The sequence below is a fragment of the Limanda limanda genome, chromosome 3, assembly GCF_963576545.1.
Source record: "Limanda limanda chromosome 3, fLimLim1.1, whole genome shotgun sequence".
NCBI classification, from domain to species: Eukaryota; Metazoa; Chordata; class Actinopteri; order Pleuronectiformes; family Pleuronectidae; genus Limanda; species Limanda limanda.
The window spans coordinates 1,359,415-1,427,618 of NC_083638.1; the positions used below are offsets into that span (position 1 = coordinate 1,359,415).

Here is a 68,204-nt window from a genome sequence, read left to right on the forward strand (position 1 = left end):
ATGATCACAGATAGGAAAACGCTGACGTTGAGGGACAAAGGATCTGGAGTCAGAGTCTGTGCAGCAGGGATCTGGTGTAACGAGGTTCCACTGATACAAGCAATCAACCAATCAGGAGTCAGTCCCAGCTGTCAATCATGACGTCTCAGTCTGTTTTCACATCATCACTAATTAAAACCAAACTGATCAGAACACGAACACTTGAACAAACATCAATAAGAACCACATTAAATGACATAAGCTAACAATGAGGAGTTTATAAGGAATACTGTAGACAGCCACCAGGGGGTGATCAAGATGATTCGGCTTCACTTTTGGTTTTCACGTCCTCCATCTTTTTAGCACACGCGACCAATACAATGCATATTTCAGGATGGGAAATGCATATGTTTGTTTTTTCTCTGGTCTGAGCTCACAAACAGATTTCTAAAGTCTTGGTCTCGACCCGACTGGACGCAAACAAAACCAAACACTGAAGATTCAACGTCTCCGCCGACGAGTCACTGAAACCTTCATTCATCAGCCTCAGAAGAAAAAACATGAAATAAAAAACCTTTAAGAGCTTTTACTGCAAACTGTCGCCCTGAGGTTCATCAACATTTAAAGATTCACATCCAGTTTCCAGAGCGAAGGAGATGATTTACAATAAAAGTCAAAAGGTTTAAACTCTGACATGTTTCTGCTTCAGAGTCGTAGAAATAAATGTTGTGAGTCAAGTTGTTGAAAAAGCCTCAGGTTTCTTTCGAGGGTGGTTTTAAAAAGATGCTGCTTCAGATCTACTCAGGTTCAAATCCAGTGTTTATTCATCCAGTCACAGCCTCCTGCCAACTCTCTCCTCAGAGCCAGAACCCGGTTCCTCATGGTTCCTCACACTAACCACTCAGACACACACATCAGAAATCTGCAGATAATAGAGATAATCAAATCTGCAGCAGTGGAGATAAACGTTCTGCACAATAAAACTGGATTATTATCAAGGTTTCACTCACACTATGATATAATAACGACTCTTATATTTTATGAGGTGTTTCAGTTGATGCTATGAGGTGGAAAAAAGAGCCTGACTGATTATCTGATAAATCAATGGATATGAGATACGTTTGTGTATCTGCGTTTATGTTTCCTGATATGAAACTGTTTGTTTGTGGACGAGAGGTTTGCTTTGCATCATATCCACATTATTAGACTCCATCACAGGTGAGACGTTTGTTTTCTGTCTCTTTTGTCTCTGATCCTTCTCGTCCTACATCACCCAGAGAAGACATGTGATCCACAGACACTCGTTGCTGCTTCTTCACCACGACTACATGTCAGCGTCTGACTGAGCCTACCTACCATTTCAGCCATAACCTCCAGAGGAGAAAAGCTCCAGGACGAGGTTCCACACTTTCACCCAGGCTCCCTGAGGGGGGAGGAGAGAAGAGAAGGAAGAGAGGGAGGGAGGGAAGGAAGGAAGGAGGGAAGGAAACAGAGATGTCTACTGTAAATTTAAACATTGGAGCCTTAAAATATCAGCTTTAATCTTTCTTATCTACAGTGAGAAGAGACGTTTATCACCATGAGACACAGCAGCTGCTACAATAATGTGTGTGTGTGTGTGTGTGTGTGTGTGTGTGTGTGTGTGTGTGTGTGTGTGTGTGTGTGTGTGTGTGTGTGTGTGTGTGTGTGCTGCAGCCGACATGTGTTCTCCATGTTGTAACATGTCAAGATAAAAGAGACATGTGGGTGACTACGCTTAAAAATAAAATAAACTGCAACAGCAAATACATTTTGTATGAAACTAGAATTACTGCCCTCTGATTGGATGCCTAAACCAACCAGTGCAGTGCATTCACGATAGTATGAAGTTACTATGACCTTTGACCACTGAAATTTACTCAATTCATCTTTGAGTCAAAAAAGTGAAGAACTTCCCCAAAAGACAGACTTGAGGTTTGTCCAAGAGGCCAAAACCTTGTTTCGTGAGGCAACCGTGACCTTGACCTGTGACCTTTGACCACCAAAATCAAATCAATTAGTCAGCAAGTCTAAGTGAACATTTGTGCCAAATTTGAAAGGATTGTCTGGAGTCGTTCTTAAAATAACACGTTCACAAGGCAAAGGACTGTCGTAGTTTCCCCATAAGATTACACTGTAGTCTCTATCGCTTTTATATACATTCAACATGTATAATCACGAGGCCCAGGTTGATTTCCCATTCATCACAGAAACGTTTATATGTCAAACCACAGCCGCCATCTTTCTTCAACCTGAACCTAAATTCTGACTAAAACACAAACAGGAAGTGAAGTTTAGAATCTGGTACAAAGGTTGCGCATTAGTTTGTCTCCTGGTGACTCAGCTGCCAATATTAAATATTACTTTCTGTTAATTATATTCATTCTTTCACACATGTGTGACCTCAGAGCATAATTAACTCAAACGTGTTTCCAGATCAGTTGAACGTGAACACAGTGTTGATATGAATATAATTCGTCTCATGGGACCTGAGTGACAGGAAACGTTTTACCACATGAAAATCACATTTATGATCATACGACGTGTTAAACACAGAGAATCAGGATTAATCACATCAACACTTCTCCTCCTCTCCCTGAGGACAGAGACAGAGGGAAGTTTTATTTTTAATTTGCAACTGGTTATTAAGTTTATCTCCTGCTGTGTGAGGAAATTCTCAAATATCATAAAATTATACTAATTCGACTTTAACCACATGTAATCGCTCGAAATTACAAATGAACCGTTTTATTTAATCAGAGTTTATGGTTCTGTTTGTTTCACTGCTGTGAAAATGACACATTTCAAAATAAAATTACATGATAACCTGCAGCACAATAACTCTCAGTAACACTGAGGGTCTGACCTAGAATTAGAGCTTATACATAATATATGAGCTTCCTGTGTAATATCCACATTCAATATTTATGTTTGATAGAACCTGATTACACAGTAATCCTGCTGTTGTTTCAACCGCCTGCGCACACATTCAAATCTCTGAGGACGTGTGTGTGTGTGTGTGTGTGTGTGCGTGTGTGTGTGTGTGTGTTGTGTGTGTGTGTGCGTGTGTGTGTGTGTGCGCAGGGGGGCAGGGACGAGTAAAATAAACAAACAAACACACAAAAATAAAAGATGGAATTCAAAATTGCTGGTTCTGCTTTTTTCTACAGTCAGCCATTATGTATGTGATGCAGATCTAAATCACAGCAACTATATTAACACATTTATATTTATATATGTACATAACTATAGAGTGAAGCAGGAAACAGTGAAGGAGGAAACAGTGAAGGAGGAAACAGGGAAGGAGGAAACAGAATGCAGGAGGAAACAGTGAAGGAGGAAACAGGATGCAGGAGGAAACAGGATGCAGGAGGAAACAGTGAAGTAGGAAACAGGATGCAGGAGGAAACAGTGAAGTAGGAAACAGGATGCAGGAGGAAACAGTGAAGGAGGAAACAGGATGCAGGAGGAAACAGTGAAGTAGGAAACAGGATGCAGAAGGAAACAGAATGCAGGAGGAAACAGTTAAGTAGGAAACAGGACGCAGGAGGAAACAGGATGCAGAAGGAAACAGGATGCAGGAGGAAACAGTGAAGTAGGAAACAGGACGCAGGAGGAAACAGGATGCAGAAGGAAACAGGATGCAGGAGGAAACAGTGAAGTAGGAAACAGGACGCAGGAGGAAACATTGAAGAAGGAAACAGGATGCAGGAGGAAACAGTGAAGTAGGAAACAGGACGCAGGAGGAAACAGTTAAGTAGGAAACAGGACGCAGGAGGAAACATTGAAGAAGGAAACAGGATGCAGGAGGAAACCGGATGCAGGAGGAAACAGAATGCAGGAGGAAACAGTTAAGTAGGAAACAGGACGCAGGAGGAAACAGGATGCAGGAGGAAACAGTGAAGGAGGAAATATTGAAGAAGGAAACAGGATGCAGGAGGAAACAGTGAAGTAGGAAACAGGACGCAGGAGGAAACAGGATGCAGGAGGAAACAGTTAAGTAGGAAACAGGACGCAGGAGGAAACAGGATGCAGGAGGAAACAGTGAAGTAGGAAACAGGATGCAGGAGGAAACAGTGAAGGAGGAAACAGGACGCAGAAGGAAACAGTGAAGTAGGAAACAGGATGCAGGAGGAAACAGGATGCAGGAGGAAACAGGACGCAGGAGGAAACATTGAAGAAGGAAACAGGATGCAGGAGGAAACAGGATGCAGGAGGAAACAGGATGCAGGGGGAAACAGTGAAGTAGGAAACAGGATGCAGGAGGAAACAGTGAAGGAGGAAACAGGATGCAGGAGGAAACAGTTAAGTAGGAAACAGGACGCAGGAGGAAACAGGATGCAGGAGGAAACAGTGAAGGAGGAAATATTGAAGAAGGAAACAGGATGCAGGAGGAAACAGTGAAGTAGGAAACAGGATGCAGGAGGAAACAGTGAAGTAGGAAACAGGACGCAGAAGGAAACAGTGAAGTAGGAAACAGGACGCAGGAGGAAACATTGAAGAAGGAAACAGGATGCAGGAGGAAACAGTGAAGGAGGAAACAGGATGCAGAAGGAAACAGTGAAGTAGGAAACAGGACGCAGGAGGAAACATTGAAGAAGGAAACAGGATGCAGGAGGAAACAGAATGCAGGAGGAAACAGTTAAGTAGGAAATATTGAAGAAGGAAACAGGATGCAGGAGGAAACAGTGAAGTAGGAAACAGGATGCAGGAGGAAACAGTGAAGTAGGAAACAGGATGCAGGAGGAAACAGGAGGCAGGAGGAAACAGGATGCAGGAGGAAACAGGATGAAGTAGGAAACAAGATGCAGGAGGAAACAGGATGCAGGAGGAAACAGTGAAGTAGGAAACAGGATGCAGGAGGAAACAGGATGAAGTAGGAAACAAGATGCAGGAGGAAACAGTGAAGAAGGAAACAGTGAAGTAGGAAACAGTGAAGAAGGAAACAGGATGCAGGAGGAAACAGTGAATGAGGAAACAGGATGCAGGAGGAAACAGTGAAGTAGGAAACAGGATGCAGGAGGAAAAAGGATGAAGTATGAAACAGGATGCAGGAGGAAACATTGAAGAAGGAAACAGTGAAGGAGGAAACAGGATGCAGGAGGAAACAGGATGAAGTAGGAAACAGGATGCAGGAGGAAACAGGAAACAGGATGCAGGAGGAAACAGAAAACAGGATGCAGTAGTATAAAGTAGAATACAGTGTGATACTCATTTGTGTGTATCTGGGTTCACATTAACTAAAACAAAGTGGTTGAACAGATAAAAGTCTGAGGATTAAAAAGCATACTATTAATGAAACACGTGGGCGCACTCACACACATAAACACTTACACACACACACACACACACATACACACACACACACATGATTGACGTGAACATTTAGGACCTCCAGCTGTGTTATTACAGTGTCATGACATTATTACAACACATTAATATTCTGCAGATCTTTTTAAACACAAACTCACATTTTCGGGGTCAGAGAGAAATGAAAAGGTCAAATCAGAAACAGGAAACCAGATAAGAGCTCCACTGATAAAACAGCCTGACGTTATTATCACACACAGATGAACAGTATCTGCATCTCAGCGGATAACAAGAAATGTCAGAGCAGATATTTAAGATTAGTTAAAGGTCAAAGGATGAGAAGCTCATTTTGAAACTGTGAATCGTCCCAGGTTATAGAACTAAATGTAACGGCTCATTATCAGGTTGTGTTGATATAAAAAACAAGGATGATTAATTGTTAGAAGAAGAAGAGGAAGCAGCTGCGGACTTCACCTCCGACGATATTATGTTTGAACCATGAGGACGTTGATCTGGTGCATTTGAACTAGTGTGAAGTACTGTAGTACTGTGGAGTGCTGTGGTGCTGTGGAGTACTGTGGAGTACTTTAGTATTGTGGAGTACTGCGCCTGAATGTGCTGACTCAGCTAGTGATACCATCATGATGTTATAGTTGCAGGAAGTTACGACAACATGTTACAATAGAAGAAGGAAAAGAAGTGGAAGTGGAGGAGAAGCACAATTGAATCGCAATTTGTTCTGAGGAAGACGTAAGACATATAATACAAGATAACAACCCAACCATCTGACAACCGACGTCTAGAAACCAATCAGAGTCAAGTACAGGTAGACTCCGCCCATGTGTGTCAGACAAAATTCTTAAGTTCCTAAATTACAATGTGAAACCAGAACTAACAGATCAAAGGAAACTATGGAACTAACACATGAAGCTTCAGACTCAGATCAGAAAATGTCCTCGACCTCATTTTGGATAAAACAACTTTCAAACTCCAGGTTCCAGGTGGAGATAGAGGAGGATCCCCCCCGGCCACAGCGTCTGAACAACCAGATTCTGATCTTTGTGTCGCAATCCAACAATAAAACCTTCTGCAGAAATCAAGTTCTCATCAAATCTCTGGAGGCAGAGTCCATGTGAAACACAGATTTCAGACGCCAGGTCTACCACTGAATCACCGGCTCCTCAGGAGGACACCGATCGGGCTTCCCAGGGATGGAGCTCCTGATATCGTGGGTATCCATGGCGACTGCAAACCCACCTCACTGCTTACAAGCGTTTAGTGTGGAGACGTATTTATAATCAAACTCGGATTTCATGGTTTTGTGACCTCGTGTCCTGTGTGACAGCCTGAGGCTTCGTGATTGGTGAGACTGGAGGAGAAAAACCACAGAGGAGGCCGGGGGACGGCATCTAGAGGCCGGACCTTTCCAGTGAGTCTACACACACACACACACACACACACATACACACACACACACACACACACACACAGCCCTCGGTGGAGTAAAGCAGAGTGAATGCAGCTGCTTCACATTTGCATCAGAAAGAAAAGCTTAACACTCGATGCCTGACTCCACTCAAAGATAAATAAAGGTCGATTAATATTAATGGTTCATGTGAATAAATGTAAAAATCTTTCAAATGTTTCTCTGAGGGATTCAGGATTAATTAACACTGAGTCTCCACAATTATTCAAAGTGCTTCACACTACACGTCACATTCACACACATATTAACTCACACACGTTCACACACACATGTGCACACACACACGTTCACAAACACACACGTTCACACCCGTTCACACAGCGCTTCAATTCAAAACAACATTTTCAAGTATGTTCACAAACACTAAGAGGCCATATACACAACTTGTAGAACAACTTGTTTGTTAACAGGTTTTTAAACAACAAGGAGATAATACCTGCACCACCACAGATCCCAGTCTGACAGACCTGAGGCATGCTGGGAGTGGAGTGGGTGAAGAGAGAGGGGGTCAAATAAAGAGAGAGAGAGGAGGACAGAGAGTTTGGTCTCTCTCTCTCTCTCTCTCTCTCTCTCTCTCTCATGTCCTCGAGATTAACTTTGATCATCACTGATGACAAAAGCTGCCTCCTTTTCCATCTCATACACACACACACACACACACACACACACACACACACTCACACACACACTTCCTGCCCCCCCCTGGGTCCTGCATCAGAGCGGAGATAAAGGGCGAGCAGGAAGAGGGCGGAGCTCCTCAGAGGTTTGAGGGGGAACCTGCAGCGGGTTGAGGTGACTGCAGAGATCAGGTTTCATTTTACCTCAAACTTTCATCTCAGAATCAAAATCAGCTTTTATTGGCTCAGTAAGTTTGCACAAACAAGGAATTTGATTTGGTAAAGTGTCTCTCAGTGTGCTGACACACAACACACATCACAACACAAAACAATAAAAACAGTGCAACGGTCTTAGAAACTAAAGAAGAGAAGTGCAGGGATAAATATTAAATGGTATGAGTATGACGGTTATACAGTAAGGGTGAAATAAATAAATATAATTGCGGGAGTAGCTGTACAGTGGTTATTATAAAGATCCAGGGTTATTGCACAGTGCCACAGTGGGTGGGCCTCTTCATGAAGCAGGTGGGTTTATCTGAGGAGGCTCAACCCCCCCCCCCCCCCGTACTATATTAGTTTAACCTTTGAAGCTGTGTTTTGTGATTTCTCACTATGTGAAGTAAGCACTCGAAAAAGGTTGAATCCATTTTTTATTTTACCGTAATCTTCGAGCTTCAACACTAATTTAAACTATGACAAACAGCTCATTTGTGTAATTTGTGCATGAATCTGAAATCAAAACACTACAACAACGTAACGAAGGAGATATAAACAGTTTGCAGATTGAGTAAATAGAATATTAAACTTCCCTTCTTATCTTAACTGTAATTAATAACCAAACAATCGAGCCTCTAGTGTCTGATGATGTGACCTGCCTCCTCTTATCATTTATTCATAGGCAGCTGACCAACCAGCTTAGAGGAGCCTAACTGCCACCTAGTGGACTGGAGTTCTTGCACCTATCAGGTCTTATTCTGGTCCCCTTGATGTTGTCGTATTATCACAAACCAACAAACCAGTTTCAGATGCAGAGAGGAGGAAACAATCACCAGGACCTGAACTCCACAGTGATGAAGTGAAATAACATGTGGAGAAAATAAAACAATATTTCTTACGCTTCAACATGTGCGATGTGACAGAATCAGTGTCCAGGTCACTGCCCCCCCCCTCGCTCCGAAGAGCAACCCACTGGAAGAGCAACACAGCTGTGGAGTCACTGCTCTGACCTCTGACCTCTGACCTCGCTCACATCAGCTCCAGGTTTCCACCTCAGTGAACCGAGCAACAGGAATCAGCTTCTGCAGCTTAAATCCAGACAAGAGACGGATCCACGTTGACCTTCAGATCTGACGTGACTCTGGATCAGGAGCTGGTGCAGGAGCAGCTCTGCTCACCTGCAGGCTCTCATCTGACCTTCAGGAGAATCAGATGTTAGAGGTCACAGGTGAAGAGAAGCAGCTGAAATGCTTCATGAGATCCTGGCCCTGCCTCCATCACCAGATCGGATCCAAACCAAACCGCTGGGTCTGAAAATCTGCCTCTTCCATCACAACTCAACACATTCCAGTTTTTAACAGAAGTGGATTCAAGTTCTAAACATGTGTTGGAAGCAGAATTCAGATTCTGGGCAGAAAGAACCAGGTTGAGCAGTGATCTCTCATTTCTGTTCACTGTCGAAGGAAAAGATTCAGACGCTTTGTTGGCAGAACGATTTCCTCCCACAGCCAGTTTGAAAAAGAGATTTTCATCTGACAAGTGAAGAGAAACCTGGTTAATTAACGGCTGGGAAGTGACTGAAAAGACTCTTCTGAAGATGAATCTCTCGTTAATCGAGCAGGAACATCAAACGTTCACTGGTTCCAGATGTTAAACGTGGATTAAATACTTTCCTCTATTTGTGTAACTGTAACATTTAATACAAAAAACTGATTCTGGAACCTTGTGTTGGTCTTTTCACGACACGTCAACACAATGAACTGATTCCTTCACCACCAGTTCCTCTGCGAGTCCAAGTGAACATTTGTAACAACACGTTCACAAAGTCACAGTGACCTTCAACCACCAAAAGGAAATGAGGTCAAGTTTAAGTCCAAGAGAACAAAGTAATTCCCTCCAGAGCTCCTGAAGTATCGTGTTCACAAGCTGAGCAGAAATCCGTTGTGTTGTTTTTTAATAATCCTGTTGACGAATAAACCAACAAACAGACGTGAGGACAAGGGGAAGAAAACACTGAAGCCTGAAGCCACGGAAGAAGAATCTCATTTCTTCGATGATACAACAAATCTCTGTTGGTTCACCTGCACCAGAAAGTCTGTGTCTCAGCTGAACCCAACGAATCCACATCTCCAAACATCACAATAACAACATCACAATGACAACATCACAGTAACAACATCACAGAAACAACAGACTGAACAAGTGGAGACATGTGATGAAGCCGGTGCTGAGCTCTGAATGCTCTTTAACTCATTAAGGTTTGAATAGAGACGCTACAAACTTTACATTAAATACTTACATTATATTTTCAAACCTGCAGAAATCTGTACTTTTAATGAAGGTAGGAGTGCGTTTCATTTGGTCGCCTGTTGGTGGCGCCATATCCTCCTTGTTTCAGTTTTGTTTGTGACTTTTGGGACAGGAAACTGAGCAGCAACGGTTTGAAACACACATTTGAAAAATATATGATTTAACTTGTTATAGGTCACTGATCTGGATCCTCCTCCAGCTGTTTAGTTAATCCACAGAATCACGACTGAGGACATGAAGTCTGCAAAACTGACTTCAGTATCGGCTGATCAGCCAATCGTTGATCAATCCACCGGTCACGTGAGCTGAACAAACCGAATCAAAACCAGCAAAACCTTCATATTTTGGGACAAATCTTTGCTTTAAAATCACAATCGTTTGATTGGTTTTCATCTACAAACTAATCAATGAACCAACTTTAGCTCCACAGCAGCAGCCTCTGGATTAATGGTTTGATTATTATCAATTAATCAATTAATGTATTTTCAATCAACTCATTCTGGAGGAGCTGGTGATAAGAGCTGAAAATGAAAAGCTCTGACCTGCAGGAACTTTTCAAACCTTTTCAAACTCTTTTCGTTTCTTTACCAACGATTCAGACTCATGAACATTTTTACACATTTCTGACAAAAACTGAAGCTGGAGCCAAACAACTGATCATTTAACACAAGATCTGATCTCCAGAGCTTTCACATCATTATAGTTTACATGTGAGAAACTGTCCAGTCAGCATTACTGCACACACACACACACACGCACACGCACACGCACACGCACACGCACACACACACACACAAATCAATACTTTACAATAGAGCCTCATCAATCTTTAGCACTGACTTTATTAATAAGCTGAATATTAATGACTCCGTTCTCAGCACCTATAAAAAGCTTTATATCTGTAACCTTTCATTTCAGTTTATGAAAAGATGCCTCATTAAAAATGTGGTTCCGACATTTGATCTGAAACTAAACCAAACGTGATGAAGAGGGTTCGAATGACCGCATATCGATGAAACACGTGAAGAAGAATCAGTTAATTAGAACCTTATAAACTGTTTATCTGGTTAATTGAATGTGAACTGTTGGTTTAAAAAGTAACTGGAGCTCCGGACTCACCTTGGTGGTCGTCCCTGGATCCGGTGAAGTCTGTTATACCTTCTTCTCCGCTTCCTCTCCTCTTTATCTCCTCTTCCTCTCCTCTACCTCTCCTCTCCTCTTCCTCTCTTTATCTCCTCTTCCTCTCTTTATCTCCTCTTCCTCTCCTAAAGCCGCTTCATGCCTCCGACCCTCCGCGCACCGCGCCGCGCGCACCAGCTCCGGGAAACTTCCACCGTGAAGTGCGGCTCTGCAGCCTGAGGAAGAGGAGGGAGGGGAGGAAGAGGAGGGAGAGGAGGAAGAAGAGGAGGAGGGGGAAGAGGAGGGAGATGACGGGCCGGAGGAGAGCGGCGAGGGGCGGGGACACAGAGGGGGGGAGGACGGAGAGAGGAGGCGCCTTCCGAACCTGATCCTCCCTCCCGAAACCCGACTGCTGCCGAGGAAACTCAATACGAGGCTGGGGGGGGGGGGGGAGGAGAGGAGGGAGGAAGGAGAAAGGTGGGAGAGGGGAGGAGAGATAACCTCCCCCTAGAAAAGGACAGGTGGATGCTGGATGTTTAAGATGAGTGGAGGATGATGGATGATGGATGATGGATGATGGGTGTTGGATGTTGGATGTTGGATGTTGGATGATGGGTGGAGGATTTTGGATGGAGGATGTTGGATGGAGGATGTTGGATGTTGGATGATGGGTGGAGGATTTTGGATGGAGGTTGTTGGATGATGGGTAGAGGATTTTGGATGTTGGATGATGGGTGGAGGATTTTGGATGGAGGATGTTTGATGGAGGATGTTGGATGTTGGATATTGAATGTTGGATGTTGGATGTTGGATGTTGGATGTTGGATGTTGGATGTTAGATGATGGGTGGAGGATTTTGGATGGAGGATGATGGGTGGAGGATTTTGGATGGAGGATGTTGGATGGAGGATGTTGGATGGAGGATGTTGGATGTTGGATGCTGGATGTTGGATGATGGGTGGTGGGTGTTAGATCGAGGATGTTGGATGGAGGATGTTGGATGGAGGATGTTGGATGTTGCATGTTGGATGATGTATGTTGGATGTATGATGTTGGATGGAGGATGTTGGATGATGGGTGGTGGGTGTTAGATCGAGGATGTTGGATGTTGGATGTTGGATGTTGGATGGAGGATGTTGGATGTTGGATGATGTATGTTGGATGGATGGTGTTAGATGGAGGATGTTGGATTTTGGATTTTGGATTTTGGATGTTGGATGTTGGATGGAGGATGTTGGATGGAGGATGGAGGGTGTTGGATGTTGGATGTTTGATGGAGGATGTTGGATGGAGGATGTTGGATGGAGGATGGAGGGTGTTGGATGTTAGATGTTGGATGTTGGATGGAGGATGTTGGATGGAGGATGTTAGATGGAGGATGTTGGATGGGGGATGTTGGATGGAGGGTGTTGGATGTTGGATGTTGGATGTTGGATGTTGGATGTTGGATGTTGGATGTTGGATGTCTGAATTGCGTGTGTTGGATGGAGGATGGAGGATGTTGGATGGAGGGTGTTGGATGTTTGATGGAGGATGTTGGATGGAGGATGTTGGATGGATGGTGTTGGATGTTAGATGTTGGATGGAGGATGTTGGATGATGTATGTTGGATGGATGGTGTTAGATGGAGGATGTTGGATTTTGGATGTTGGATGGAGGATTGAGGGTGTTGGATGTTGGATGTTGGATGTTGGATGGATGGTGTTAGATGGAGGATGTTGGATTTTGGATGTTGGATGGAGGATGGAGGATGGAGGATGTTGGATGTTGGATGGAGGATGGAGGATGTTGGATGTTGGATGTTGGATGTTGGATGATGTATGTTAGATGGAGGATGTTGGATTTTGGATGTTGGATGGAGGATGGAGGATGTTGGATGGAGGATGGAGGATGTTGGATGTTGGATGTTGGATGTTGGATGTTGGATGTTGGATGTTGGATGTTGGATGTTGGATGATGTATGTTGGATGGATGGTGTTAGATGGAGGATGTTGGATTTTGGATGTTGGATGTTGGATGTTGGATGTTGGATGTTGGATGGAGGATGTTGGATGTTGGATGGAGGATGTTGGATGTTGGATGTTGGATGTTGGATGTTGGATGTTGGATGTTGGATGTTGGATGGAGGGTCTTGGATGGAGGATGGAGGATGGAGGATGTTGGATGGAGGATGGAGGATGTTGGATGTTGGATGGAGGGTGTTGGATGTTGGATGTTGGATGGAGGATGGAGGATGTTGGATTGCAGATTTAACAGATTGAGTCAGAAACAGACTTTTCATTATCAGGTTATAAATAGAAAATAATAGAGTGAATTGCAATTTAATAAAACATGTTCACCTCCATCTTCTGAAAGGTGGAGGAGAGAGAGAGAGAGAGAGAGAGAGAGAGAGAGAGAGAAAGAGAGAGAGAGAGGGGGGAGGGAGAGAGAGAGAGAGAGAGAGAGAAAGAGAGAGAGAGAGAGAGAGAGAGAAAGAGAGAGAGAGAGAGAGAAGATCTTTGTGTGATCGTGAACTTCAATGAGCTTTAAACTAAATTATAAGAATGTTTATTTTACGCTTCGGTCCTGGTTCTAAAAATCTCAGTTTTAGCGCCACCTGCTGTTTCAGCTCGTCTCGGCGCTGCCACTCGAGTCTCACATCGTAGCTCATCGCTTTGTGTGTGTTTACGATGTGTGGGGGGGGGCGTGTCTTATAGAAACACTTCATACTGAACAAGTGAAGTTTCACTGAGAGAAGAAAAGAATCAAACCCAACATGGAACAAAATGTCCCTCCAGTAAAATGGTTGAAATCAATATCACAACTATCATCACGTCTTATATATATAAATACATACAATATATACATATGTGAGAAAGATATATACATATATATATACATATATATATACACATATATATCTGTCCTCTGAGCTGTGTTGTGTGTCTGCAGGTGACGTCCTCTCTCACCTTCACTTCCTCTCTCTCTCTCTCTCTCTGAGCGTCCCGGAAATATTGGAGACAATCGTGCCCCCTGCAAATACCCGGCCGTTACCATGACAACCACACTACAAGCTGGGATGGGATGTGGATCACGGCAACAGCGGCAGGCAGCCAGTCCAACAGCCGGCTGTGCCCCGGGGGGGGTGGGGGGGGAGCAAACCTCTGAGTTCCAGGGCTTGGTTTGTGCCCAGTGATTTTTATTTCTCATTAAAATCCACTGGAGACAAAAAGACGTCTCGTCCCCAGAACACCACACGAGTCCGAGTGTTAGCGGGGACCGGCCTCAACCCGAGCGGTATGAGGACGTCCGTCATGTGGGGATACAATTACTCTTAGATATTACCCCCCCGTTTCACCTGTGCCAGACGTTTATGTGTTTCATAAAACAGAGACGAGTCAGGAGAGGAAACAGGAAGCGTCTCTAATGTGCAGAATCACTGAGCGTCTGATAAATCCTTCTTCTTGTTCTCGACTGCGAAAAACATGAACAACCGTCAAAGTCTGTGAATATTTACTTTGAGTTGCTGACGTCATCACTTCTGAAGCAGTTAACGTAACTCATAATCAGCTCTAAAAACCAGTTTCTAGAAGGAACTTGTTGAATCTTAAGCTCGTCTCACAAACTGTTTGTTCATCTCTCACACGCTTCTCACGTCAGTTTATATACGATACCGATGTTTTCATGATTAACGTGTTGAACCGCTCGAAACGCACAAATACAACAAGTTGTTTAAAGCGTCCGTGATCTTTAAAACACACAAACACTCTGAAGTCGGAACAACGACTTCCCGATAAAGAAGAGTTTGTAACCCACTGTGGTTAGCATTCACGCTAGCAGGATTAGCAGAGCGACCTCACAAGCTCCGTCTGAACGCAGCTTTAAACTCACTAATCTGTGATGTCATCAGGACGGGAAAGCTACAGATGTAATTAAAAGATTTTATATAATTTTAAATGGATGTTAGAGAAATAAATAAGAAATACTCAGCCCTCGCTCATCCCTCAGGATGTTGTTCTGCAGAGCGACAGGTTTTAACATCAACAACTCCTCAGAGAAAGTTCCTGGACTGAGGCCACACCCTCATCACTTGTTCCTCAGCCAATGAGAAACATCTCAAACTCCCCTGAGAGGCTGAAGCTGCTCAGTGATAATCAAGTCTGGCCCAACATCTCCTGAGTGAGAGGGAAACGGCCGAGCAAAACACAACCAGGAGATATCAGAGACTCACTCCACTCGTCAGGAGCTAACACAAATATGAACACGTCAATAACTGATGATAAAGTCAACGACATGGAGGATTTTAAAAATACTAAATTGTTCCAAGTCCCTTTGAGACCATGAAGCCACGTTTGAGATCTTTCCTTTTGATCTACGTTACTTTTCATCCATTCACTGGTCGTTATTTCACAGTTTATCACTTCCTGAAATCAGCAACACACAATATCTGAGTACAAGTGCAGAGTGGAGGCGAAGCTGTTAGAGTGTGAGCGCAGAGTTCAGAGTGAGAGCATCAACACACGAGTCCCGCTCTCACTCTGAAAGAGCACAAGAGCAAACAGGAGAAAACTAACAGTGGTGACCTCAATGTGTTTATCTGCTGGAATAAGAATGTGAAGCAGGAAGTGAGAGGGTGGAGTCAGTAGGAGACCAGAGAGTCTACACACACGTACACACACACTGGTAGACACACACACATGTAGACACACAAATGTAGACACACACGTGGACACACACACACACATGTGACTGCAGGAGTTAACACCAAACAAACCTTCATACAAATCATTTACAGGAGGAAATCACTACACAAACACAAACACGCACACACACAAACATAAACACAAACACACACAAGCACACAAACGCACACACACTCTCGTTCTTTTCATTCAAACCGGTTCTCGTTGGGTTGAAGCTCTTGAAGTCACTTCTTTAACACTTTAAGAATAAAGATGGACGATAGATAAACTAAAAATATTTATCATGAGTTAACATCCTGGTCTTAATCATGTAAAATCGTCATGACGACAGATGAACCATCAGGTGACGTCATGGTGGATCCACATGCTTTGGCCTCATTGAGCAGATATAGAATATAGAATATAGAATCACCACAGATAGAAAGTGAGTCTCTGTCTCAGCTTCCGTGGGATCTGAGAGAACGTGAATCACTCATGAACGTTCAGGTTCTGAAGCTTCAGCCTCTGAACGAACTCCAGGATCTCGTGCAGGAGACTTTTCCTCCAGATTAACGCACACAGACGTCCGTGCTCCCACAACAAAGGTCACGACCTTTGAGGAACAAGGAAAGGACACAAAGTGAATCTGTGCCGTTAAGTGACGATTTATTTCCACGGCAATAACCTTTCAAACCAGACGAGTTATTCACCAACAGGACGGAACAGGAGGATGTGAGCCGAACAACAAACACACAAACAAACATATACAACAAACACAGGAACACAAAGTGTCACTGCAGGAGGGAAATGAAAGCGTGGCTCCTGCAGCACCCCCCCCCCCCCCCTCTGAAGAGAGATCAGCTGATCTGCAGCTTCGCTCCTAAACATATTCACTGCTCATTATCCTCAGAGGCACGAGAGGGAATGAAAGATTGTTGTTATTGTTGTTAAGATGAAACATCGTCCTCTTATTCTGGAGAAACTCCTGCAGGGCGAGAGGAGGAGCGATGGTTCGTAATCTGAGGGAGAAAAGCAGTAATTAGCAGGAGGTTCTCCACCCGGCGAGGATCTGCCCGGCGTCCGCTCCTCATCCGGCGCCTTCGCACGACTGTAAATAAACAATTAAGATGTGGAATTCAAGATTATGGAAAGTTGCTTGAGCTGCTGAGTTATTCCCTCTTCCTCCTCTGCCTCCTCTTCCTCCTCTTCCTCTTATCGCTCTGTGTTCCTCTGTCGGCTGTTTGAACCGCCAAGAATAACTTATTATTACTATTATTATTAACAGATTTACATGAGGATTCGGTTCAGAGAGATCATGTGCAGTAAATATTTAAAGGTGTGGTCATAATAATAAGAATATGATAATGATGGGATAATATAACAAAGCACAGCAGAATGAAACAAAAGTGTATTAGTCTAAGACTATAGAAGTAAAAATACAAAGTGTATCTGGAGTAAATGCAGAAAATGCCTCATAAAGGTAACAAATAGAAAAGAAAATAGAATAAGTTCAGTGGGACAGAAAATAAATTAAATTAAACTGGCAGTTTGTAAAAAGTATCAATAATATATGTATTTTAGTGTAAAACCTTTCAAAACATATTGAAAATTAAAAATTCCTCAGGTACTGAGGCTGCCATCTTGTGGTGATGACATCATTTGGAGTCTGTGCAGTCGTGATTTGGGGCGGAGCCATTGTATCCAGGTCCCGCCCACTCTCCCACTGCACATCTGGAGCATCAGGACCTTTCCCAGTGGTCTGATGTTCGTTCTGGATTTTGATTTCAGTTTGTGATACTTTTAATTTGCTTGATGTTGAAAATAAAGTGAATCATTTGAACGAGTGAATCTTATTCTCTTTTTAAAAGTGTGAGCTGATTGTTTTGTGTCTTTAGCTTTGTACCTTTATCATAGTTCCCTTTAAAATGTCCAATTCAAATACAGAACGTGTTGCTCGGTCAAAAATGTGTAACTAGTCTGAAACCGTCACACTAACAAACAGCATGAGTCTCCACAAGCAGAGGTCTGGTGCTTCACATGTAAACATGAAGCTGAGGTGGTTTGATGCAGGAGCTGGACTGAAGCTTCGGATTCTGACGAGTCATCTCTTCATCCAGCATCTGACAGAACATGAACACGGAGCAGGAGTTATGAGCAGACTTTATTCTCACGTTATCTTTCGACGTTTTCACTGCTTTGACTCTGCTGATGTGACAGAGAGACGCTGAGGAACCAGGATTCAGTGAGGAGGAAGAAGTGGAGTAGAAGTGTGAAGAACCTGAAAACACATCGACTGAAGCAGAGGACAGATCCAGGAGACATGTCCTCGAGTGGCCGGAGCCAATCACAGCTGACTTTGGGCAGGAGGCGGAGTTACACACCTGACAAGGAGCACTTTGTGACTGTGATTTGAAAACTCTTCAAATTAGCACTTTTCAAAAATCCGGATTACTTCAAATACACAAAGGAGGAATTTAATTTAGTGTAATTATAAATTCAAACAGGTTGATGCAAAATACAGTAGATTCAATAACAATGAAACAAACAATTTATTAATAATAAAACAATAAACCAGTAAATCATGGCTGTAGACTGGAGTCAATGATTTTTCTTCACCACTAACCAACTAACTGACTGACTGATTAACTAACTAACTAACTGACTGACTGACTGACTGACTGACTGACTAACCAACTAACTAACTAACTAACTAACTAACTAACTAACTAACTAACTGACTGACTAACTTACTAATTAACTGACTGACTAACTAACTAACTAACTAACTAACTAACTAACTAACTAACTAACTAACTAACTAACTAACTAACTGACTGACTGACTAACTAACTAACTAACTGACCGACTAACTAACTGACTGACTAACTAACTAACTAACTAACTAACTAACTAACTAACTAACTGACTAACTAACTAACTAACTAACTAACTAACTAACTAACTAACTGACTAACTGACTAACTTACTAACTAACTAACTAACTAACTAACTAACTAACTAACCAACTAACTAACTAACTAACTAACTAACTAACTAACTGACTAACTGACTAACTGACTAACTGACTAACTGACTAACTGACTAACTAACTAACTAACTAACTAACTAACTAACTAACTAACTAACTAATTAGCTAACTAACCAACTGACTAACTAACTAACTAGCTAACTAACTAACTAACTAACTAATTAACTAATTAACTAATTAACTAATTAACTAATTAACTAATTAACTAACTAACTATCTAGATAACTAACTAACTAACTAGTCGCTCAGTCGTCAACATGGACCCGGCATGTTTACTAAAGATACCTGAGAACGACGACATTGAGCAGAGAGATTTGTTTTATTTATTATAAATATTATTTGATTGAAGTCATGATAAACTCGAACCTCCTCGTGTTTCAGTCTCTGTCTCAGCAGCAGAAGTGTTGATGAAAGAAGCTTTTTCTTCACTTCAGAGACAGATTTTAAAACCGAGCTGCTGCTGGTTTGAGATCATTCTTCACTTCCTGCTTCTCTCTGCTGTCAGCAGCGTTTCCTCAGAGTATAAATATCTCCTCTGGACCTGCTGAGCTGTGGACGGCTCCGGGAGTCGAGGGTCTCCAGCCGGCAGCCAGGGAAGACCTTGTTGCTATGGCAACTAATGAACCATGTTGGGGGGGGGGGGAAAGTGGAGCACGTCTCTGATCATCTGTAACGAGTCAGGTCATCAACACAGGGACATGGGGCTGCTCACATGACCAGGTGCATGATGGGATGTGACCTCACTCTCAGGGGGACGACGTGGTGGCGAGCGGCCGTCACACTCCTGAAGGGCAACCTCCAGATACACACACACAGACACACACACACACACACACACACACACACACACACACACACACACACACACACACACACACACACACAGGACCTCATTCTAAAGTGGGACATTATATAGGACACATAGAAAAAAAACATGGGGCTGAAAAGAGAAAAGTGATGAAGCGAAAACACAAACATCTGCAGCCATAGGTGGTCATGACATCATCATCATCATCATCATCATCATCATCATCATCATCATCATCATCATCATCATCATCATCATCATCATCATCATCATCATCATCATCATCATCATCATCATCATCATCATCACTGTGACCGTTAAACGTCTCCTTTTATTGTGATGTAGTCAATAAATTATTTGTAACTCATCAAGGTTTCATCATCAAATCCAGTTTCTTCTGATGTAACATTCAGCTCTCTTCTTCTTCTTCTTCTTCTTCTTCTTCTTCTTCTTCTTCTTCTTCTTCTTCTTCTTCTTCTTCTTCTTCTTCTTCTTCTTCTTCTTCTTCTTCTTCTTCTCCAGACTCAAAGCTCTCGATCATAGTTGTTTGAACCTGAGATGTGGCTGATTGCTTTGATTGGCTCCAACAGGTTTTAATGTGCGGAGCATTTTGGAAAAGAGACAAAAGAATGAGTGGAGAAGGATTATGTCAGAGCCAATGTAATATAATATCATAATCTTTTTATTTAATTGCTAATGCTTTGTGTATTTACAGTAGGAATCCACCAGTAGAAGATAACGAGGTTAGAAGAGCTTCATGCAAACCAAGAGAAAAGGAAGCAGAAGATCTCAACCCTCCGGATGAATCCGTCCTGACTGAGATGCTCGTGGGTCGAAGGCTTTGCTGAGATCGTGTGGATCCGAGGATCAGTGTGGGACGGTTAATGATCGGATCTGATTTATCTGAAGAGAGTCCTGCTCGTTTCCCCGGAGAGATACACCCCATCGACTGCTGCTGCTTTCCTTCAGGGAATCAAACCTCGTCCTCGTGTTGTTTCATCGTCTTCACGACCACAGACGAGTTCAGAGCTGAATCCACGACTGAGACCTCCACAGCCTCCGTCCAACAGGCCCCCGACCACACACACAGATGGAGAAGGTTTGTTTGTTTGCACCTTCACTGAAGCCCACTTCTCTCCACATCACAGCTGCCCTCCATCCCTCCCTCTCCCTCACCCCCCCCCCCCCCATTCCTGAAACAACATTAATCATAGCCCTCTCCCACATGTTCTCACCTCCACCTCCTCCCCGCTCTGTTTCTCCCACTCCTCCAGTTCTCCTCCTCTGGTGATGGAGGCAACTGGGTCACCGACAACTGGAGGACTGGTCGAGAGACAAAGAGAGCCAAAGCAAGAGAGGGAGGGAGAGAGAGAGAGAGAGAGAGAGAGAGAGAGAGAGAGAGAGAGAGAGAGAGAGAGAGAGAGAGGGAGCTGAAGGTGCAGACGGTTTCTTCTTTTATTAGAATCCAGTCTGAGCGCTTTCCTCCTGCAGATCAGAACCAGGTTGACGAGGACATTTCGAGGGACTTTGGGCACCAAGTTAATTCCGATCTTCAAATGATCCCTAATAAGTTGTTAGCGCCCCCTGCAGGATTCAGCATGAAGTCAGTAGCATGGTGAACATGGTGAACATGGTGCAGCGCTGGCTCAGGCCTGCTTCGACCATCACACACATTCAGACCTTCGAGTATATGTACATATACATATATATATATATGTATATGTACATAACGCATGAGGATTAAGTGGGAAGTTCAAACCTGGAAATGTGAAAATCGTAGTTTTCTGTTTTGTTGTGTCCAAAGTTTCTCACTAATCACAAAAAGCTAATTCTCCATTTGTAGGCCTACATCTGTCCGAATGTTATTTACCTTAAAAAATACTTTACGACCACTCGTCACTAACTGAGCAAAATGTACCAGCATGCATTGAGGAAGAAAAATGGTGGAGATGAGAACATCTCGTCATCGCTCTCTCTCTCTTCCTCTCTCTCTCTCTCTCTCTCTCCCTCTCTCTCTCTCTCTTCCTCTCTCTCTCTCTCTCTCTCTCTCTCTCTCTCTCTCTCTCTCTCTCTCTCTCTCTTCCTCTCTCTCTCTCTCTCTCTCTCTCTCTCTCTCTCTCTCTCTCTCTCTCTCTCTCTCTCTCTCTCTCTCTCTCTCTCTCCCCCTCTCTCTCTCTCTCCCTCTCTCCCTCTCTCTGTCCCTCTCTCTCTCTCTCTCTACTTCTTCCTTTGATCACATCTGAATCATCGAGAGGATTAAATATGAAATAATTATAATAATAAAATAAATTAAATATATTTGAGCTGTTTAAATCACCTGCATTGGTTTCATTCAAGGTAACAGCTTCCTTTATCTATCATTCCGTGACTGGGCTTTCACTGAGTATGCTAATATCATACTCATATAATATCAAACCTGACATTAGGGTGCGACCACACGTGATGATGGTGTCGTTGCTGTAGAGGAGGAGACAGGTTGTTGAAGTCAGGAGGAGGATGTGCCACTGGCAGCATGGGGGGGGGGGGGACTGCTTAAAGCCACAAGAAGCAAACGTTCACAGGTTCACAGGTTTGATTCTCACCGTGAGGGACATTAATGTCCACACCACAGTCATGAAAATCTTATTCCTGTTTTAATTAATCAGTCGTGACTTTTTCTTTTGTCCACCAGTCAGAAACAAATCCCTGTTGCAGGATCATCAGGAGTTTGTGGAGTGAGATCACAGGAACGACCCTGAAGGACTCGTCTGAGCTCGATAAGATCAGGAGCTTGAAGAAGATCCAGTTTTATTCCACTGGATCCTCCGCCCGCTGTCCCAGGAGTTCATCCAGATCCCATCAGGCCACAGATCTCCTCCTCTGTCCCTATTGGCATTTTCAATTATATTCTGTGATCTGATATTTTCATTGGTTCACGATGGGATTGATTGATTTTCCACTGGTTGCAGATTGATGTGTTTTCTTTTACTGAACAACAAACGGTTCTTCTGGAACAAAGAAGAACGAAAGAGCAACTGAGAAAAGCTCGGCCGACACAATCTGCCTGTAGAGAGACGTCAAGACTGAAGAGAAGAGATGAGTGGAAAAGAAGAGGAGAAGAAGAAGAGGGGATGTCTTCATTAATATTCATGAGGTGGGAAACTGGCAGGAAATCAGCTGTAGTTGAAATTAGAAATGGAGCAAAACAGTGAACGACAAAAATCAACCTCGCTGCTCGATTACGATTCAAACTTCTCCAAAAGAAACGTGTTTGATTTTCATCTGTTTGTTTGATTTTCATCGGTTTGTGGCTCCTGCATTAAATGAGAAGACGATGCCATCTAGTGGCTTCACATGCACATTACATCAAACACAGGAACTCAACTTCAACACCAAAATAATTAAAATATAAAATAAAGACTTTTGATAACTGCTTTTGATTTGTCTTTCTTCACGTTCGCAAATTCTGTTTCCGGATATTAATTTTTTTGCCAAAATATGAAACTAATTATATATTTTATTGTAGTTTTGAACTCACATTTTACCTGTTTGATACAGACTAAATAAAGAGAGAGAACATCGCCCCCTGGTAACCTCCTGCAGTTTAGTTTACTCCATGTTAGCCAATGGGACCTAACCTTGTTAAAAAACAACAAAGATTCTCGACTGGTTGAGCAGAAGAATCATCGGGACGCTGACTCCAAACTACATCATCACCACCAGGGGGCAGCGTTCGGGTCCAAGAGAGTTTGGGTTCATTTCTGAAGTGGAGATGTGTCGTCCATCTTTCTTTACAGTTATTGGTTGGGACAATGATCTGCTACTTAACACGGTTCAACTGCTTCTGGACAAAAGACCAGATTTTATTTTAAATTGGCAAATACAGCATTGATTTTAAATCTGAATTTAAATGAAAAATACTTTTACTAGGGATTAATAAGCTAATTACAATACAGCGTTCTGCTGATTGTGAAATGGGATTGGGCCTAAGTCCTCTTCCCTGGATCGTGTTAAGAAGTGGAAACACGCCGCCCATCTTTATTTACAGAGGGTGTAATGTTGAGGACGTGCTGAGTCACATTGGAAATCCAAACTTTGAAGGTTGAATAAGTTGCGGCGCCACCTTGTGGTTCATCACGACAGTAAAACACATCATGTGGACAAACTGGGGAAAAGTGGAACAAGCTTTATTAAAGTTCTTTGCGATGGTAGTGAGACACAGTATTGCACCGAGTGAAGCCTCATGTCATCAGACGCTCCGAAAAATACAGGCAAGAGAAAATAAGCCTTTTTCAGTAGTGTACCTTTTTCATAAATAGATTCAGTTCATGTATCGTCCATCGATCATCTTTATGTACAGATCATAACAAGGGAGTGAAGCAAACTATAAACCAATCAACTCCTCAATTAACCAGCCAGAAAAAACCTGTCACACGTCTCATTCTGTTTCACTCGTCTTTAAAACAACAGACATTCTTTTAAATCTTTTTCTGGCTCGTTAGTTGAAAACGCTCAATAACAAATGTACATCATGGATAGAAATGCATTTTTATACTGTACATAGATACAGAGACTGTACAGCATCCACATAAATACAGGGAATCAATTAAATACAAACCTCATGTCTAGTTTTTTTACAGTGAACTTTCATCAGCATAATGTGACACTGGAGGAGGATTTAATATTTTATCTGTCGCTCAATAACTTTAATAAGTGTGAGGACACACACACACACACACCCACACACACACACACACCAGTTCAAAGGTATCAGGGTGACAGAGGGGGGGCGCTGCTGAGCTCGTATGAGATAATTACATGAGCGTTTTCAGTGCATAGTTTAAACTCAGCATCGCGTCTGAGAAGCAGGATGTGATGTTTGTTCTCAGGTAGAGAACATGGAGCTGGACAGGAAATGGATTTCAAGACGTCGTGTTTGAACAGGAAGTGTTTACAGCTTCCTCTTTTCATAAAGTTACATCATCGCCCTCAAGCTGCATCATCCACAGAAGATAGATCTCCAACCACGTCCCAGGCAACAGGCCATAAAAACAATAACAACAAGAAGATTAATAATGAGGGAATCCACCAGAGTGTTAGAAGATAGAGAAGAAGGAAGAGAAGAGAAACGAGGGGATGGAGAAGGACGAAGAGTAGGGGAGGATGGAGAAGGAGAAGAAGAAGTAGATAGAGTAGGAGGAGGAGAAAGGAAAGGAGGGGAAGAGGATGAAGAAGAAGAAGGTGACAGAGTAGGAGGAGGAGAAAGGAAAGGAGGGGATGAAGAAGAGGATGAAGAGGATGAAGGAGGAGAACACATGATGAAGAAAGAAGAGGCGTGTGGTGTCTTAAGGCTTCAGTTCCCAATAGAAAATATCTAGAAAATCAATTTAAATGAATCGAAACAAATCAAAACAGTTCAGACGTTGTTTTTGATTCTCATCAATAACTCACGTTTCCAGCCTTCGATAAAAAATAAAATAATCGGTTAAAAGTAAGAACTGAATCCAGATTCCAAGAAACGCTCGTGAACGTGAACCAGGAACAGATGCGATAAACGTGCAGCGTGTTGGTTCCAGCATCGCGTCACTAGAGGGCGCCAGTGAGGCACATGAGGACCAGCACGTGTATCGTGAGAAGGTAGAAGAGGAAGAGGTGTCGAGAGCGGGCGCGGCTCGTCAGCAGCTTGGAGAAGTAGAGGCTCCGCCCTCTGAGCCATCGTCGACACGCCGCCACGCCGCCTTTCACCTGCAGGGGGCAGACACCACACGGTCAGAGAAACAGAGGAGTCAGCGTCCTTCACGTGAGAGGAACGACAACAACGCAACACAACTCACCTGTCGTGCTATGAGAGGTTGGGTGGGGTCGAGACTCAGCGCCTCCCACTCGTCCTCCGGCTCCATCTCGATACTGAAATCCCTCTGAGCGTCCAAACTGAAACACAAACACAAACGTGTTGTTCACGTCTGCAGCTCGACAAACATGTGCAACCAGACGAGTCCCAGGGACACGGATCTGAAGGAGAGAACGAGTGACTCGCCCTCTCCAGAGATAATACACAATACACATTCACGTGACACAAATTATTCTGGAACCAAACTCGCACAACGTGAAGTGCGTGTGTTTGTCTGAACTCTGAGTCTGAGTCTGAGTCTCACCCCTTCGTTCGGTCGTCAGCGAGACGCAGAGACTCCTCAGCTGTTTCTCTCCGGCTTCTTTCATCTGCCAGAATCTGCTCCAGCTCCTGCAGCCTGAACACACACACACCACACACAGACACACACAGACACACACACGTTAACAACACATTAACAACACGTCAACAACACGTTAACGCTGATCTCCTCACCTCTCTCGGAGCTGATTGACTTCTTCAGGTTCCAGAAACGTGGAGTCGTTACTTCTCTCCTGTGGAGCTCCGGGTGCAACCTCAGCATACACTGACCCCTGGTGGCGAGGACACAACATTACAGGAATGTGCTGTTGCAACCTTTTGTTGAAAGAATATTTTTTAAAGAGACTTTCTTTAATTTTTCCATGTATCAGAGTCTATGTTGAGTTGGTAAAGGTTCAGGTGAAATTATAATTAAAAAAAATCAGCATCAAAAGGAGAATCCAGGGTTCATACACATTTTGACCAATGGATTTCCATGACTTTTCAACAACTTTAAACCAAATTTCCATGTCCAAACATTCTGTGAAATCTCGGTGTAAACATGAAAAAGTGACCTTACTCATACGCTCTCATACTAACTCCAAAATACAAATGCCTGCTTATATTTTGAGCGTATTTCTTTAAAAGCATATGAATTATTTAAAACTCATCGTAAATGAACGACATAAAAATATGAATATAAAAAAATTTCCATTACTTTCCAAAACTTTGGGGATTTTATTTTTTACTAGTACTTATCCAGGCGTGGAAATACACATTTAACAATTACATGACTTTCCCAGGTTTTCCACGACCGTAGGAACCCTGAAAATCTAAAATCAACGTAGATATAAAGCGCGACAGAAACACGTGTAAGAGATGAACGCGTGTGGGATCGTCCACCTGAGCTTGTCCTGGTCTCTCCAGCCAGTGGCAGCGGTTCTGAGTGTCCCTCAGCGTTTGGGACACGGACGTCAGCTGAGCTGCGACTGCACCTTTCTCCTCCACGGCCTGCTGCAGCTGGGGGGGGGGGATTTAGGAAAGTCGGGTTCACGTCTTTGTCTTTTAGAATTAACTTGATCTTTCTGTGACTTGTCTGCGGCTGCACTGGCCCGTGTGCAGCTCCGGGTCTCGTACCTTGGTGCTGAGCTGCTGGACGTACACGTCTCTCTGTTGGATCTCGAACACGCAGCGCTGCAGGTTCCCGTGAAGATGAAGCCGCTCGGCCTCCAACCGACTCACCGCCTCCTCCGTCACACTGCGCCCGGACAGAGCAACCGCTTCCTGCTGCAATGGGTCAACATCTGGGTTAATGAACTATTACTTTCCTTTGCATTTCTCTGGTGTCGCCCCCTAGTGGAACACTCCGGTAACAAGCAGAGCAAGTATGTGAACAATTCTGCTCAAGTCTAAATCAGAATGTTGGTGTGAACTCACTTTGACTGGAGGTGAGTCCTTCCTCTGTCTGTCAGTCCTGTTGGACACAACAAAACTCCATTAGTGTCATAAACAGAAATAAACACACGTGTCATTGAGCAGCAGTTTGCTCTGAATCATGTCTTTACTGCAGTTTGGCTAAAAATGGAACCTGTAACTTCTTCCTTGAGCATGTGACACATTTTCTTTTTCCTGTCGACTCACACATCACACATTATCTAAGCTCGTGGTCTGGTACATTTAGAGACGTGTCAAAACTCAGGTTATTAAGATTAAGAGCTGAAATCAAAAGGTCACTGCACCATGGAAATGTTTTTTAATTGGTTTTACATAAGTTTCTTAATTAATCAGAAAGTATTTATTGCCAAGTAGGTTTACACCTACCTGGAATTTGCTCTGGTTATTGGTGCATAAAATGAACATAGAAACATAAAAACACAATAAATACACCACACATAAAAAAAACAATAATAATAATCAAAAAAAACAAAAAACAATAAATATTTACTCACTATTTACTTCTCATTTACTCACTTTTTCTAATATTTATACAAGGTAGCATTTATTTAGACAAATATATCTATATAAAAGTATATAAAATATATTAAAAGTGAAGTAAAAGTTGCGTTTAGGGTGTAACATGCTAAAAATGTAATAAACCTATGTGTGTATCTCCAATTCCCTTTAAAAGACACCTCGGCACCTTAGTGTATCTAGGTGATTATAGCATCATTATAACGTACTTATGAATTATATTCCATTCCTTCTGAAAATCTGCATTGAATCCTACACAATCGACCGTAACCACAATTTGAATATGAAGAATAAAAGTTACATTTATCTGACTCCTGCGTCTACTTTACCTCAGATTGGCGGCTTCCTCCCGAGAGCTGATTCCTTCCTGTGGCGTCCGGTGAGTTTGTTGAAGCTCGTCCGTTTCCTGCGAAAAACAAACGACGAGAGAAACTAAAGTCAGAAAGTTTAAACATCTGAAACAGTTCAATTAAACACCAAGTTTCACAGACTCCAGAACATCCCAACAGAAAAAATACCGTGCAGCTCAAAGCAATGGTATGAATAAAAGAAATCGGACTCTTCATGCTTCACGTCTTTCAGATGAAACCACAGCAGAGACAGAAAAGTGCAACAGCCAAACACACACCACGGCCGACGACTCCACTCACCCGCCCGTCTCTCTCACTCGGGAGGAAACTGACGCCACTTCCTTCAGACTTTGAAGAGGTTGTCTCTGGGCTCGAACCCTGTCGGGACTCAACCGCTCGTTTGGTTCCGGCCAACTCGTCCATCAACCGGTCGCGGTCGTTTTGGAGGCTGGCCATTGACCTGGAGAAGGCCGACAGCTGCCTGCTGTAGGTGTTGTTTTCCATGGAGACCTGCTTCAGCTCCTTCTCCTTCTCGGACAAGGCCTTCGTCAGCTCGTCCAACAGCTTGTTCAGCTCCGCGTCGGTGTCTTTGCCGTCCAAAGCGTTGACTTTATGAACGAGGATGTCCCGCTCTTTGGCGAACATGGCCAGGTCCGAGGTGGCGTCCTGCAGGCTGCGCTCCACCTGGGTCAGCGCTGCCTGCGTCTCTCGGAGTTCTTCGTCATATCTGTTTCTCAGGACCTTGAAGTCTTCGATGAGCTGGTCTCGGTCGTTCTGCAGAGCAGCCATGGCTTTGCACAGAGACTCATTCTGAGCCGTCAGATCTTTACTCTGAGTTCTGGCCTCTGATAACTGCTGCTCCACTTGGAGAAGGTCTCTGGCGAGTTCGGCCACCCGCTGCTCGGCGGTCTCGTGCTCATTCCTCATCAGCTCCACCTCCCGCTCGAAGGCGTCCAGCTCCGAGTTGTATTTATCTTCAGCTTCAGCCAGTTTCTTGTCCGTCTCATTTTCAACCAGCTGCATGTTTGCTTTGACTTCATCATTTAAGGTTTTCTGGGAGAAGAGTTTTTGCTGGAGGTCGTTACACTCAGCTGCTTTGGCTGCCACAGCCTCCTGCAAATCAGAAATCACTTTGCCCACATCTGTCGTCGCTCTGTCAAGTTTCTGAGTGGATATTTCCATTTCCAGTCTTGAAACTTGAGCTGTAAGTTTAGAATTCTCCTCCGTCAACGAATCGCTCACCTCTTCCTCCTTCTGCAGCTCCAGCCGAGACTTTCTGTGCTGCTTGTCTACTGCAGCCTTCTGGTTCTCCAGGTTTTTAATCACTTCCTGCTGCTTCTTCAGCAGCACCTTCAACTGGTTGTCCTTCAGAGACAACACTTGATTCAGATCCTCCCTGTACCGGACCAGCTGAGCCCTGAGCATCGCATTCTCAGAGTTGAGATCATCCATCTGATGCAGCAACTTCCTGATTTCGTGTTTGAGGCCTTTGGCTGCCCCACCTTCTCCGTCAGCAGAGCCGTCTTTGCCCTTCAACCCCAACTCGCTCTTCGCCTCCAGGATTCTGTATTCTGACACGAGTCGCTCCCGCTCGCTTTGTAAAGACACCATGGAGTTCTTGAATGATTCCATCTTTGCTGCCATCTGCTCCTTTTCCTGGACAGACTTGTTCGCTTTAATCTGCAGACTTTTGACCTTAGTTTCAAATCCTCTTAACCCTTTATCAGCCTTTTCCCTTTGGTAGCGTGAAGACGTTAACCTGTCCTCGTAAACTGCAACCTGCGAGCGGTAGTTAGCCTGGAGCTGCTCCAGGTACCCCGACATCTGTCCGTCTCGAGAGGACAACAAGGACGAGATCTCGGCGTCTTTGCCCTGAAGCAGCGTTTTCAGCTGCAGAGAAATTCCCTCCTGTTTCTCAAAGCTGGCGCGGAGTTTGTCATTTTGAGTTTGTAGGAGGAGCAGCTGAGCGTCCGTGTCGGCGTTTATCTTCTCCACCTGCTGGAGATTCAGCTGCAGTCGGGAAATCACGTCCTCTTTGTCCACGAGCCGCCGGTTCAGTCCGTTTTTATCGCGTTCTGTTCTTTCCACCTGAGCGCTGAGTTCCTTCACCTGAACGGTCATCAGCTCGGCGGACTCGCTCAGCTCGGCGCTGCTGGCGCTCATCACAAACAGCTGCCTCTGTTGAGCCGCGGCAGCGACGGAGTACTCGCTCAGCGTCCTCTCCAGTCTCGACTTGGTAACTCGGAGCTCATTCACCTCTTTGTCTTTCACTCTCATGTCTTCCAGGAATCGTTTGATCACAAAGCCCTGCTCCAGCAGCTGGTTGTCCTTCTCGTTCAGTGTCTTCTGGTACATGTCGCTCCAGCGCTTGGTGGCATGCGCCCCTCGAGCAGTGGAAGATAACGCTGAGAGTTTGGCTTCGTTGGTCTCCGCTGCTCTCTTCAGAGTGTTCATCTGAAGGTTCTGAGCGTCGACATGTTGTCTCAGTTCATTCACTTTGACACTTTCTTCATCTTTCAACTCTTTGAGTTCATCGATCTGTTGCTGCAACACAAACTGATTCTGCATATATGCGTTTATTTGCCTCTCGTCCATAACTTGTGGCAAATTTCTTTTCTCTTCAGACTTTTGACTTTGCTGGGACATCTCCAGAAGCAGCTGTTCTTTCTCAGTCTGGACACTCTGAATCTTCTCTGCTGCCTCCTGGAGGAGATTTCTGTTTGTTATCAGCGCAGCTTCGACTTCTTTACTTCTCTCCTCCAGAGCCGATACTTTCTCTGAGCCTTTCTTCACTTCTTTCTCCAGGAGGTCACAGGCCGACTGCGAGCTCTTCAAAGAGCTCTCTAAATCTAAAATCAGTTCCTGGTATCGGATACAGTTTTGCTGCAGTTGATTTATCTCCTGGTGCTTTTCTTTGAGCAGCTCTCGTAGTTCGTTCCTCACGTTCTTGGAGCCCTGGTTTCCTCTCTGCTCCGTCTTGAGTTTCTCCTCAAACCCTCGGACCAACTTGAGTTGCTCCTCTTCTTTTTCTTGTCGAACCTGATCGCTCCTCTCCTTGATGGCCGCCAGCTGAGACGCCAGCTGTGTGTTCTGTGTTTGCAAAACGCCGACGGACTCTGTCTGCTCGTCGATCCTTTCGGAGTTCTTCAGGATCACACTCTCCAAATACTCATTTTCATTTTTCACTTTGTCTGAAGTCTCTTGAACATTTTCGAGCTCCTCCTGCAGCACAGACTTGTCATCCTCCAGGATTCTCACCTTCTCGTTCAGACCTATCGTCTCTCGGCTGCGACGGTAGATATCGTCCTTCAGCTCTTTGATGACCTCGTCCTTCTGTCCCAGCTGCAGCTCGTGATCGTTCTGTACCTCCTCGATTCTTTCAGACAGACTTTTCTTCTCCTTCTGTAACAAGTTGTTGATTTCCAACTGAGCGCCGAGCTCGGTTTTCTGGGCTTCGATCTGAGCAGTCAGAGAATTATTCAGTCCGAGTGCTTCATCCAGTTTCAGCTGCATGTTGCTTGTGTACGTGTTTGATTCCGTGTGACTGTTTTCCAAGGAGCTGCTCGCCTCTTCCAGCTTCTCCTCCAGTTGGCTTCTCTCAGCCTGGATCTCTGTAAGTTTCTCTCTGAGATCCTCTGAAGACTCTTCAAGTCGACGCCTCTCAGCCTCCAGCTCCGTATTTCTGTCAGTCAGCTCGCACATCAATGTCTTCTGCTTTCCTTCGTGCTCAGTCAACTCTAGTTTGATTTTCTGATTCTCTTCCTCCAGGTCATTAATCCTCTGCAGTTTCTCTTTGGAAGATTTTCTCATCCTCTCTTTGATTCTTTCATTTTCCTCCTCCATGTCTCGGGCTTGCTTCTCCATCGTCTCCGTCTCCGTCTGCTGGCTGTGTGCTTTGCGGACGGCTTCCTGTCTGTCTCGTTTGGCTCCTTCCAGAAACTGTCTCATTTTGTCCATTTCACTGCTAACGTTTTCATAAGACTCCAGAAGAGATTCGTACTCCTGCTTCAGCTCGGCGTGCCTGGACTTCCACTTGGACAGCTCGTCTGTTTGAGAATCCTTCAGAGATTCCAGCTGACATGAGAAGGCTTGTTTCTGCTGAGTCATGTTTTCTATGGTCAGTTTCAAGCTGTCGCAAGCCGCTGACAGACTGAGATTATCATCCCGGACTCTATCGATGCTGGAGTTGAGCTCTTCTTTCTCCTTGTTCAGTGACGACACCGAGGTTTCCAGATCTGAATTCTGTTGTTTCAACCTGACAACCGATGATTCCAGGACAGAACATTCATCTGATTTGGCTTCGTGTCTGGCTGAAAGCTTTTCTACTTCTTCCTTGAGTGTTGCAGTTTCCTTCAAGAGTTCTTTCCTGGAAAGTAGAGCAGCTTGTAGCTTCCTGGTTAGGAGAGTAATTTTGCTTTGGATGTCTCGACTGTTTGCTTTGTTGCCGTCTTCTTGAGATTTCTGAAGCTCATCAGCCTCGACTCTCATTCTTTCAATGGCAGTGTCGTGCGTGTGTAATCGCTGCTGTAGCTGCTGTTCGAGTGCAGCAATTAGCTCGTCCTTTTCTGCCACTCGAGCCTGAGAGACCAACAGAGCTTCGTCTCTCTCCTTCAGTTTCACTTCGAGGTTCTCAGGCGTCTCTTGATGGAGCTGCTGGTTCAGCCTCTCTGCCTCCTTCAGCTGCTCGGTGAGCGCTGTCACTTCACCTCTGAGATCACGGACCGATTGAAAAGCATTTTCTTTTTCTTGCTTGAACAAACCCAGAACCCTGTCTGTCTCGGTACGATGCAGATGTGCTTCTTCAAGCTCCTCAGTCAAAACCAGTTTGTCCTCAATGAGCTGCTGCTGAGTTTCAGTTAGAGTCTTTTGGATGGTTAACACTTCCAGGGATTTCTGTGAAACTAAAGCAAGAGCTGTCTCAAGTTCCACTTTCATCTGCTCTAAAGCAGCCTCCTTTTCTTCGTCTACGATTTTAAACTTTTCTTCATTTGCGCTCATGTGTTGGTAAGAGATGTTCTTCTGCTTCTCCTGTTGGGCCACTTCCTCAACGACCTGGATTGTTTGCTTATATTTCTCAATTTCTTCCGTTTTCTCTCGTACTTCTTCTCGCACTCTCTCCAGGTCGTTCTCGGCAAGATGAAGTTGTGACTTCAAAGCTTCGGTTCTTTGCTCCGTGACTACGAGAACATCCTCTTTAGTTGCCATCTCCAGAGACATCTTCTCAGCTTGGGATCTCACGGTTTCCAGCTCTGACTGAACGAGGGACAGAGAGTGACACTGGCTCTCTTTCTCCGCCAGAGACATCTTCAGATCTTGAAGAGTTTTGTCCCGCTCCTCGACCAGCTGCCTCAGAGTGCCCAGTTCATCCAGATATGACAAAGAGGTTCTATGGAGGTTCTCCAGCTCCCTGACCTTCTCGTCCAAGTTGATCTGGATGGCGTTCAGCTCGTTTGTCTGCTGACAGCGTTGCTCCAGCAGAGCCTTGTAGTCGTCCTTCAGCTCAGCCAGTTCTTGAGTTAATTTCTTTTCATTCTCTTGAGCTTTCTTCATCGTCTCTTTGCGTGCGAGCAGAGCAGCCTGAGCTTTCTTCTGTAGAACGGCCTTTTCGGACTTCACCTGTGCGAGTTCATTTTCTAACTCCGCAGCAGCAGAGGAGGATTTCTCCTGTAACTCATTCTTACGTGTCCTGATCTCATCTTGAAGCTGCTCTACTTTCCGGATCAAAGCGTTTCTGTCTCGCTCAGAAGCTTCTTCAGCCTCTGCAGCGTTGGACTGCAGCTGCTCCACGACGGAGGTTTGCTCACTAAGTGTTTGCAGGTTTTCTAACAAACACATTTCTTTCTGATTCAACGTGCTCTGCAGAATCAGTTTTTCTGACTCCAACTGTTCGAGAAGTCTCTCGCTCTGTGTTTTGTGTTCTTCGATCTCTCCCTCTCTCCGTAGAATTGTGTGTTCAAGAAGGGAAACTTGTTCCTGATACTTTTCTGCTGTTGCCTGAGCCTGATGTGTTGTTTCCTGTAGTTTATCCTGTAAAAGCGAAACCTCCTGTTTCTCAGAGTTCACACTCTCTTCTTTCTGCTTTTCATACTCCTGAAGTTTCTTCATCAGATCCTTTCTCACGACGAGAGCAGCTTGAAGCTTCTTCTTCACGCCGTCTTTTTCTTTGGACAACTTGGCGAGTTCCCCTTTCAGATCGTCCCTTTCCCGAAGCAGCTCGAGCTTCTCTGAACTCGTGGAGTTGATTTCACATTGAGAGCGAGAGATTGTATCTTCTAACTGCTGAAGATTAACTTCTAACTCCTCTGACCTTCTCGTGGAGGTTTCGTGTGCTCGCTGCATGTTTTCCACTTGTACCATCAGGGACGTTTTCTCCTCACAGAGTTTCACTCTTTCGTTGGAGGCAGATTCCATGACTTGGGCGACGGATGCATCTTTATCTCTCATCTGCTGACTTAGTCCAGCGAGTAATTCCTTCTGCTGGTTTATCTGACAGCCCAGACTGTTAATCTGCTCATCTTTTGCTTGTACCTCACTGTGTAAAGACGAGAGTTTGACAGCAGCTTCTTTCAGGTTCTGTGACTCAGAGGTGAGCTGCGTTCGTAAACGCTCGACCTCGTCTCGTAGAAGAGCAACTTGTTGACTCTTCACCTCCTCACTCCTCCCTCCTTCATGAAGCACTTTATCCAACTCGTTTCTTAGAGCGTCTACCTCGGACTGATGTCTGTCCTCTAACTGTTTTATCATGTCCTGTAAAGAGCCTGGTTTTGTATTTAACTCAGAGGAGGTTGAATCTTTGTCAGAGCGTAATTTTCGTGGGAGAAGTTTTTCTAACTCACATTCCACAGTATTTAGATTCTGCTGCAGATCATGGTTCTCTTTATCCTTTTCCTGAAAAGATGCTAACAGCTTCTCCAGTTGAATCCTGGAGGCTGAGGCCTCGGACTCTTTGGCGCTCAGTTGATCGGACCCTTGTCTAACTGCAGAGGAAGCCTCGGCTAGCTTCTCCTGCAAACTGTCCAAGTCTCGTTTCAAAGCGTTCACTTTAACATCTTTAGATTTCTTTTCATTTTCAACACTTTTCAATTGTTCTGCAAGTCGATTCCTATCCTGCTTCTCTTTATCCAGAACTAACAGCCACTCTTTCTCTGAATCCTGCAGAATTTGTTCTATCTTTTGAATGTTTTCTGTTAACTGAGAAAGTTCTTCGTCTTTGGCACTAACCTTGGCTTGAAGGATCTCCCTCTCCGACACCATTTGCTCCATGTTCTCCTTCATGCTGCTGGCCTGCTGCTGCATGTGAAGCTGCAGCTCCTCGTGCGATGTCCGGATCTGATGCTGACTCGTTTCCAGCTCCTCCTTCACTGCAAGGAGCTTCCTAACTTCCTCCTGCAAACGTGAACTCTCGTTACAGACCGTGTCGAGATGCTTCTGACGCTCTGCCGTTGACAAACTCATTTCCTCGCTCAGCCTCTTATTCTGCTCCTCTAGTTTTTGTATTTCTGAAACCAGCTGAGAAGCATGTTTAGCCTGGGCTGTGTACTGGCTGTTGATCGCATGCAGAGCCAGTTCCCTCTGCTCCAGGTTTTCTGTCAGCGCATTCATCTGTGCAGCGACCTGAAGGTGTTGGGATTTGAGCCTTTCTATTTCCACAGTCAGCAGAGACACACTTGCTTGGTGAGAAGAAAAGGCTTCTTCCTTTTCCTTGGAGAGACTTGAGTTCAGGTCTTTGGTTTTCTTGAGTCTTTGTTGGAGATCTGAAAACTCGTGTCTCAGTGTTTCGATGCTCATCTTCGCCGCCTGATGTCCGTTGTTGGAATCATCCAGTAACTTCTGAAGGTTGGACACCTCATCAGCTCGACTGGACAGCTGCTGTCTCACCTCCTGCAGCTCCTCCAAGTTGGCTGCATATTTCTCTTGAAGGTTCTTGAAGGCACTTTGCGTTTCCTCTGCAGGCGTTCGGAGGTTTTCATACTCTGTGGACAGGAGCTGAATCTGACTCTGGAGCTGCGACACCAGCTCAGTGCTTTCCATGAACTGTGTTTTAAAGAGCAACGACTCGTCTGCTTGTCTCTGGACGTCCTGAAGAGACTGAGATTGGTTCAGAAGAGCGGCCTCTCTTTCCACCAGGGCCTTTTTCAGGTTTTCAGATTCAGCCAACTGTGCTTGGAGGCTGCTGCTGAGCTTTGAGACGGATTCCTCCAGGTGTGAAGTCTGTTCCTTCAACCTCTCACCTTCTGCCTCTCGGGCTTGTAGAATGGAATTAAGATTTTCCACAGCGGCTGAAGAATGACTCTGATATTCCAGGCTCGACTGTTCCTTCTTGTCCAGCGTGTTCTTCAGGATGGACGACTCTGCAGTAAGGTGGTTAACGTGACCTCGGAGCTTACTGGCAGAATCCTCCAGCTCGGACACTTTTGCACATAAACTTACTTTGTCTTCTGCGTTTTGCTTCAGCCGCTGCTCCTGCTCAGCGATTCTACCGTTGAGCTGCTGGATCAAACTCTCCTCTTGTTTCAGCCGGTCGTCTTTCCCCTTCACGCTCAGATGAAGAGTCTCCTGCTCGGAGAACGCCGTCTTGAGCTCTTTCTCCATAGCGTTGACAGATGTTTTGAGATTTGCGACTTCTTCCTGTGCTTTGGACAGAACTGTCTCCGTGTTCAGAAGTTCAGATTTTAATCTTGTATTCTGCTCATTCAGAGCCTGAAAGCTGTCTTTAAAATCGATCATCTCTGCTTTGCTCCGGCCGTCCTCTTGTGTCAGATGAGAGTTTTCTGCTCGGAGTTTCTGCACAGCCGCCTTCAGGTTGTTGATTTCAGCTTCCATCTCTGCGGCGCTCTCGTTCATGGCACCGAGCTGACCGCTGAGTGAAGTCACCGACTCGTTCCGCTTGTTCAGCTCATCTTTGTGGTTCTGAAACTCCGTTGACACTTTGCTTAACGTCTGTTCTTTTTGCTCCATCGTCCGTTTCGTGGATTCGACCTCAACCTGCAGCTTTGATACAAGATCCTTCTGTAGCTCGACTTCCTTCTGATAAACGCTACACTCCTCCGCTTTCTGCTGAATCGATGCGTCTTTCTCCATCAACCCGGACTTCAGGACAGACGCTTGTTCCTGAAGAGCAGATACGGTGTCGTGAAGCTGCAGCAGCTGATCCCGATGAGCCTCCGACTGAATCCTCCGTTCTGATAGCGTCTGGTCTTTCTCACTCAAAGACATATTGAGTTGACTCTCTTGCATTTTCAAGCTGTCAACTTCCTCCTGTAAACTTTGAAGTTGTTCTTCTCTCTCTCTGAGGGTTTTTGACAGATGAGCACATTCACTTGTTTTCTCAAGCAAAGCTGCTGAGTTTGAGAGCTCACTCTCCTTGAGGATCTTTCTTAATTCATCCACGGCAGCGCTCAGCTTCTTCTTCTCCTTCAACAAGCTGCCGACTCTCTTCTTGTCGTCTGAGATATGGATTTCTAGCCCAGCATTTTTTTCTCGAAGTAAACTCATCTCCGTGGTCAGTTCAGACACGGATCTGCTGTTCTGATCCAACTCGTCCTGGAGTCTCTGGTTATCTTCTGTTAGTTTGCTGATCTTCATGCTCAGACTGGAGTTATGTTCCAGGGTCGTGTGAAGCTGTGAGTCAAGTTCAGATGTTTGAAGAGCAAGCTTCTTCTCTCTGGACTCGGCAGCAGCTCCCAGTTGGTGGTTCTCCTCTGTGAGAGCCTGCATGAGCTCGTCCAAGCGACTCAGCTCCGTTTGCTTCAACTCGGCCTCATTCTGGAGCTTCCTGGCATTCTCCTCCATGACACTGATTCGATCACTCTGAGATTTGACTGTCTCGTTCATTGAGTTCAGTTTGTCTTTGTGATTCTCACATTGTTGTTTCGTATTGTCCAACATTTCATCTCTGGTCTGAACTTGCAGTCGGAGTTGTGAGTGCTCCTCCTGCAGCTTGGACACCATATCTTTCTGAGCTGTGATTTCCTCCTGAAGACCTCGACACTCGTCCTGCTTCTCTTTCAACACGGCGTCCTTCTCCGTTAACTCGGACCTCAGGCTGCTCTCCCGTCCTCGCAGCTGACCCAGAGCTTCCTCACTTTGTGATCGCTGGTCTTGTTCGGCCTTTAACTGTGCGTGAAGCTCAGCCGAGGTTTTCTCCTTCTCTGCCACGTCACTCCGGAGCTGCTTGACCTCAGAACTCAGGTTTTGCACATGCTCCTGCAGCTCGGTCACTTTCTCCTCCCGCTCCCGGAGCTGCTGGCTGAGGCGACTACATTTGTTTGTTTTCTCCAGCAGCATCTCGGAGTTGGAGCTTGTGCTTTGCTCCAGGACTCCGTTTAACTCGTGAACTTGAAGAGTCAGTTCCTCTTTATCTCTTTGTAGCCCCTCAACAGCTCTGTCATTCTGTGAACACTGGGTCATCAGTCCGGATATCTGAGCTTGTAAAGAATCCTTTTCAGCTGTGACGTCTGAAATGTTTTTCACACTTTCGCTCACTTCCACTTCGAGTCCTTGTTTCTCTTGAGTGAGGCAGAGCAGTTGGTTCTCCAGGCTGCCGTTGAGCTCGAGTGCAGACGTCACCTTTTCATTGAGCTCTTTGACGCTCTGCCTCTGAAGCTCCAGCTCCTCAGTCAGCTGCTGCTTCTCAGTCTTCGTGCTCTTCAACAGGTTCTTGAGTTTGGAGATGTTTTCAGTTTTGTTTTTTAGCTCATTGCTCAACCTCTGTTTCTCCGACGTTTGTTTTCCGTTTGTCTTTAGCTGCTTTTCCAATGTTTCTATTGTTTCCACTTTGTCTCTCATCTCTTTTCTGATCTGTGCTTCGCTCTGCACCTGCTCCTCCAACTGTGTGGACAATGTCTGTAGTTCATTCTTGTATTTCTCCGCCTGTGCCAGGAGTTTGTTGTGCTCTTCCTTGAAGGATTTCAGCTCTTTTTCATACGTCTCTTCTTTGTCATGAAGCTGCTGCTGTAATTCCTCACTGTTGATGTTTTTGTCCTGGAGCTGTGAAACGAGTTCCTCTGACTCCTGCAGCTTCTCCGTGGATGAACTCAGCTGCTCCTTCAGCGAGGTGATGTGTGTTTCACATTCAGAGAGATGATGACGATGGCTCACAGTCTGTTTCTGAATCTCCACTCGAAGCTCCTGCATCGTTTTCTTGTCGTCTTCAAGCTGCTTTAACAGTTGTTCCACCTCCGCCTCTTTGGACTCTCTCTCCTCTTTGGCTTTGACTAATTCTGTCTCCGTGTCCTTGAGTTTCTCCACCGCCTCTGTGATCTTGCTGTTCAGACTTTGCTGGTCTGAATCCTGCGAGTCTCTGATGATCATGGCCTGCTGCTCCGCTCGCCTCAGAGCCGTTTCCACCTGAACCAGGTTCTCTTCTTTGAGTTTCATCTCCTGCTTCAGGACCGTGATCTGCTCCGTGTACTCCACCATGTTGGCAGAGAGGCTTGATATCTCCTTGTCCTTTTCTGCCACGACTTCTCTGAGACTGTCAATTTCCCGCTCACAGGTCTGAAGATCGTGAATGAGTTGGGCTCGCTCCTCAAGGTGGGCGGAGTTTAGTTTGTCCAGCTCCTCGTTTGTCTGATCCAGCTCCGTCTGTAAAGCTTCTATGGCGACTTCCTGCTTTTGTGTCTGGAAATGACAAGATAAAAAAGAACAATAAACTTCACATTTCTCCACTTCTCATTTTCATTATGAAAGTGTTGATTTATCAGATAAACGGCAAAAACTGCATGAAGGAAAAAATGACTGAACCCATTAAGACCTGATGCCACGTCTGCTCCGTCCTTTAGATGATAACTGTGACTGATGAAATACATCGTGAAGTACGCAAATACTCGAGGGAAATGCATTATGGGAAATTTAGTTTGTTTCATTTTCAGCAAAACAAATCAGTGATGAAACCGACGATGACGATGAATAATTTGTTCCTACTGACCTGCTGACCAAGGCTCAGTCAGTAAGAGACATGTTTGAGAAGGAAGAAGAAAGGGGGGGGGGGGGGTCTCAGCGAGTTTACCTTATTAAAAATGTTTATGTGCTTTAGGAAAAAGGCTTTCTGTTTACATGAAAACCTAAATATATAAGCCATACATGTTTTTTGAGTTTGGAAATTATCTTTTTTTGTAAACAGCAGTTCTGCTCTTACGAAAACCCTCAGGTTTCAGATGTTGTTTCTGTTCGGAGCTTTAGGTCTTAATGGATTTAAGTGAAACAGAATTCATAAAGATAATTTTTTTTTGTTTGAGAAATCACACCTTCTCTTTCAGAAGAGTAAACTTCTGCGTGAGGTCACACACTTCGGCCTTTAACTCCGAACAGTGTTTCTCCGACCTGCTGCATTTTGTGGAGACGTTGTCGAGCTGAAAGGAGGAAAAGGAAAAGTCGTCAACTACAAACACACAACAAACAGAGAAGAAACCTTAACAACGCAGGTAAAACTCACAGTGTGCTCGGTCTGAAGGAGCCGCTCAGAGACGTCTTTGAACTGAATCTCCTTCTCGCTCAGAGATTCTCTGAGGCTGCCGATCAGCTCAAGTTTCTCCGACGTTTTAGCCAAAGTGTTTTCCTTCTCGATCAGTGAACTTTCCAGACACTCCTGTGTGTTACTCAGTCTGAAAAACACACAAACAGTTATAACAGTTCACACGTGTGTTGGTGGCGTCTCATCAGTGTCTGTCAGAAAGTCACTTTTATCCACTTCTACGTCACATTTCTACGATAGACTGTTTGGATCTTGGTGGTTTTTAACTAAGCAGATCAACGTTGAGATCTGAAGTTATCAGAGAAACAAGCTGAGCAAACTTTTTAAAAGAGATGCCCCCTAGTGGGCACTTTCTCAAAAACCAGAAACTATAACCAACTAACTAACAGTTGATGAATGCATATATTATAAGAAAGACAATTAGAGTCTATTAGTGAGATGTGTCTCGCTGTATTTCCATGTACTCAGACTTGGTGTTTGCAGAGATCTGTTGTTTTACCCTTTGAGCTGCTCGGTGAGACTGGCGACCAGCAGCTGATGTTTCTCTGCGTCTCTGCTCTGCTGAATTCGGACGCTGGCGAGTTGACTCTGAAGTTTCTCGGACTCGTTCTGTGGGGCCACAACAACAAACATCAATATGCAAAGATGAAGTTCATACAGATCTGGATGAAGAGACGGTCACTGCACACAGACGTGGACGACAGCAGATCCCTGGAGACGAGCGTCAGTGGACAAGCGTCACCATCAGAATCATTAAGATCCTTAGGTTTTATCTTCACATGGGAACAAACCCTGATGTTCACCATCTGTGAGGTTCACGACACCCAGTGAGTCTGCGTTATTCCACCAAAGTGTCCGAGGTTAAACAAGCACACCACACGTTAGCCGCCACCGCCAGAGGAGCTCTCCAGCGCACACGCACACGAGACCCAACACACCTGAGAGACCCAACATGGCTGCTCATCTTCATCTACATCAAACGTCACCTGTGTTAGAAGGGCTTGTTACTAAATCCCAGTCCTCAGGGGAAACATGCAATTCACTCGTCATTTACTCAACGTCTTCACGACCAGCAGTGGATAAGAAGATGGCGTGTGGTAGGACGAGCTCACGGGAGGTTACCTGAAACGCCTCCATGCGAGACTGCAGCTGCTGTCGATCCTCCAGATCCTGACAGCGCTCCTCCAGGCTCAGGATCTGCTCCTGCAGCTGGTTCCTCTCCAGCTCCAGCTCCTCCACCACAGAGCGCAAACCATCTGGAGTCATCAGGACAGAGAGCAGGTTAGAACATCACAGGGCGGGGGTGGAAGTAAATACAGACAGTTGAAGAATTGAAGGAAACAGCAACAAGTCTATAAGCTGTTTTCAGACATGGACTCATGACATTTTTCTGAAAATTGGGAGTTAATGTTTGTCCTGTGAAGCAGCAGCAGGTTGTCGGGTCCGACTCGGGGAACATGGAACATGTGGGAACATCCAGGCAAGGGGCGGGGCCTGTAGAGCAGCAGGAGGCGGGACATGATGTATAAACTCTGCTGTGGACAGATCAGTGTTGTTGTTTCCAGCTCCTCCACACGGCGTCGGCCTCATCACCAGAAGATCTGGAACCTCCTCGTGTTTCCAAGTGGACGTCTTCGTCTTCTACGTGTCCTGCTCCTCTTCTTCATCCTGAGATCTTTGTGTTCTTCAGTTTCACGTCCGTCACGTGTTAGAAACCTCGTCCACACGTCCACTCGCTCACTGGGGGCTTCCACACATTGTCCTGCTGGTTCCTCACATGGACTCTGACATGTTACACACATTTTACCACTAAGCTGCAGGAGAAGATCCAGAACACGTCCAGAGACACTGACTCAGACATTTGTTCTCACATAGAGAACATGTCAGGAACATGTGAGGAACAGGTGAGGAACATGTGAGGAACATGTCAGACTACAGAGCAGGTCTGAAAACAGCTTATGAGAAAGTGAAGATTAATTTACTGAAACAAGGCTTCGCTCCAAACAACCAAAACTTACATCAGTTAGTTTTCCATCTGGAACAAAACTACTTATATGTATTTTTTTTTTTAGTTATTTTGTTTCTTGGATATCTGATGATGTATTTTTTGGGTTTTTGGATAAGAAGCAACTTAAAAAGACCAGAAACAGGATGAGAAAAACTTGAAATGAGCAGAACATGCAAACAATGAAAAACAACTTACCACAGATGAGGAGCTTCCTGTCACCGACACTTATACATTCACACACTCAGTGAGGTCATCCAGACAAACACTAGCCAGCTCAACCAGCATGCACGTGTCAAAAGAAAATACTGTCAACAGACACAATGGAGACCAGCGGATGAATTGACTCGATAAATAAACCCAGGGTTAGTTTTAATGAACTGAGGATGAGCTTGTTAGAGTTTGACCCAAACACGTGGACCAGAAGTCAAACTGAACCAAACACCAACAAACAGCCACGATCCAACACTCAGTAAAACCAGTTTGGAGTTTTATGGTAAAAAACAAAAATACCAACCCGAAGGCAACTTAAGTTTCCCAAAGTAATGTGCAGATGACCGTGTGCATGCCGGCGTAAACTGTCTAGCGGATCTCACACCTGTATCTGGGGAACTGAACTCGGGCCACCAACCTCCCATGTTCTCCCCCTCCATCGGGGGGGTGCTCTGCGAGGCGCTGCGAGGGTCCTGGAACTGGACCTGTCCGTCAAACTCAAAGTCCTCCTGCAGGGGGCGACACGCTTTACTCAACCAGAGCAGCAACAGGTTCTCAAAACCTTTCTGTTTGTGCAGATTGAAACCGATCAGAGGTTCTTCGGCCAACTTCCTGTCTCTATGTGACGCTAAGCTAAGCTAAGCTAAGCTAAGCTAAGCTAACCAGCTCTACGCTTCATGCACACATAGACATATATAAAGGCTAGATGTCTCGTCTGCGTTGCCGGCCAACGGCAGATTTTGAAACGGTTTGGTTTGTTTTAAACGTCAGAGATGTAGTTATGACACTGCATAAATTATAAAAATTTTTTAGAAAATAACAATATTATTCATAAGTACACAGTGTCATATCTACATCTCAGACGTTTATAACAAACCAAACCGTTTCAAAATCGGTCGAAAATTCAGCAAGTTAGTGTTATTTACCAACACAATGTTATGGGTGAGCGAGCTGCCCCGTAGCAAGATGGCCGCCATGTGGTGACGTCTGGCTCCGTCGAACAAGACATCTAGTCTTTATATATGTCTATGCATGCACATACATCGGATTGTTAGCGTCTTAGCAAGACGGCACATGACTCCCTTTTCGATTTATTAAAAAGGAGTGATTGTCACATGTCAACATGAATTAAATTGGACCTAAAATGTATATTTTTGTGCAACATTTCTACAACAGTGGAATTAGTTTAGAGCTTTCAACAATTTTGTAGTTGAGGGGAAATATCCACTGATAACAAAACACACAACTGTGTCGCTCAGCGGAGCTCGAATCTTCATCGAGGTCCAACGGTTCCATAAAGTCGATGAAGCTGAAACAACATTACGTCTGGGCCCGTTTGTGAGATCTCTCCTAATTAATTGAATGTCCTCTGTTTAAAAGGAAAACCACAATGGAGATTGTATAAATCAGATAAATCATGCGATCACTTGTTCATTAAACACATAAATACAAAGGGTTTTTGTGTGTCTGCGTGTGTTATCGTACCTGCAGGCTCCGCTGGGCCGGGGCCGTGAGCTTCTTGACCCTGTGTTGGCCGAGCCCCCGGGACTGAGCCAGCTCCTCCTCCAACTCCTGCTGCCGAGAGGCCAGTGCTGGATCGGAGCAGCCAGGAAAGAACCAGTCATCCTCAATCAGTTTTGTGCCACAGGGAAAGGGGGGGGGGGGGGTTGGGTTGAGGATGTGTTTATGAACGGGAGGAGGGTATAAAAGGGGCCGGACAGCGTGACGGCAGAGTGAGAGACACAACGTGAGGACAGAGACGGACAGTGGAGAAGAAGTGTGACGATGGCACAGGTGGTGTTGGATGGATTCCATGAGGAGGGAGATGAGGCACTTTCAACACCACAAATAAACTCGGTGAAAGAGAAAACAGTTACATCCAGACAGACTGCGAGAAAAGGAACAGAGAATCAAGGATGGAGAGAGAGGAAGTGACTCAGACTCCAGGTGTGTGTTCACGTTGTTTTTTTTGCATAAATGTCCTGAGAGAGAAACACGTCCAACGCAACGTCCTGGTCGGAGTCATGCAGCGAGTCTGCACAGCAACAACACAGCATTCAAACATGTGGGAGCGGAGCAGGGGAAGAGGCTGTGGGGGGGGGGGGGGGGACCCGTTTGTCTGAGTCACACTTCAAGCCAACGTTGATTCAACAGGGACACCAGACAGTTATTTAGAGTGACACCGGAGGGGTGCACGTCTGAGGGGGATTATGCTTTTATACTATTTGGGTTTTCATTCAGCCGAACAGGAAGCAAGCAGGGCAACGGCAAGAAGATTAGACCGAACAAAACACGTTCCCATCCGTTTTGTGACAGGCGGAGTCAGGTGTGTGGGTGGAGGGAGAGGGAGGCAGCTCAGAGCGAGAGGTGGGCGAGAGAAGAGAAACAGTGAGTGGGTGAAGCAGTGGTCAGCGTGGGTTCAGGGTTCAGCTCCGACCGGCTCGACTCAGCAAGGAAGCAAACGCACCAGGACTAGGTACTGGAAAGAATGCATCAGATTATCTACACTCATCGTTTCTGTTTTCAGACACGGACTGAAGAGACAATAGTCTGTAGTTAGTGTTTCTCCTTCATCCTGAGATCTGTGTTCTTCCAGTTTCACGTTGATCACGTGTTAGAAACCTCATCCACACGTCCACTCTGACTTTTTCCAGATACGCTCCTGATCAAAATCTTAAGACCAGTTCAAAAATTGCCTGAATTTGCATTTTGCACTGTTGGATCTTAGGAAGGTTCTAAGTAGAGCTTCAAAATGCAAAAAGAAGAAATGGGAAGTAGGCTGTTCATCAGCTGATCAAAAGTTTAAGACCACAGCTCAAAAAAAAAAAAAAACCTCCTAAAACAGAAATTAAAGTGTCAAAAACTGACTCGGTAATGAGTAGCTCCACCATTGTTGATCACTTCAAAAATTCGTTTTGGCATGCTTGATGCAAGTGTTTCCTAAAGGCTAGTGCGAATGTTGAACAGCCTACTTCAGTTAAATTGTTGTTTCCAATAAATTGCCTGCTCACAACTTTTGGTCTCTTGTTCCCATTTCTTCTTTTTGCATTTTGAAACTCTACTTAGAACCTTCCTAAGATCCAACAGTGCAAAATGCAAATTCATGCAATTTTTGAACTGGTCTTAAGATTTTGATCAGGAGTGTATCTTACTAGCAGGCTGCAGGAGAAGTTCTGGAAAACGTCCGGAGCAACTGACTCATTTGTGTTCTTACTTATAGTTCATGTCTGAAAACAGGTTGAATAAACTGAGTGTGATGCAGAACGGAGCCGGTCGGCCTCACCCTGATGTTTCACCTCCACTGACCACAGCAGCAGGGATCATATCAGGAGGATGGAAGAGCAGGAGACACACACGTATTATTCATCAAACCAAACCGGTTATTCATTAGTTGTGTTAGTTTATAAAGTGATATTAGACAACTTTAAAGCAGGAGGGGGTTATTAATTAATCATGTTTAAGGTCACTTTAAGGTTGTGGTTTGGTTATAAATAAAACAACAGACATGAACAAAGAGTTCTTGGTTCCAGTTGATGGAAAAGAAGCAGCAAAGCAGAAGCAAAGCAGAAGCAAAGCAGAAGCAAAGCCGGTACTGAAGCTAAAGTCTCTGGTTTTAGATTCTGTTTGTGGCAAATAATAAACTCAGACTTAGAAGCTGATTGACAACATGTATGACATCATCATTCTAAAAGATCAGAGCACCACAACAGACCAATAAACTCTAATCATCTTTAACAACAATACCACTAACAGCATTAGGAGTGATTGGACTGAATGAGAAGGTGAATGAGTCACTAACTCCGACATCATGTTAAACAGGAGGTTTGTTGTGTCAGCAGAGACGTATTTCAGTCGAGCTGTGAGACTTGTGTGTCGACAACTTGTTGCTGATTCAGCAGTTTCACAAGCACTTCATATTGATTTAGTTGAAGAAACATTTAGCTCTTATTTAATAATGAATGATGATCAATTACGATCGATATGACGTCTTTAAATATCCCAAACATTACATCTTTCAATTCTGATTGATGATCCCGAGCCTGAAATAAATGTTAAATCTGAGCGAAGCATCACTATGATGAACGTACTTATTCAAACAAAACTTTAGAAAAGTTTCCGACAGAGACGGGTGAGCTTCTCTGGTTTCAAGGCAACTTGAATGTTCTCCGACAACCAGGGTGAATTTAACGTGGGTGCAAAGGTGTGGTACAAGAACAGCAGCGAGCCGCTCACTGTGTGTCTGAGTGTGTGTGTGTCTGTGTCTGAGTGTGTGTGTGAGTGTGTGTGTGTGTGTGTTAAAAGACCTTTAATTGAAAAACTGCACCTCCTAGTCATAACCCAGAAGTGTAATTCACTGAGGAAAGAGGTGGATTTACAACAAACTTCACCATCAGCTCCAAAAGCCCAAAATACAGGAAGTCAATATGTTATTTTAATGATAAATAAGATTTAATTTAAATGAGTTTACAAGGAACTAGAAAGAAAGTGCAGGTTCCACTGGATGACACATAGAACTCGACACCGACCGAATGAATCAGTTTAGAATTGGTTAAAACTCGGTCTGTGTGTAGGTTTGTGAGGAAAAAGGAGCAGTTAGAACATTTCAAAACATGAGGTATGAATATGAATAAGATCGTTTTATCCACCTTCTGCAAAGTGAAGCTACAAACACACACACACAGATTCTACATGAGTGTTGTGTGTCTGCAGCATGTGATGTCATCCTCTTCCCAGAGTTAGTGCAAGTTTAGTTTCCTTCACAGAAGAAAAAAACCCATATTTGATTTGATACCATTATTATTATTATTATTATTATTTTAGTGTGACAACCCCAGAAATCAAAGGAAACAAAGTAGGAGAGAAGAACAAAGGGGTGAAGGAATGGAAAAGAAAAGAGGAAGAACACAGGAGAAAGGAAGAAGGAAATGGGCGGAGTCTAAAGTGCGGCCTGCCACTGCACTGCCTGCAGTTCAGCCTCGGTCCAAGTGTGAAGGCGAACTGCAGAGAGTGCAGTGAGCAGGAGCTGCACTGGGGGGGGTGGAGGAGGAGGAGCCTGCATGCACAAAACTGATGGGAAACTGTTCTGATTGGCTGCTCCCATCCCTGGAGCAGGGGCTGGAGTGGGGGTGGGGGGGTGGGGGGGGTTGGGGGGAGGGTCCAGGAGATGGGAGGCAGCACAGGGTCAAACCGAACGCTCCCCGTTACCAAACAAAGAAAAAGAAAATGATGTTCAGTCAGACAAGTGGTCAACACAGACGGGATCAGAGTTTGATGGTGGAGGCGGAGCCGAGTCGAGACGGAACACAAACTGAAAACTGGTTTTGTCTCCTGAGCTTCTGAAGAATGTGTCTGAGATACGTTCTCCTGTCAACAGAACTTCATGTGCACAGAGCTTCTCATTCTGGAGTCACGACCCCCCAGTAGAACCCGGCTGCTGCACACGATGAAGCACTGACTCACTGACGCTCAATAACAATGATCTAAAGCAGATCTCATCCCTGGTTTAAATTCCCAGACTTATATATTGAATTTTATTTTGAATAATAATAATTAACTCCTCAGCCACGTGGCGACCCTGGGATGAGGAACCACTGCTCTAACAGAAGCTCTTACCCTCTCTCTCCTCCTCCATGTGGCTAATGCGGAGCGCCATGGCCACCTTCTCCTCCTTGGCCCGGTCCCTGGCACTGACCGCCTCCGTCACCATCTCCTGCCATTCCAGCACCTGGCTCTGGGAGTCGTCAGCACTTCCTGACTCACTGGCCTGCGAGCAGAGAGCGGCAGGAAACAGGCCGTGAGGAGGCAGATCAACCGAAGGCAGCAGAGTTACAAGATACACGTCCTGGATCCCTGACCTGAGAGGCGGCCCTCTTATTGAACTGCTCCAGGTCGGCCTGGAGACTCCTCTGCTGCTCCTCGTACACCACCAGCTTCGCCTCCAGCATTTCTAACAGAAAACATCAGACAAGTTCATCATCACATCGAAGGAACCAGTGACGTTATCTCATGTTAATAAGCATGTTAGGTTTTCAGTTCTGTTTGTCTGTCTGTCAGGAGGATTACACACAAAAAACTAAAAGGACGGATGTGGTATCGTCCAAGAAAGAAACCATTAGTGTTTGGAGAGGATTTGATTTCACTTCCTTAAGATCAAAACAGATTGAATATGTCATTTTTTACGCAGGCTGCTTTTAAAGAAACCAAAAACAAACCGAAAAATAAGGATTTGCAGCTAATCTGGATCAAATGTCAGTCTAGAGCTGCTTAAAGGTCAAATAAATAAACCGTATTGTTCTTATCTTTTAGTTTCTTCCTCTCAACTACATGAGAGAATGGATATTTTGCCTGTGTTTAAAGGGACTCTTACCTTTGTTGCATTTTTACACTTTTTTTGGATAAGGTTAAATTGGTATTAATAAGGTAATGACACTCTAAAATGCAAGACAGACCCACCAGGAGTAAAAACAAACAATTATTTCACTCTCATAATATTTAGTGAAAACTTCAACCAATAAAATTCTTCGGGACCGAAGGACCTTATTGGCCGACAGACCTGTCTGTTTGCTGCATGGAGGTTTTCCGTCTGCTTCTTGTGGCGCATTCGGGCCCGTCATCAAGGCATGTGAATGTAAATGTATATAACTTACCGAATCCATTGCTTTGGTAAACAAAAACTCACGTGCGTGCGCGGAGGCAGTAGGTTGTAAGTCTGCTTGTAAATAAAGTTTCTTCAAAAAAACACCGCGGATGGGAACGAGGGGGTGGGGCATTGGAGGAAGGCTGGATGATTTGAATGTGCTGTAATTCTCAAATGCAACAAAGGTAAGAGTCCCTTTAATGTTTCTACATGGTTTATGCATGTTATCTCAATATGCTACAAGGTGATAAGAGGCCAATCACTGTAGGTAAGTGCACTCTGAGAGTTCTTCTCATAGATTTAACCACGAGGTCCAGGGAACAATCCACTTGGTTTGGTTACCATTCTTCGTCTTGAGCTCCTCGTACTGCTCGACCTTCCAGAGGTTCTCCTCCCTCTCCTCCTCCAGAGCCGTGATATGACTCCTCAGAGCCGTCAGGTCCGGGGGGGCGCCTCCAGCCTGAAGAGGACAGAGAGGACGTCTTTTAAATGGGTCTTTTTTTACTTAGAAGACGTCTTCCTGCTTTTTGATGTTGTTTATAATGTTACTGGGGAAACAAGTCCAGTTTGAGATTTGTCTTCATTTTCTTTTGGATCATTTAAAAAAGACCTTTTCAATTTCGATTTAAATTCTGTAGAACAGAACAAAAGGTTGTTCATTTTACTTGGCTTTTCTTTAGCTCCTCCTCCAACTGTCTGATCCGAGACTTCGACCAAGCTTTCATCTTCAAGAACTTGGCGTCTGATCTGCTGGCTTCATCCGTCTTCTGCTTTGCTTGTGCTGCAGAAATAAAGAAATGCATTTAACTTGGTGAAGAGATCTCACTGATTTTGTTCAGGTCTCATCGTTCTATGATTGTGGGTTTGATGACATCGTTGTGTTTGACCTGGTTTACTGGTAAATGTGGTGAAAAGTGTCTCCTTGGATGCACAGAACATACAATCTGATTAAAAACATTTTATTAAAAGAAAGGATGATGTAATCACCTTCTAGCTCAGCCATTCTTTGGATGGAGGCTGAATCAGCAGTCATGCTTCCCGACTCCGAGGCCTCCTGACTGGCAGGTGGCGCTGCTCCCGAGGTTCTCCTCAGCTCCTCCAGCTGCTCCAGGAAGTCCTGCTGGGCTTGGTCCACCAGGGAGCGATGCTGCTCGCTCAGCCGCTGCACCTCCGCCTGCTGTTTCTCCATCAGGTCGCGAAGCTGTGCTCGCATCACGTGCTTCTCTGCCTCCATCTTGGAGGCCAAGCTCTCTCGTTCAACCTGGAGCCGACGGAGCTTCTCAGTCAGTTCCTAGAGGGACAAGAGAAGATGATGAAGAACAGTGGAGAACATCATAAAAACAATGGGGTTAAGGAAGTGCCATTACGTTTCATTTTAAATCTATAACATGATTAATGAAGAAAACTCATTATATACACAAGCGTAGAGACGTTGTCTTTCCTGACCTGTATCTGTTGGTCTCTTCCATCCACTTCTCCCTGGAGAACATCAATGACCTGCGTTTTACCCAGCAGCACCTCCTCCTTCTCATGGAGCTTCTGTTTGAGGGCCTTCAGAAGCTGAGGAGACAGAAATAAAATATATGTTTTTATAACATTTTCCAGAGCTCATGTCTGAAAACAGCCAGAGGCATGTGATGGGTGACACTTGATGGCTGTGAGCAGCTCTTACATTTCCTCAGAACAGAAAGAGAAAAACAGAAGCATGTATAAATAAGCAGGTTCCTCCCTGATTGGTTTAGAAGTGAGTGATGTCACTACCTGCTCCAGGTCGGCGCTGGCATCAGACTTGGCTGCGAGCTTGAAGAGTTCCTGCTCGTGCATCTGGTTGATCTCCATCAGCTGGTTATCTTTCTGAATGAGGATGTCTTTGAATGTCTGGATCTAAAAACCATCATCAGCGACCAGATGTTAAACAGATACAGGAAACAATCAAAGCACCTGTGTGTGTTTGTGGCTGGAATCAAATTTAAAAACCTACGTTCTGTTTGTACATGTTCTCCTTCTGAGCGTACTGCTCCTTCTCTGTGACCAGCAGCTCCTTCAGGCTCTCCGCCTGCTCCTGCAGGAGACTGTAGCGCTCCTCTGCTTCTCCCACCTTCCTGGTCAGACTCTGCACCAGCAGCTGGAGCTCCTGCATGGCTCCACCCTCCTCCACCACCTGCAGGAGGCAAAGCACAGATGAGCATCAGCAAATGCATTGGACTCAGAGAGAAAGTCAAAATATAAATATATTAGGGCTGGGCAAGTTAACTCGTTTTAATCGAGTTAACTCAAGTGATGAGTTAACTTGATTAATTATTTTATCTCGCATTAACTCAGGTTTGATTATTTATTGTTTTATTGTGAAAGTCAGGCTTTTATTTTGTGAAAGTCTGTTGCTGACTGCTGCAGAACAGGAAAAAAGAAAATAATTGGCGGATAAACAATCGAGTTAACTCATCACTTGAGTTAACTCGATTAAAACGAGTTAACTCATCACTTGAGTTAACTCGATTAAAACGAGTTAACTTGCCCAGCCCTAAAATATATATAAATTTAAACGGCTGAAAACGTGGAATGTAGCTTCTACTGTTATTCCTTCAGCTAGATCAACATTTATAAGTTTAAGTTTTAAAATGCATCAATGTTTTTTAATTCATCTGGTTTCCAGTAGATGGAGATTCCTTATGATATTTTTTTAAAGTACACTATTTAAAACTAAGACACATGAAGCCTGAATCAGTTATGAGCTGATGCTCCCACCATGTTCTCTGTGTCCCTGACCTGTTGTGGAGGAGGTGCGACGGGCTGATCTCCTGCCAGAGCTGTTTGCAGGTGGACGATGTAGGCCTCCTTCTCCACCAGTTTCCGCTCCTTCTCCGTCAGCATCGTGTCCATTTCCTCTCCTCGCTGCCGCTGCGACTCCACCTCCTTCCGCTGGAGTAGATTCAAGTTTTTGGTTTAAAGAGAAAGAAGAAACGTCAGAATTCAAACCCTGACTGCTTTTAAGAAATGTCCAGAAGAGAGAGAGAGAGATGGTTGAACCTTGTTCATCTTTCAACATGACAACAGGAGGGTGAATCCATATTGAATAAGCATTACCTTGTTTTCCAGCTCATTGTTTCTTTGTGCAAGTTGCTGTTCAAGTTCCTCAACTTTCTTCTTCAGTAAGACAATCTTTCCCCGACTGGCTTGCTCTCCTGCTTCTGATGATCCCTAGAGACAAATATCAAATGACAGGCGTTGCTCAAGTTGTTCTGTGTGTCCCGATTGTTTGTTGATAAAAGATCCATGAGATCGACCAACGACACGTTAAGTTTACATTGATTTGATTTCAATCTCAAGTCTAAAATGAAATGGGATTTAAATTATGCTAGAAAAATTAGAGACATAAGCTGTCTTCAGACATGAACACCAGAAAATGTCTGGAAATTGTATCCAGACTATTTCTGGAGTTAGTGTTTCTCCTGTGAAGCAGCAGCAGCAGGAACATGTGGGAACATCAGGCGAGGGGCGGAGCCTGTACAGCAGCAGGAGGCGGGACATGACGTATAAACTCAGCTGTGGAAAGATCCGTGTTGTTGTTTCCAGCTCCTCCACACGGCGTCGCCCTCATCACCAGAAGATCTTGAATCTCCTCGTGTTTCCAAGTGGACGTCTTCGTCTTCTACGTGTCCTGCTCCTCTTCTTCATCCTGAGATCTTTGTTCTTCAGTTTCACGTCACGTGTTAGAAACCTCGTCCACACGTCCACTCGCTCACTGGGAAGCTTCCACACATTGTCCTGCTGGTTCCTCACATGCACTCAATCTGACATGTTACACACATTTTTGGCAGGACAAGTTCCAGATTTCAGTGCAGGTCTGAAAACAGCTTCTGTGATGAGTTTCAGATTCACGTGGATAATAAACCTCACATTTTCCTCAGGTCTATTCATCTATCTCACATCTATCTAATCATCCTCTTAGAGTAGCTGTACCTTCTTGCTGTGTGTGGGCGTGCCCGGACCCCCCTGTTGCCTCTTCAGCTCCTCCAGCTGGGACGTGAGGGACGTCACCTTGGCTTTGTTCTGGAGACGCAGCTTCGACAGTTTGGCATCACAAGCCTCCTTCTCCACCTGAGTCCCACAGAACAGGTTGTTCATTAATGATTGTTTTTACTTTCACCCACAATGTGACAAATGCTTCAAACCACACCACTACACACAGCTGTTTGCAGGACGCATAGTGATGAGGTGATGGATCGTGATTCTCATTCTGATCTCATCCATCTTGTTTATGAGAGATGTGGAGTTGGTGAGGAACAGCCAAGCACGTAGCTCGTAAAAAGACGTCTCATTTGCTGTTGTAGGTCATCGAGAGGCAGCAATATTACAGTAAGACTGTTTCATAACCAGTTCAAAACTCCTTGTAGGGAACTTAAAAAAACGTTTACCTGCTACTTTCGGTGTAAAACAGTTTGTGGGAGCGGTGTTTGTCTCCTTTAGATTCAGGTGCTGGCTACATCCCATCATTATTAATATTGCTCAAGCCATGATGCTTTACTGAATTTATGTAAATGCTGATTTATTATATATACAGATCACAGATGGTCCCTATCTGACACATGGAAACTTCTCAAAAGGACAAACAGCAGAATTCATTCTCATAAATCAGCCTTCCTATTTCCTCTCACCTTCAGCTGCTCGTCTTTGGTGCGAAGCGTTGCATCCTTTTCTCGGATCATCTCCTTCAGCTGAGTGACCAGCAGCTCGGTGTGGCTCAGCCGCTCGGCCGCCTCCTCCACAGCCAGCTCGCCGGCGCCAGCAGCACGGAGGGGAGAGCCCGGGCCCTGAGGACGAGGAGGACGAGGACATTTCATTTAGGAAGCAGAGACAAAATCACAGGAACCCAGCTGGTGTTGGAACAGGCCAGCAGGTATCTGATTGCAATGTTGAAGAAAATTAAATACTGGCTTTCACTGCCAGCGTCAGTCACAGATTATGTTGGACAGAATGAATAGGTTTTACAAATATAAACTTTCTGGTTTTCAATGGATTTCTTATAATTTTGTTTCTGTGTTGTTTTTAATGTTGCTTTCGAGCACCTTGAATATTCCTTTGAGTATGAAGTCTGCTTTATAAATAAAACCTTGACTAAACTCATCGGAATTCAGATTTGATTGGATCAGAGGCGTTTTATGAAATGATTAACAACTCATGCTAGCAAATTAGATTAGCAAGTTTCCTAGGTCGCCAAATTAGTGCCGTAAAGGCAACAAAAGCTGCGCCAATACAAATAAAAAGCAGTGTCAAAATTTGACAGTTCATGAGTTATATGTCTGAAGCAACAGAATTCACCTGGATGCACGTATTTAATAATGGATCCTGAATTGTAAATGTCGTGATGGACAAAGTGTGTAAACAGTCCTATAGATTTATGATACGTTACAAACACACTAATGACAAGTTGTTTCAGTTTGTTAAATAACAGTTAACAGTGTCACAGATCTCTTCACTGTTTAATCAATGAAAGACAAACGTGTGTGAACGTACTCCAGACCCAGGTTCTCCCTCTTCAGCAGAAAACCACTTCAGCATGGTTTCAGTTGAGACCTGTAAACACACACACACACAGGAAATCATTTAATAACAATCTAGAAGTGTCACCTTACTGTTGGTGTGTGTCAGTCTGAGCCCAAATAAAACTGGTTTCTGGGGCTGATGCCAATAATTATACTTAGTTATGTGTGAGGCTTGATATTTTACAATTTAACCATAAACTTCCTTATAAATAAATATAAAAAGAAAATACAAATCCCTTGCGAATAACAGAAATAATGTAAATAAACAGATTTTCTCGTGGTTTATTCAGTAAAAGATGTAACATCAGCAAACATAAACCCTAGTATGTGTGTGGCTGAGCCTCCAAAGAGCAGGACAGAGACGAGTCTGTTCCCGGGGCTGAAGCTGGAGTTTCTCTCAAGCTTCTCATCCAATAAACTACACAGACGACTTCCTGGGGTCCACAGCAACACACAGAAACCTGACATCAGGACAGAACTTCTGAGGCTGAACTCGTTCCTACACTAAAATATTAACGAACACCCGAGCAAATAATAGTCTGAGGAATGCAGTCTTTCAGGTCAGAGACTTGCTCAGCAGGCCGAGGCAGTCAGGTGACTGTGAGCGTCCGAGCCAATCATGAACCAGTGTTGACTTTACAGCAGGTTACAGGAGAGACACCCGCCTGCTGGGTGTGGCTCCTGGTGCTGGGAGCAGCCAGGACCCGACCTCGACCTGAGGCCTGGTCCTGGTGCTGGGAGCAGCCAGGAGACCAGGACCAGACCCCGACCTGAGGCCTGGTCTCCTGGTGCTGGGAGCAGCCAGGAGACCAGGACCAGACCTGAGGCCTGGTCCTGGTGCTGGGAGCAGCCAGGAGACCAGGACTTGACCCCGATCTGAGGCCTGGTGCTGGGAGCAGCCAGGAGACCAGGACTTGACCTGAGGTCTGGCCCTGGTCTCCTGGTGCTGGGAGCAGCCAGGAGACCAGGACCGGACCCTGACCTGAGGCCTGGTGCTGGTCTCCTGGTGCTGAGAGCAGCCAGGAGACCAGGGCCAGGCCCAGACCTGAGGCCTGGTCTCCTGGTGCTGGCTGACCTGAGGCCTGGTCCTGGTCCTGGTCTCCTGGCTACACCCAGGACCAGACCAACACAATGTGCAGTGACAGAACCAGTCAACCTTCACAACACACCACGTGACGCAGCTGGAAAACCAGGTCTAACTGGTCTTGTCCCACACGTCTCCAGTGGACACCAGTGTATTTCAGGAATCATCTCCTTGAGCTTATTTACACAAACACTAAATTGAAAGATGTCTGTGTGCTGACCAGTAGGCGGCTCCACGATCAGGACAGACTTTCTAAGAGAAGAGAAGCAAGTCATGAACTCAATCATCTGAGAAGACGGAGGAACAAACTCATAAATCATATATTGGCAGGACAAACTCCGGTGAGAGTCCGGAGCCTCTGACACACAGACAGCTCAATAACAGGAGATTATCCGGAGGTTCTGTGGAGTCTGACCCTGATGGAACCACAGTGGTTCTGTCAGTGTGACTTCCGGCTCACTGCAGTGACCTCATCACTCATCTGGACCTCCGGTTGTTCTCCGGAGTTTGACTGCTTCGTGTTCTCCTGGATGACGACAGCTCCCTCGGGATCTATGATCTGTTTCTCCATGACGAACCCGAGGAGGTAGCAGACAGATGCTAACACAGATGCTAACACAGATGCTAGCACTTCACACTCAGACAAGTAGCTGCTTCTAAACGCTCATTCCACTGTGGACCGAACCAGTTTCCACCAAACAACCTCCGACTGAAACCTCTCAGGTTTCTCGCACTCCGGAGTCAATCCTTCTTACTCGAGCCCAGGACTGAACGCTAGCTACCTTATGCTAGCTCCTCTGCGGCTGCTATGCTAGCTGCAGCCGCAGAGGCCTCGCACCCACCCGGGCAGGGGGGGTCGGAACCCGGCTGCACGTCCATACTCAGCCCGGTGACTTCAGGAAACTTAGCTAGCGTGAATCCAGCTAGCTAGCTCGACCTGGACAGCTGGGGCAGCTACATGCTAACGTAGCTAGCATGTAGCTGCCTCTTCGTGACAGACCCGCTCAGTCGAACGACTCGACTCGGTTTCAAACATTTACCGGATCTCAGCTCCAGGAAGAATCCGTCCACAGAACCAAGAAATCACATGTTAGTCCGCTTAGCGACGAGGAGCAGCGCAGGACGGGTTATCAACACAGCAGCAGCGGGGCACTGCGCATGCGCACACCTGTCACCTTCCGCAGCACGACGAACTGCGTTTTCACGCGATTATCGTGAGCTACGAATTAAAACTTGGAGTGAAAAGTTCGTGAATATGAAAAGAGCCGTTAGAGTTATTTTTTTTAATTCACCACGTGTTTCTACCGAATAGGAGAAACTCGTTTCAAAGAGGAAACAAACACCGAGATAAACACCTGCAGGTCACTTCCGGTCTACTTCTAACAGCCTTCAGAGGACATGAAGAAGAACGGCTCCAGCTCTAATCTGATTGGCTCCTGAAGGGCCCCTGTCCCGTCAGTGGTTATTAAAAAAAAACTAGTTTCTTAAAATATAAAAAATTAATATGACGATTCGTTAAGAAGAATGTGTGAATGAACAATGTGCTAGAACAGGAGACAATTCTCCAGATATACTTAAATCTGTGTGTGAAATATCCTTGATATTCAATGTATGTCTCACACACACAAACAGACACACACACACACACACACACATAAACACATTGCCCCACGTTTGCACAGAAATAAAATTGCATTCTTTGACTAAACATATTTATTTAGAGAGACTTTTGTTTACATTGTTCTTATAATATCAAGTTCTATTTTTATTATTTTAATTTTTTTACTGTGGCCCAGACCCCCGGTTGTGTGTTTGGTAACAAGCTGCAGATTTTCTCTTTTTTGAGGCTATGGTGGAATTTGTGTTTATTGAAGCAGAAGGAAAAAGTAAATCTTTAAGTATTTTGGTGTCATGTGTTTTACTTTGAAAGATAAATACATCTTTCAAAGTAAAGGTGCACAGGTACAGGTCCTGTTGACACTAAATGAGGCTCACATGCACATGCACATGCACATGCACATGCACATGCACATGCACATGCACATGCACATGCACATGCACATGCACATGCACATGCACATGCACATGCACATGCACATGCACATGCACTGTTCCCTGGTAAAGACCCTGTGGGACCTTGTGTATGGATTTACTGTGTCTTTCTAATCTTAGCCTTTAAGGCTCTTTGCCTAAGGACATGATATAATTTGGCTTCATGCCCCCGCCCCCCCGACAACCACAACCTGCCAGAAGAGAATTCAAAATGAGATATCTTCTGTGTCTTGTCTTTTCAGGTCTCAATTCAATATGAAATTTAAACACTTTCCTTTGCACTCCTGAGAAATGTCCTTCCTCTGGTCCCAGTCTGATATTTACTCAAAATCCTTCATTTTCTGTCTCACTCCACTTAACTTTGTCAGAAATAATGAGTTAAGCTTTTACATGAGCTGACAAAGTATCTGAACTTTGCCTCAGTGATCAGATTCAAGTGTAAATCAAACTTTGAGAAGCAGCAGAAGAACTCGTTAGGATGATTTGTGTCGTCTCTCTCTCTCTCTCCCGAGGGAGGTGCAGGAGAAACACATCGGAATCTTCAAATGAGACGAGTTTAATTCTCATGACGAATGTGAGCAGCAAACATTCAGATTGTTCAGATTTTATATATGTATAACATACAATCACATTGTCCTATGAAAACATCTCAAAAAGTAGATTTTTTTTTTTACAGCTTAGAGAAGCAAATAGAAGTCAAGGAGGGGAAATGTTTCTTTTAATGTGAGTCGTCACAGAAAGTCAAACGTGTGAGTGTCTGTGTGAATGTCTCTGATGTAGCAGGCACCACTTTATCATAGTGCTCAGTAAGGAGCCTTAAAGGCTAAGAGCAGTAAGTCAGCCTAAATCCAAATGGTGAAAGCTCCCATGTGCAGAACTGAGCTGAATTACAGTTTGTTTTTCTGTGTTCAAACTAAGGTTCAATTTAAAAATTCAGCTCAGCTCACAGGGACAAATAAGCACAACGAACTTTAGCAAAACATCAGGTCTGAGAACAACAGGCACAACGCACTGGAACCTCAGGTTTGTTTTCTGACTTCAGCACTTCCTCAGGTTGTCTTGAGTCATGATACCAAGCTGTGTCCTGTCACTCGGTGCAGAACAAACATGGCTTCTCTCCCAGAAAAGGTGAAACCAGGTTGAAATTGAAGATTTGATGGAAGGTTCTGCTGCTCATCTTTAAGCATAAATACAAATAAAGAAGATTCACTCAGTCCAGCGCTGGATGAGATTCTCCAGAGTCTCTGAACCTCTCGCTCCCTCAGATCGAATATAACAAGATGATGATTTCCTCGAATGGTCGCTCATGATGCACAAAAGTGGAAAGATCATTTCTGTGTGGAAACAAGGCGAGAGCTGGTCACTGAAGGCCAACAGGGGCGTGTCTGAAGGGGTGGAGGCCCAGGTCATCACTCAGAACCCCCCCCCGAGTCCGACCCCTTTGAGTCCTTGTCCTCAGGGTTTGCTCTGCTGCTCGATGAACCAATCACAGGGCGCGATGTCCAGTTTGAGCTGTTCCATCACCCACGGGTCCTTTTCAGCTCCCTCTATAAATTCCTCCAGAGAAATCTGACCTGGACAGAAGGAAACACAAAGTATAATGTTTATAAAGTGTTAACAGATCCAGCTCAGAATCAACACATCTCAGGATCCGACTGCTTTTCACTATGAATTGAGCCGACTTGTGTTTGTGTTGAACTTGTGACTCACTGTCTCTATTCTTGTCCACCTGGTCGAATATTCTGTTGCAGATGTCGTCGATGTTCTGAGTGACCTCCGGTTCGTTGTGTCTCTTTATCTTGTTGATGATCTGCACAGAAGAAACAAGCTTTAAGTGTCTCATGCTGACGTCTTTAGACAATCAAATTGTTTTTTTATCTTATTGGATTGAAACACAGAAACAAATTCCTTTTGACTTGACTTGACTTGACGTTCACTTCACTCACACCCTGGAAGGAATCAATGAGGCGTAACAACGCAGACTGGTTCTGATTCAGTATCGACGCACACGTTCTTATTTTTATAACAATAAAGTGCAACAGAAACACAAAAATGAACTTAAACAACCTCTTATTCTTCTATAGGTGATGGTCCAGTAAAAAAATGGCTGCCGATGTGAATGTAAAGGAAGCGTGAACTCACTTTGACGATGTGTCGTACTTCCTGTCGGTCCAGGCAGCCATTTCCATTTCTGTCATACACTTTGAAAGACCACTTCAGTTTGTCCTCGAGTTTTCCACGAAAAACCAGATGCACGGCGGCTACGAACTCCATGAAGTCCAGTTTACCGTCCTGCGGGAAAACCAGAGGTCAGACACATCAGTCAGATTATAATCAGATGAATACTCACGAGATACATTTGCCTGTTTTACACAGCTCAACTAAAGTTAGTTTTCTGTCATCTCTTCACTTCTACATCCCTGGACGCTGTCACATCACCTGATTTGTGTCAAAGGATCGAAACACATTTTCCATGTACGCTGACTCTTCTTCTGTGCAGGGTGTGCCGGTGCCAAAGATCTTCTTGAACTCGTGTAAGTGTAGATTCCCACTCGGACACTCGCTGGCAAACTTGCGGTAGAGTTCCTGAATGTTTTGCAGAGTCACCTCCTTTTCACTGACCACCTGTACTTGACCCATGTTGTTTTAAATAAAAAGAAGCGCCAACATTACGTTCCTGAAGCCGTCGAGTGTCTTCAGCCGTCCAGTGTCTTCAGCCGTCCAGTGTCTTCAGCCGTCCTCCCACACAGACCCTGCGGAGGCTATTTCCAGGCAACCTGTGCACAAATCCAATTGACTTTCAAATGATCTTCTGCAAATCCATCCAGTCAAATCCACCTTTTCCCTTTGATATTTGTATTCTGTAAAAACTTGACCAAGCAACTCTGTGTCGCTCTAAAGGAACCAGAAGGATTCACTGACCACTGAGCTCTAGTGAATTAACACAAAAGCAGCAGATCTGTCGGCTTTGGCAGCAAAGACGAGTGGATTGCCTCAATCCAGGGAAAAGGCCACCAGAGCTCTCAGCCAGATTAAAACCAGGATGACGTAAAATCCAGCCTGAGCGTGGTCAGGAAAAAAAGAGTTGATCCCCTGAGGTCTGGTGTGAGCTCACTTCACCGAGACTCCCCTGCCTGCTGGAGGGGGGGGGGGGGGGGGGGGGACTTATACACTGATGAGGTGAATATAAATAGGTTCATTTATATCAGTGGGAGATCTTGTTTGTAAAAGTTAAAGCTTCACTTCACAGTGATGGAGGAAGCACTTAGACATAAGACTAAAATGTACTCAAGTAAAAGTAACACATCAACTTCTCTTCTTGAGTCAAAGTAAGTACTTATAAATACACTTCACATTATGATGATAATATCTTTATTAATATCGCACAATACCTCTCTTCACTCAGAGATGACGACTGCTGGATGTCCTCAGACGAGACGTCCCAGACACTCGCAGCTCGTTTCCAAACCTGCGTCTTCAGCCGTCTCTCTGTCGTCTGCAGAAATGTCCATGTGGACATGTGGTTTTGGGACCATATTATCTTGACCTTTGACCTATTAGCTCCCGAAGTCAATCATCTGGAGACAATCTCCAAAGATGGTAAAAAGTGTTTTCTCTCAAATCAACAAAAACTGGACACTTGATCAAATGAACTGAACTTCAGAGTTTAAAAAAAAAAACATCGTCTCGCTCCACCAGCTCTGTTTGGGATTATTTTATTGTTTCCTGAGCAAATCCTCCTCATATAAATATTCTTCTTTTTTTTTTTTTTTTTCACTTTATTTATTGGTTTTCACAATTGAAAATGAAATCTCATACAAACAGACGTATATGAAACTTTTTTTTTCTCCCCCGCCCCCCCCCCCCCCCCACCCCAGGGGACAAACAGAAAAGAAAGAATTAAATAATAATGATTTAAAAAGAAAAAAATATATATATATATATATATATATATATATACGTCATTGTCATCAATAAAACAAAACAAAAAAACAACAGACAAAACACAAGGTGTGTGTGAGAGAGCATTCATGTGGTTTTCAGTAATGATAAATGACAATATATACTGTACATGACATATAGGACAAAACTTCACACTTGTTCAAGCAGGTATGTAATAAAAGGTTGCCATATCCTGCTGAAGTTATCATTAGGACGTCGCAGAGCAAGTCTGATCTTTTCTAGCTTCAAGAGTTGCAGCGTATCTCTAACCATATGTTTATAGGAGGGCGGGGCAGCCTGTTTCCAATTAAGTAAAATGATTCTTCTCGCTAGGAGGGTGACAAAAGCAATGCGATCAGATTGTGCCCTAGGAAGGTGGTCATCCTCACATTAGATACCAAATATAGCCGTGAGCGGGTTCGGCTCTATTGGCCTTGAAATATCTTGGATAGGGCATCAAATATAGAGGACCAGTAACCCCAGAGTCTCGGACAAGACCAGAACGTATGAGATAATGTTGCAGGTGAAAAATTGCATCTATTACATGAATCATCAATTGTTGGATACATCTTCGCGATTCTAGCTTTAGACAACTGCAGTCTGTGTGCTACCTTGGATTGAAGTAGGCCATGTCTGGCACAGATTGATGAGGAGTGTATCCTTGTAAATATATTTGACCATTCAGTATCTGTGATTTGTAAATTCAGATCAGCCTGCCATGCTTCTCTCAGTGCATCAAGAGATGTCGTCTGTAAAGATGAGAGTTTCATATACATAATGGATATTATGCCTTTATTAGATGGAGCTGTTGGGAACAGAGTATCCATGGGCTGTTGTTCAGGGATTGCAGGAAATGATCTAGTTTGTTTACGAGTCCAGTCTCGGACCTGTAGAAATCTTAAAAAATGTGATTTTGGTAAATCAAATTTAGCTCTGAGCTGTTCAAATGAAGCAAAAATACCTGCTATGTACAGATCTTTAAATGAGACAATACCTTTCTCACGCCAGACTATGAAAGAGTCACGCTCAAGTGAGGGGGGAAACTGATGATTTGCCACAATTGGGGCACAAAGCGAGCTAGCCTTCCAACCAAAGTGTTTTCGAACCTGAGCCCATATACGCAGAGAATGATAGACAAGGGGGCCAATAGAGGCATGGCGTGGTGTGATAGGCATTGCTGAATACAACAAGGCTGGGAGGGATAATGGGAGGCTCGCATCAGCCTCCATTTGGACCCAGGCAGGGGCTTCGTTGTTAGCATAGGTTAGAAGCCAGTAAGCCAAGGCTCTCAGGTTACTTGCCCAATAGTATAGTTGGAAATGAGGTAAAGCCATCCCACCCACAAATTTGGGTCTTGGTAAAAATTCCTTACGGATACGAGGTGGTTTCTTATTCCAAGAGAAGTCATAGATGATCTTATTGAGATGTGAAAAAAAAGATTTGCTGATAAAGATTGGTATAGTTTGGAACAGGTATAAGAATTTGGACAATATGTTCATTTTTATTAGGCTAGTTCTGCCAGCTAATGAGATAGGAAGAGAAGACCATTTGTCGAAGGTCATCTTGCTGCGTTCTAAAAGAGGAGTAAAATTAAGTTTAAAGAGATCTGAGATTTTCCGAGTTGCAACTATACCAAGTATGTGAATTTATCAGTAGTCACTGATTTTTGAAGCATTAATCTTATACTCAGAAAGCTCGGTAAAATGATCCAGTGTAGTCATAATGTGCGATAAAGTATTCTGGGAATCGCTAATATATAACAATAAATCATCAGCATATAATGATAGCTTATGTTCTTTTCCATTCCTTAATATTATTTGCGAATTTCAGGTGAGGAGCGCAGTGATGTTGCGAGAGGTTCGATAGTTATCGCGAATAAGAGGGGGGACAATAGGCATCCTTGTCTCGTGCCACGTTGCAACGGAAAATATTGGGAGTTCATATTATTGGTGCGTACTAACGACATTGGGGATTTATATAACAATTTTAACCATAATATGAATTTTGGACCATATTTACAAGGTAGCCCCATTCGACACTATCGAACGCTTTTTCAGCATCCAGAGAGATAATTACTTTGGGTAATGGCTGATTGGGATCTGCGTTCTGCATGATATTTAAAAGGCGACGAATATTAAAAAAAGAGAGGCGGTTTTTTATAAAACCAGTTTGACTTGGAGAGATAATCGAAGGTAGGGTAGCTTCTAGGCGGTGAGCCAAGACCTTGGCTAACAATTTGCAGTCCACGTTCAGGAGTGATATTGGACGATAAGACCCACAGCTAAGGGGATCCTTACCCTTTTTCAATATAACTGAGATAGAAGCCTGAGAGAGTGTGGGTGGAAGTTGGCCCTCGACAGAGGATTCCTCAAAAAGAGTGAGTAAAATTGGCGGCAGTTTATCTCCAAATTTTTTAAAGAATTCGACCGTGAAACCATCAGGTCCTGGAGCTTTAGCATTCTGCATACTGTAAAGAGCTGATCTAGTTTCCTCCAAAGACAGAGGTTCTTCCAATTGCTCCATAATATAAATCATATAAATATTCCGAGGATTATTTTTGATATTTCTGACTCAGGCGCCTCCTAGTGGCAAAATCAAAGATGACACAACATGAAGTTTATACAAAAATCAGTTTAATAAGAAAATTAACAGAATTACAGAATAAATAGAGCATTTTCAATGTTCTTCATTATAAACAACAGTCAGTAAAATATTCAGTGAAACTTTCCAATGAGCTCATTCAATCAGTTTAGTTTGGTTTCACAACCTCGATGCAAAAATGTAATTGTTGTATTAACAATGAGTCAAATGTTCACCCCATCATCATTACGTACATGTACTCAGGTACTTGTACTTCAGTTAAATATTCCACCACATTTATTTGACGACTGTACTTTTAATGTGAAGATTTTACACAGTGAATAAAATAACAAGGGATTAAACACATTCGATCATGAAGTTCAAATCAACGTGACGCGTTCCCGACGTCTCACAAACAGCAGAGTGTGGTCGGGTGGATTTTAATGCAAACTTCTCACATGGACGTTAAAATGATCCAAAATCATCACGAGAGCTTTGAAATGAACATATAGAAGTGTGTCTGTGGCACGGTGGTGCAGTGGTTAGCACCGCCACCTCACAACCTGAGGCCAAAATATAAATGAATTCCTCTTCAGTAATAAAGTAGTTGTACTTTAAACCCCCATGACTGAGTAAAATCTGACAGAAGCACAATATGATTCTATATTTGTACATTTTCATAGTTAAACTTTGAGGGGAAAACAATTAAATCGTTTTTAGAAATCAACGTCTGAACTGAAATAATCAGTGATGTAAATATAAGAAGTGATTTGATGGATGTTGGGGTCATTACTTTGTTTACAGTTCTACTGGTTTCAACTCATTTCTAAAAGTAAAAAACATGCAATATTAATGAATACTGTGTGTATAAGTATATTAAATATTGGTGGAGGAGGCTCAGTGAGAAGCTCCAGCTGAACCAGGGAGAGGGGATGAGAACATCTGAGACTAGGTGGACAATCAAGTCTCCCTGGATTCTAAAGGCAGCAGCTGCCAGAGGTGAGACATGGACACAGAGACACATGGGAGGAGACAGGAAGAGACACATGGGACGAGACACAAAGAGACACATGGGAGGAGACACGAAGAGACACATGGGACGAGACACGAAGAGACACATGGGAGGAGACACGAAGAGACACATGGGACGAGACACGAAGAGACACATGGGACGAGACATGAAGAGACACATGGGACGAGACACGAAGAGACACATGGGACGAGACACGAAGAGACACATGGGACGAGACACGAAGAGACACAAGGGAGGAGACACGAAGAGACACATGGGAGAAGACATGAAGAGACACATGGGAGGAGACATGAAGAGACACATGGGAGGAGACACGAAGAGACACATGGGAGGAGACACGAAGAGACACATGGGAGAAGACACTGGAGCTGGACGGCAGTTTTCAGACAGTGTTGCTGAGTTCTTCCCTCTGTCTCTCCACCAGCTGCTGTTTCAGTCTCTCCATCTCTGCTGCTTCTCCTCCAGCTGGAGAGTGTGATCCTTCTGCATCGGTTTGATCTCCTCCTGATGTTCCAGCGAGTTCCTCTCCATGTTCTCTGTCTTTTGAATCCAGGGAGAGTTGATTGTCCAACTATGGTCTCAGATGTTCCAATCCCCTCTCCCTGGTTCACCTGGAGCTTCTCACTGAGCCTCCTGCACTGATATATAAAGTGTGTGTTTATGAAACTCTCTGAGTATTGTTTCTCAGTTGGAGATGTTTCCTCTGTGCCGACACTCCTTGTGTGCAGCGACGACCTCGAACCTTCGCACCAAACGTTAGAATCCGGACAGACCTGCAGCTGCAGCGCCCTCAGGCTCCGAGTCACAGGAAGCTCGCAGCAAACAGTCATTTAAACCCTGCGGTCGGACCACAATGCCTCAGCGTCGGGCTCAAACCAGGAACACGTGGGCGGTGAGCCCACCAGGCCTCGGGGTCACGGTACCTTCTCACGGTTCTGGATGACCCAGCCGGTGGCGTTGACGTCCAGCTTCAGCAAGTTCATGACCCACTCGTCTTTCTGAGCTCCCTCCATGAACTCCGACAGCGTGATCTGACCTGTGGAGCAGAAACACTGAGGAGGTCACATGTGATGAAAGGAAGAAAGATCCCGACATCAAATCATTTTGAGTTTAAACTCCTTATTCTGATCATCTCACTCACCGTCATGGTTCTGGTCGACCAGATCGAAGATCCTGTCACAGATCTCAGACGGAGACAAACTGACGTCACTCGTCTGCAGCTTGATTTTGTAAATAATCTGTGAGAAACAGGAAAATAAAGTTTGAGATCAAAGTCGATAATTTCAGACTTTAACAAGTGAGTCAAAGTCACAGCTGTTTCGTGACCTATACTCTCGGAGCAGGTTAACGTCGTGAGAATCACAAACACAAAACCTTCAGACCTGATGTTTCATGGATGTGTTGAACAACATCTCCATGACTCCATTTAGAAAATAACAACATTATACATCACAACATATTATAACCTCGAGGATTTGGGGAAAAATACTTATCACATGAATTACACTGATGTCAACCTCCCTCCATCTTTTCCATACTTTGTTTTTACCTGTATGTATTTTTATTTTGTACTTGTTCCATCTTATTTGATGTTTGTTATAAATACAATATTTTAGGGTCAGGTTTTTATATAACATGTTTTAATTCTTTCTTTCTTCAACAGAAAAAAGCAATATTATGTAAATATGTAAAGTTGATGTTAGTGTAGTGACGGGTGTGAGAAGAACTCATCTCATTTTGTGCGGCTGCAGATTAAGCAGCTGAGCTGGGATCTGTTTATTCCTCCACCTTTTTTTAACAATTTTTTATACGAAATAATTGATTTGTTATCAGACCACTTGGTTTTTTCTTTTATATTGAGACAGTTGTTTATGGCCACTGGTCTAATTTTACGTTTCCCAGTTTAGAGGCTTAGAGTAAAGTCCAGCAGAGGAAAGATAAAAACAGCTCCTCTAATACCCTGAGGCCCTGAAGGTCGCGACCCCGGCCCTGAGCCCTGCCCCTGGCACACAGCTCTTATCTGCCTCCACAGGATTTGAGTTATGAAACCAGCTCATTTCTGCTGAATATCCATCCTCACTTTTCCATTCTGTTCACATTGAATAACGAATAGAGAAGTAAAAGTCCTGACTGAACGGCTGCACACGTCTTACCCGGATGATGTGTTTCACTTCCTGTCGGTCCAACTTGCCGTTTCCGTCCTTGTCGTACATCTTGAAAGACCACTTGAGGCGGTCCTCCAGATTTCCTCTGAAGATCAAATGAAGAGCTGCCACGTACTCCATGAAATCCAGCGTGTTATCCTGTGGACAAGTAGCACCGAGTCACAGTTATAACAATAACAATACTACTACCTGAGAATCTAAGAGTGGAATGAGGAAGCAGAGTGTGTGTTTTACCTTGTTTGTGTCAAAGGAGTGAAACACCGTCTCGATGTAGAGCGACTCCTCTGCAGAGCTGCTGGGAACTCCGAAGATCCTCTTCAGCTCGTGCAGGTGCAGAGCTCCGCTGGGACACTCCCTCATGTAGACGATGCACAGGTCCTGAATCTCTGCCAGGTCCATGCCCTCGTTGTGGCTCCCCTCCTGCCCCATGGCGTCCCAGGTCAGAGGTCCA

The 68,204-nt window shown here is 44.4% G+C and overlaps 3 protein-coding genes across 3 annotated transcripts; all 3 read right to left on the reverse strand.

Moving 5' to 3' along the window:
• Positions 1-23,718: 23,718 nt before the first annotated feature.
• LOC132998715 (golgin subfamily B member 1-like) lies at positions 23,719-57,121 on the reverse strand. Its single transcript, XM_061068458.1, has 29 exons — positions 57,022-57,121; positions 54,869-54,928; positions 54,010-54,165; positions 53,315-53,452; positions 52,439-52,552; positions 52,121-52,273; positions 51,336-51,515; positions 51,116-51,238; positions 50,801-50,914; positions 50,342-50,645; positions 50,020-50,135; positions 49,697-49,814; positions 48,573-48,664; positions 48,331-48,481; positions 44,203-44,309; positions 43,136-43,226; positions 41,622-41,755; positions 40,999-41,108; positions 40,461-40,629; positions 40,273-40,377; positions 28,325-39,646; positions 28,004-28,080; positions 27,141-27,177; positions 26,841-26,990; positions 26,607-26,723; positions 25,899-25,996; positions 25,708-25,800; positions 25,387-25,483; positions 23,719-25,297 (listed from the first exon to the last, which is right to left on the reverse strand). The coding sequence occupies exons 2-29, from the start codon at positions 54,911-54,913 to the stop codon at positions 25,139-25,141; spliced, it is 14,670 nt and encodes a 4,889-aa protein (XP_060924441.1). The 5' UTR covers positions 54,914-54,928; positions 57,022-57,121; the 3' UTR covers positions 23,719-25,138.
• Positions 57,122-59,488: 2,367 nt separating this feature from the next.
• On the reverse strand, positions 59,489-60,673 carry LOC132998785 (guanylyl cyclase-activating protein 2-like). Its single transcript, XM_061068531.1, has 4 exons — positions 60,473-60,673; positions 60,176-60,325; positions 59,744-59,843; positions 59,489-59,607 (listed from the first exon to the last, which is right to left on the reverse strand). The coding sequence occupies exons 1-4, from the start codon at positions 60,671-60,673 to the stop codon at positions 59,489-59,491; spliced, it is 570 nt and encodes a 189-aa protein (XP_060924514.1).
• Positions 60,674-66,502: 5,829 nt separating this feature from the next.
• Positions 66,503-68,182, reverse strand: LOC132998975 (guanylyl cyclase-activating protein 2-like). The gene is made up of 4 exons (XM_061068735.1): positions 67,988-68,182; positions 67,742-67,891; positions 66,730-66,826; positions 66,503-66,624 (listed from the first exon to the last, which is right to left on the reverse strand). The coding sequence occupies exons 1-4, from the start codon at positions 68,180-68,182 to the stop codon at positions 66,503-66,505; spliced, it is 564 nt and encodes a 187-aa protein (XP_060924718.1).
• Between the last annotated feature and the right edge of the window lie 22 nt (positions 68,183-68,204).

Excerpts from the sequence above, each read along its gene's own strand:
- LOC132998715 (XM_061068458.1), bottom strand. The coding sequence starts at position 54,913 with ATGCTGAAGTGGTTTTCTGCTGAAGAGGGAGAACCTGGGTCTGGA. Across the intron at positions 51,239-51,335 it reads AGAACATGTACAAACAGAAC|ATCCAGACATTCAAAGACAT; the intron begins GTAGGTTTTTAA and ends GATGGTTTTTAG. Across the intron at positions 25,801-25,898 it reads GTCAATCAGCTCCGAGAGAG|GCTGCAGGAGCTGGAGCAGA; the intron begins GTGAGGAGATCA and ends GTGTGTGTTCAG.
- LOC132998785 (XM_061068531.1), bottom strand. The coding sequence starts at position 60,673 with ATGGGTCAAGTACAGGTGGTCAGTGAAAAGGAGGTGACTCTGCAAAAC. Across the intron at positions 60,326-60,472 it reads GATCCTTTGACACAAATCAG|GACGGTAAACTGGACTTCAT; the intron begins GTGATGTGACAG and ends GTTTTCCCGCAG. Across the intron at positions 59,844-60,175 it reads AAGTACGACACATCGTCAAA|ATCATCAACAAGATAAAGAG; the intron begins GTGAGTTCACGC and ends TCTTCTGTGCAG.
- LOC132998975 (XM_061068735.1), bottom strand. The coding sequence starts at position 68,182 with ATGGGGCAGGAGGGGAGCCACAACGAGGGCATGGACCTGGCAGAGATT. Across the intron at positions 67,892-67,987 it reads ACTCCTTTGACACAAACAAG|GATAACACGCTGGATTTCAT; the intron begins GTAAAACACACA and ends ACTTGTCCACAG. Across the intron at positions 66,827-67,741 it reads AAGTGAAACACATCATCCGG|ATTATTTACAAAATCAAGCT; the intron begins GTAAGACGTGTG and ends TGTTTCTCACAG.